Source organism: Stomoxys calcitrans, chromosome 5 (assembly GCF_963082655.1).
Source record: "Stomoxys calcitrans chromosome 5, idStoCalc2.1, whole genome shotgun sequence".
In the NCBI taxonomy this organism is placed as follows: Eukaryota; Metazoa; Arthropoda; class Insecta; order Diptera; family Muscidae; genus Stomoxys; species Stomoxys calcitrans.
The window spans coordinates 39,798,408-39,859,355 of NC_081556.1; the positions used below are offsets into that span (position 1 = coordinate 39,798,408).

At 35.6% G+C, this 60,948-nt stretch overlaps 5 protein-coding genes across 7 annotated transcripts; 3 read left to right on the forward strand and 2 right to left on the reverse strand.

Moving 5' to 3' along the window:
* Positions 1 to 1,004: 1,004 nt before the first annotated feature.
* LOC106080911 (pickpocket protein 28) lies at positions 1,005 to 8,364 on the forward strand. The gene is made up of 8 exons (XM_059370095.1): positions 1,005 to 1,097; positions 1,160 to 1,360; positions 1,434 to 1,557; positions 1,623 to 1,771; positions 6,516 to 6,631; positions 6,692 to 7,363; positions 8,020 to 8,165; positions 8,226 to 8,364. The coding sequence occupies exons 1-8, from the start codon at positions 1,012 to 1,014 to the stop codon at positions 8,286 to 8,288; spliced, it is 1,557 nt and encodes a 518-aa protein (XP_059226078.1). The 5' UTR covers positions 1,005 to 1,011; the 3' UTR covers positions 8,289 to 8,364.
* A 12,722-nt stretch (positions 8,365 to 21,086) lies between these two features.
* On the reverse strand, positions 21,087 to 30,943 carry LOC106080912 (KH domain-containing, RNA-binding, signal transduction-associated protein 2). The gene is made up of 4 exons (XM_013242517.2): positions 30,443 to 30,943; positions 30,243 to 30,361; positions 29,528 to 30,128; positions 21,087 to 22,630 (listed from the first exon to the last, which is right to left on the reverse strand). The coding sequence occupies exons 1-4, from the start codon at positions 30,651 to 30,653 to the stop codon at positions 22,431 to 22,433; spliced, it is 1,131 nt and encodes a 376-aa protein (XP_013097971.1). The 5' UTR covers positions 30,654 to 30,943; the 3' UTR covers positions 21,087 to 22,430.
* Positions 30,944 to 32,401: 1,458 nt separating this feature from the next.
* On the forward strand, positions 32,402 to 34,573 carry LOC106080913 (DNA polymerase epsilon subunit 4). Its single transcript, XM_013242518.2, has 2 exons — positions 32,402 to 32,679; positions 34,212 to 34,573. Exons 1-2 carry the CDS (start codon positions 32,502 to 32,504, stop codon positions 34,514 to 34,516), a joined length of 483 nt encoding a protein of 160 aa, XP_013097972.1. The 5' UTR covers positions 32,402 to 32,501; the 3' UTR covers positions 34,517 to 34,573.
* Positions 34,562 to 42,134, reverse strand: LOC106080940 (KH domain-containing, RNA-binding, signal transduction-associated protein 2). The gene is made up of 5 exons (XM_013242569.2): positions 41,783 to 42,134; positions 41,120 to 41,624; positions 40,946 to 41,059; positions 40,697 to 40,878; positions 34,562 to 40,030 (listed from the first exon to the last, which is right to left on the reverse strand). Exons 1-5 carry the CDS (start codon positions 42,030 to 42,032, stop codon positions 39,885 to 39,887), a joined length of 1,197 nt encoding a protein of 398 aa, XP_013098023.1. The 5' UTR covers positions 42,033 to 42,134; the 3' UTR covers positions 34,562 to 39,884.
* A 1,427-nt stretch (positions 42,135 to 43,561) lies between these two features.
* LOC106080938 (KH domain-containing, RNA-binding, signal transduction-associated protein 2) lies at positions 43,562 to 56,183 on the forward strand. Of its 3 annotated transcripts, none has more exons than XM_059368444.1 (7): positions 43,562 to 43,686; positions 44,024 to 44,261; positions 44,321 to 44,445; positions 49,127 to 49,713; positions 49,786 to 50,024; positions 50,085 to 50,757; positions 54,274 to 56,183. In XM_059368444.1, exons 2-6 carry the CDS (start codon positions 44,081 to 44,083, stop codon positions 50,165 to 50,167), a joined length of 1,215 nt encoding a protein of 404 aa, XP_059224427.1. In that variant the 5' UTR covers positions 43,562 to 43,686; positions 44,024 to 44,080; the 3' UTR covers positions 50,168 to 50,757; positions 54,274 to 56,183. The 3 variants fall into 3 exon arrangements, with proteins under 3 accessions (XP_059224427.1, XP_013098022.1, XP_013098021.1); XM_013242568.2 differs by having other exon boundaries at positions 43,563 to 43,686; positions 50,088 to 50,757; XM_013242567.2 differs by lacking the exon at positions 43,562 to 43,686 and adding an exon at positions 43,719 to 43,859.
* The last annotated feature ends 4,765 nt before the right edge of the window (positions 56,184 to 60,948 follow it).

Genomic DNA, 60,948 nt, shown 5'->3' on the forward strand with positions numbered 1-60,948 from the left:
TCGGATAAGAATTGCACACTCTAGAGGCTCAAGAAGTCAAGACCCAAGATCGGTTTATATGGCAGCTATATCAGGTTATGGACTGATTTAAGTCATACTTGGCACAGTTTTTGGATATCATAAGAAAACACGTCGTGCCAAAATTCATTCAAATCGGATAACAATTGCGCCCTCTAGAGGCTCAAGAAGTCAAGACCCAAGATCGGTTTATATGACAGCTATATCATATTATGGACCGATTTCAACCATACTTGGCACAGTTGTTGGATATCATACCAAAACACGTCGTGCAAAATTTCATTCCAATCGGATAAGAATTGCGCACTCTAGAGGCTCAAGAAGTCAAGACCCAAGATCGGTTTATATGGCAGCTATATCAAAACATGGACCGATATGGCCCATTTACAATACCAACTGACCTACACTAATTAGAAGTATTTGTGCAAAATTTCAAGCGGCTAGCTTTACTCCTTCGTAAGTTAACGTGCTTTCGACAGACAGACGGACGGACGGACAGACGGACGGACATGGCTAGATCGACATAAAATGTCACGACGATCAAGAATATATATACTTTATGGGGTCTCAGACGAATATTTCGAGTAGTTACAAACAGATTGACGAATTTAGTATACCCCCATCCTATGGTGGAGGGTATAAAAAAACAAATTTTGTCAATTTGTGAAAATTTGTATAAATAAAATATTCCAATTTTTTTCCGTGTATCCCCCGGTCACCGTCAGGTCATCTTTGGTCATTTACAGCTAAATACACTCATGTAATATTACTTAAAGGTTATTATCAAAAAACCATTAACTGATGTTGCTTGTGTTCACGTCCAATTCCTGATATAAATCTGGGTGCTTAGCACCAACGATGTGAAGTGTTCTCCGGCAGTCATCAGTGAATCGTTGGGATTACTTAGTAAATCCTTTTGAAAGCGAGAACATGGCATATCCAACACAAGCCCCCAAGAAGCCCAAAAGAACTGAGGCCATACAGATCTACTGTATGGGCAACATTAAAAAGTATCTGCAAGAGACCACTTTACATGGATTCAAGTATTTGGCAGATAGCTCTTTATCCAATTGGGAAAAGTAGGTTCTAAATTAAACCACCAATCGTATTGCCTACTATAAGTGCTGGAAATTCTTTTCAGATTATTTTTCTTTGCCGCCTTGCTGTCTTGTTCCGTGGTTGTGATCCATTTAATATCGAACATCTATGCACGCTGGGACAGTACACCAGTTCTCATCGGCATAAGTCCTCATCCAATACCCATAGTGAATTTACCCATGCCAGCCATAACATTGTGCAACATGAATCAGGCTCTTTACTCTAGAGTTGCAAACTACTCAAAGTAAGCATACCTATTGAGCAAATTTAAAATTTGAACAAGTCGATGGTAATGTGTTTCAAAATTTCTTTCGAAGAGACTCCAAGGAATATGCCATACTAAGATATCTATGCTTCTCCGACTCGATGACCGTTACTGATTTTGAAAATTCAGAAGAGTTCAAAAACAACGATATCCAAATCTCTGATTTTATAACTCAGGTAAAAGGTATATGCTAACAAAGCCAGAAATGTTAACTGAAGTTTTAAAACCTCTGCTTGCCCAGCATGCCCATCCTTGTTCCCGTATGCTACTTCAATGCCAAATTGGTTCAATTGTCTACAATTGCAGTGAGCTATTCCGTGAAGTACTAACCGATGAGGGACTATGTTGCTCCTTCAACACTTTGGAACCGGAATTTTTATTTAAAGGAAAGTAAGTCAGTGACTCAACTTGAGAAACTTCAGAAGTCCAAGCCTACGAAAAAGGGAGTTTTTTCCGTAAGAAACGATGTTAACATAGAAGGGACTGAAACAAGAACTCATTATCAATCTAAGTTCCATTTTTCCTTAAGGGAGAAAAGGTTTTCTCACTTTAAGGAAAGATGACTTTCTTTCAGCAGAGAAAGGAAGCTATTAACCTAAGAAAAGGAAACTCATTCCCTAAGTAACTTTCCTCAGATATGGAAATTGTCTTGCTATTGCAAATTGGGGCTCAATGGATTTTAAAGATAAACCTTCGCAAAGTATTTCAAGTGTGAATGTTTTCATATTTTCAAAAAGAAGACCTTTCATTGAGGGATGGAAACTTTTTCCTTAAGAAAAGAATTCCCTTCCTTAAGAAAAAGGAACCCTTTGCATAAGGTAATGGAAGCATTTCTCTAAAGGAAGGAAACCAGTTCCTAAGGTGACCGGAAATTACTCTAACGAAAATGAACTCTTTCTAGGGAATATTTTCCTTAGGGAAACGAAGCAATTTCCTTGGGACAAGGAAACTCTTTCTTCAAGGAAAGGCAAACCTCTCCTTTAGAGAAGAAAACTCTTTCCGCAAGGGAAGGACACATCAGAGAGAAGGGAACTCTTTACTTACAAAAGATTAGCTTTCCCGAGATAAGATCACTTTTCCTAAGGAAGAAGAAGAAGCCTTTTCCTAAGGGAAAGGGACTGTTTTTTTCCAAAAATTAACTCATTCCTTGGAGAAAAGTATATTTTTTTTTCTTACGGGAAGGGAATTCTTGCCTGAAGGAAAATAAATCCATTCCTCAAGGAAAATAACCTATTTCAGAGGGAATGGCAATATTTCACTAACGCAAAGGAACCCCTCCCTAAACTAACAGAACCATTTTTGCTAAGGGATGGAGCCCTATCCCTGTGGAAAGGGATTCCTATGCTCCATTTCATGAGGGAATAGCATCATTTCACTAAAGGAAAGGAAACCCTCCCTAAAGAAAGAGAACCCTTTTGGCTAAGGGATAGAACCGTATCCCTGTGGAATCCTATCCCATTTCATGAGAGAATGACACCCCTTCCCTAAGGAAAGGGAATCCTATCCCATTTCATGAGGGAATGTCTCCAATTCTCTTAAGGAAAGAGAACCCTTTTTGCTAAGGGATGAAACCCTATCCCTGTGGAAAGGGAATCCTTTCCCATTTCAAGAGGGAATGGCACCATTTCACTAAACGAAGGAAACCCCCTCCGTAAGGAAAGAGAACCCTTTTTTCCAAGGGATGGAACCCTATCCCTGTGGAAAAGGAATCCTATTCCATTTCATGAGGGAATGGCACCATTTCACTAAAGGAAAGAGAACTCTTTTTGCTAAGGAAGGGAATCCTATCCCAGTGAAAAGGGAATCCTATGCATTTTGATGAGGTAATGACACCATTTCCCTAAAGGACAGGAACCCCCTCCCGAAGGTAAGAGAACCCTTTTTACTAAGGGATGAAACCCTATCCTTGCGGAAATGGAGTACTAATCCTAACCTATTTCATGAGGGAATAGCACCATTTCCCTAAAGGAAAGGGGATTCCTCCCTAAGGAAAAATAAATCTTTTTGCTAAGGAGTGGAAACCTATCCATGTGAAGAGGGAATCCTATCCCATTTCATCCCTTTCCCTAAGGAAAGGGGATCCTATCCCATTTCATGAGAGAATTGCACCATTTCACTAAAGGAAAGTGAACGCTCATTGCTAAGGAATGGAATCCTATCCCTGTGGAAAGGGTTTCCTTTCCCATTTCATGAGGGAATGCCACCCTTTCCCCAAGGAAAGGAAACCCTTTTTGTTAAGGGATGAAACCCTATCCCTGTGGAAATCCTATCCCATTTCATGAGAGAATGCCTCCCTTTCCCTAAAGAAAGGGAATCCTAGCCCATTTCATGAGGTAGTGAAACCATTTCACTAAAGGAAAGAGAACCCTTTTTGCAAAGGGATGGAATCCTATCCCAGTGGAAAGGGAATCCTTTCCCATATATTGAGGGAATGTCACCATTTCACTAAAGGAAAGAGAACCCTTTTTGTAAAGGAATGGAATCCTATCCCATTGAAAAGAGAATCCTTTCATGAGAGAATGCCACCCTTTCCCTAAGGAAAAAGAATCCTATCCGATTTCATAAGGGAATGGCACCATTTCACTTAAGGAAAGAAACCCCCTCCCTGAGGGAAGAGAACCATTTTTGCTAAGGGATGGAACCCTTTCCCTATGGAAAGAGAATCCTTTTATTTAGGAAAGTTCAACCCTTTTTGTAGGGAATGAAACTATTTCTCTAAAGGAAGGGGAAATATTTTTTGGAAAAGGGAGAACCTTCATTTCCTTTGCTGAAAAATACCTAAGAGAAGGGAATCATTTTCCTGAGAAAAACGAACACTTTTTCCAAATAATTGAAACACTTTTCCTACACGAGGGGAACACTTCCCTTAGTAGGAAGGAAACTCTTCCTCTCAAATAAGGAACCGTTTCCTTGAAGGAAAGAAACTTTTTCCTTACGGAAAGGAAATTCTTTTTAAAGGAACGGAAGCATTTTTCCAAAGGAAGGAAGCTCTTATGCTAAGGGAATGGAACCCTTAACGAAAAAGAATCCTTTCCTTAAGAGAAGCAAAGCCGTTTTCTAAGGGACACTTCTCTTTAGGAAGGGGAAACCTTTGCTTTGAATTAGGAAATTATTTACTCAAAATAGGGAAACCCCTTAAATTAAGGGAAAACTTCCTTAAAGAAGGAAATGCTTAGTTTTGGGGAAGGGAATCCTTTCCTTAGGGTAAGAGAACTCATTCCCTAAAAGAACGAAGCCTAAAAGATGGGAACAATAACGAAAAGTAACACTTCCCCTAAGCAGAGCGAAACCTTCTCATTAGGGAAAGAGGATATTTTACTTAAGGGAAGGGAAATCATTTCTTCAGATAAGGGAATCCATTAATCGTTAAAAGGAACGAAGTAATTCCTTATAGAATGGAACACTTTTTCCCGAAAGCGAAACCTTTTCATTAGAGAAGGGAACGTTCCTTGCCTAAAACTTTCTTCCCTAAAAGAAAGAAGCCTAAAAGAAGGAACTATAATGAAAAAGAACACTTCTTCTAAGGAGAGCGAAACTTTCTCTTTAAGGACAGAGGATATTTAACTTAAGGGAAGGGAAACCTTTTCTTCAGATAAGGGAATCCTTTCGTTAAAGTGAATTAAGTAATTTCCTTATAGAAGTGAACACTTTTTTTCAGGAAAGCGGCAAATTTCCTTAGGGAGGGGAACATCTACACAGGAGTAGGATTTCCTTTCCCTAAAGCAAAAAAAAAAAACACTGCCTTAAAGAAAATTTGCACTTTTCCTTTGAAAAGGAAACCCTTTCCCTAAAATAAAAAAAAAAAAACTTTCCATAAGGAAAGGAAAAAATTTTCTTAAAGAAAGGGGTCACTAAGATTAGGGGAAGGGAATCATTTTCTTAGAATTTGGAAATTCATTTCCTAAACAAAGTAACCTATAGGGAACCGTTTCAAAAAAAAAACACTTCTTCTAAGGAAAGCGAAATAGAAAACTTTCCTTGGGGGAAGAGAAAACCTTTTCTTCGGGAAAAATCCCTTTTTCTCAAATAAGAATCTATTTCCTTGAAGAATGGGAACTTTTCAATCAAGATAAAACAATTCTTTCTTTAAGGCAAAGGAAATCATTTCCTAAAGGAATAGAAACATTTCTGTAAAGAAAGGAATGGAAACTTTCTCTAAGGAAAAGGAATCCTTGCCTTCCCTAAGCCATTTCCTTAGGGAAGGCAAAACTTTTTTTCAGAAAAGGGAAACCCTTGCTTTAGAAAAGTGAACTCTTTACTCAAGAGAAGGATATCCATAAAGCAAGAAAATCGTTGCCTCAAGTAAAATCAATACTTTTCCTTAACATAAAGGAAAACTTTCCTTAAGGAAAGGGAAACCTTTTCCGACCTTTGGTCCTTAGAAACCTAGATTTTCATCCGATTTGGCTGAAATTTTAAACCAAGACTTGAGTTGCGAATTCCAACATCCATGCTTAATATGATCCGAATAGGTATATAAACAGATATAGCCTCCATATAAACCGATCCCTGGATTTGAATTCTTGAGCCCCTAGAAGCCTCAAGTTTCATCCGATATGGTTGAAATTTGGAAATCTTAACCGATGGGTTGGGGATTGTAAATGGACCAATAAGAAGTATCTGTGCAAAATTTCAAGCGGCTAGCGACCGATATCGTGATTTCGACAGACGGACTGACATGGCTATATCGGTTCAGAATGTCGAGACGATCCAGAATAGTTTATGGGGTCGCAGATCAATATTTCGAGGTGATACAAACAGAATGACTAGATTAGTATACCCTCATCCAATGGCGGTGGGTATAAAAATACACTCTCTTCAAGAGGGCAGAGTGGTTGACATATCTGTCTATGACAGCAAAAGTTCTTTTTCTTGTGAGAATATTTAAAACATTTTTCGGTGGTCGTTATTAGCTTAGTAATGTTGATGGCTTTTGTGTGTGTTGCAGTTATGACACTCAACACCATTCGGAGTTCGCTATTAAATGGAGGTCCCTGTCAATAAGCTATTACTGGACTTGTGCAGCATATCTAGCAATTTTTCCTCGCAACCATTTTCTTATAAAATCCCATAAGAAAAGATTTCACATTACGAAGCTTATCTTTCCTTTCTTCTCTTCCATCTATATTTGAAGCTATCATATTATCAAGGCCCTGCCTCGAAACTCAGAGTTCCAGCCTGTCACCTGGAGTCCGGAAACTGGTTATCAGTCTAATTTACCACCTAAATATTATCCTCATCGCACATTGGGTAAGAGTTTTCAAACACAAACCATATAAACTAAGCTTTCAAACTTCTCTTGTTTCCCAGGAACGGGCATTTCAATGGGCATAACAATATTTTTAAATGCTGAAGTTGATGAGTACTATTGTTCTTCGACCAGCGGTCCTGGCTTCAAATTGTCTCTCAGCAGTCCCATCGATATGCCACAGGTCAAGGAAGTCGGTGTTACAGTGCCTCTACGATCGGAGACACGATTTCGTATGGACGTTATTCGTTCAGAATCCGCAACGGCTATACGAAGCATAAAACGTCAACAGCGTCAGTGTGTGTTTTTAAATGAAATACCGTTACTCTATTACAAATACTACTCGAAGCGTCATTGCGAGAACGAATGTCAATCGGCCTATCTGATACGACAATGTGGCTGCATACCTTATCATCTGCCACCCATTTATAGTAATGCCACATTTTGTACCATGAAAAGTTCCTTTTGCGTTGAAAGGGCCCAGCAGAGATTTTCTAGAGCTTTAACGGGTAATTGTCTGTCACGATGCATGCCTAGTTGTTTTGATTTGACCTTTATGCCAGATGCATTTTCATCTTCACTAACCTCACGTAATTATTCCATACAAAGTCCGTTATTAGCCTCAATGAGCAGAGAGGAGTTAAGCAATATTGCGGTATTGCATTTTTATTTTCGAGAATCGGTGATACATTCGGAATTGAAAAATGTCTACATTGGATTAACGGAATTTTTGTGTAAGTAAACTGTCCCAGATCACAGTAGGCAGTTATACGTGCGGCAATTTTCAGTTTGTAGGAGAGGGAGGTAAATTCTGATTCAAACAAGGCTATATAGCAGGATTCACTTACAGAAGTTTAGGTCACTTGCGAAAACACAAAGTGAATAGGCCCCATGAACATCATTAGGGATTATGAAAATGTCATCATATAGGAGAAAACGTAAACAAAGAATGAATGTAAAAAGAGAACAAGTTGAAATCCTCAATGCCAAGTTCTGCCAAAAACTAAAAAAAAAATTATTTCGACTGATCGCTTGGCTTAACCTTGTTCAGTGAATCCTGTCATTTATGAGAGAGAGTTATGAAGTGTAGAAATATAAACCTCCCTAACCCTCCCTAGCCTTCAACTCTTGCAAAAATTGCTGCAAGTAAAATTGTCTGCATTCTGCTAGGGAATAGAAATGTTTTCTAACCTCCTTCTTCTCTATTACTATAACTCAAATGATTTTCTCCCTCCTTACTTTCTTTCTCACCCTTTCATTTACTCTCTCTCATACTATCTCTCTCTCTCATACTCTCTCTCATACTATCTCTCCCATACTCTCTCTATTTTTCTCATACTCTCCCTCTCTATCTCTCCCTCTCTCTCTATCTATTGTTAATAATTCACAGCTAACACCGGTGGCATATTGGGCCTCTTTATGGGGTTCAGTTTTATTTCTGTAGCTGAAATTGTTTATTTCTCAGTTCTGCGGCCTGTTTTCAAGTTTGTGGTCCCTAAAAAATATAGAAAATCTGCTCACATAAGGAGAGTTAGCGTAAGAACAGAAATAAACGCCTTTTTTAAGAGTTTAATAATAAAAGATTTATTTTTTTAGGAAAATAAAAATTGGTTGCCTGACGAAATTACCAAGGCTACCCGAAAATCAATACAACCCTAAATTTAAAGTCAGAAAATTATTCTTTGTTTATATTTTAAAGAATAATAATAAAATATTTTAATATTTTTTGTCCAAATTTCATTCGCAAAATTTAATTTTTATAGGAAACTAGCTGAACTTGGTCCCACATTTGATTATCAGATTCGTATTCTACTCGCAAATACCTTTAATTTGAGTCCCATATGGCTTAGAGTCCCATTTTGGACTTTTGTCAAAGTTTCATTTCTATAGGAAATTTTGTCAAAATTTCATTTCTTTAGGAAATTTTGTCAAAATTTCATTTCTATAGGAAATTTGTCAAAATTTAATTTCTATAGGAAATTTTGTCAAAATTTCATTTCTATAGGAAATTTTGTCAAAATTTCATTTCTATAGGAAATTTTGTCAAAATTTCATTTCTATAGGAAATTTTGTCTAAATTTCATTTCTATAAGAAATTTTGTCAAAATTTCATTTCTATATAAAATTTTGCCAAAATTTCTTTTCTATAGGAAATTTTGTCAAAATTACATTTCTCTAGAAAATTTTTATCAAAATTCATTTCTATAGGAAATTTTGTCAAAATTTCATTTCCAAAGGAAATTTTGTCAAAATTTCATTTCTATAGGAAATTTTGTCAAAATTTCATTTCCAGAGGAAATTTTGTCAAAATTTCATTTCTATAGGAAATTTTGTCAAAATTTCATTTCTATAGGAAATTTGTCAAAATTTAATTTCTATAGGAAATTTTGTCAAAATTTCATTTCTATCAAAAATTTTGCACAATTTCAATTCTATAGGAAATTTTGTCAAAATTTCAATTCTATAGGAAATTTTGTCAAAATTTCATTTCTATGGGAAATTTTGTCAAAATTTCATTTCTAAAGGAAATTTTGTTATTTCTATAGGAAATTTTGTCAAAATTTCATTTCTATAGGAAATTTTGTCAAAATTTCATTTCTATAGGAAATTTTGTCAAAATTTCATTTCTATAGGAAATTTTGTCAAAATTTCATTTCTATAGGAAATTTGTCAAAATTTAATTTCTATAGGAAATTTTGTCAAAATTTCATTTCTATCAAAAATTTTGCACAATTTCATTTCTATAGGAAATTTTGTCAAAATTTCATTTCTATAGGAAATTTTGTCAAAATTTCAATTCTATAGGAAATTTTGTCAAAATTTCAATTCTATAGGAAATTTTGTCAAAATTTCATTTCTTTAGGAAATTTTGTCAAAATTTCATTTCTTTAGGAAATTTCCTCAAAATTTTATTTCTTTAGGAAATTTTGTCAAAATTTCATTTCTATAGGAAATTTTGTCAAAATTTCATTTCTATAGGAAATTTTGTCAAAATTTCATTTCTATAGAAAATTTTGTCAAAATTTCATTTCTATAGGAAATTTTGTCAAAATTTCATTTCTATAGGAAATTTTGTCAAAATTTCATTTCTATAGGAAATTTTGTCAAAATTTCATTTCTATAGGAAATTTTGTCAAAATTTCATTTCTATAGGAAATTTTGTCAAAATTTCAATTCTATAGGAAATTTTGTCAAAATTTCAATTCTATAGGAAATTTTGTCAAAATTTCATTTCTATAGGAAATTTTGTCAAAATTTCATTTCTATAGGAAATTTTGTCAAAATTTCATTTCTATAGGAAATTTTGTCAAAATTTCATTTCTATAGGAAATTTTGTCAAAATTTCATTTCTATAGGAAATTTTGTCAAAATTTCATTTCTATAGGAAATTTTGTCAAAATTTCAATTCTATAGGAAATTTTGTCAAAATTTCAATTCTATAGGAAATTTTGTCAAAATTTCATTTCTTTAGGAAATTTTGTCAAAATTTCATTTCTTTAGGAAATTTCCTCAAAATTTTATTTCTTTAGGAAATTTTGTCAAAATTTCATTTCTAAAGGAAATTTTGTTATTTCTATAGGAAATTTTGTCAAAATTTTATTTCTATAGGAAATTTTGTCAAAATTTCAATTCTATAGGAAATTTTGTCAAAATTTCATTTCTATAGGAAATTTTGTCAAAATTTCATTTCTATAGGAAATTTTGTCAAAATTTCATTTCTATAGGATATTTTGTCAAAATTTCATTTCTATAGGAAATTTTGTTAAAATTTCAATTCTATAGGAAATTTTGTCAAAATTTCAATTCTATAGGAAATTTTGTCAAAATTTCATTTCTATAGGAAATTTTGTCAAAATTTCATTTCTATAGGAAATTTTGTCAAAATTTCAATTCTATAGGAAATTTTGTCAAAATTTCAATTCTATAGGAAATTTTGTCAAAATTTTAATTCTATAGGAAATTTTGTCAAAATTTCAATTCTATAGGAAATTTTGTCAAAATTTCAATTCTATAGGAAATTTTGTCAAAATTTCAATTCTATAGGAAATTTTGTCAAAATTTCAATTCTATAGCAAATTTTGTCAAAATTTCAATTCTATAGGAAATTTTGTCAAAATTTCAATTCTATAGGAAATTTTGTCAAAATTTTATTTCTATAGGAAATTTTGTCAAAATTTCATTTCTATAGGAAATTTTGTCAAAATTTCATTTCTATAGGAAATTTTATCAAAATTTCATTTCTATAGGAAATTTTGTCAAAATTTCATTTCTATAGGAAATTTTGTCAAAATTTCATTTCTATAGGAAATTTTGTCAAAATTTCATTTCTATAGGAAATTTTGTCAAAATTTCATTTCTATAGGATATTTTGTCAAAATTTCATTTCTATAGGAAATTTTGTTAAAATTTCAATTCTATAGGAAATTTTGTCAAAATTTCATTTCTATAGGAAATTTTGTCAAAATTTCAATTCTATAGGAAATTTTGTCAAAATTTCAATTCTATAGGAAATTTTGTCAAAATTTCAATTCTATAGGAAATTTTGTCAAAATTTCATTTCTATAGGAAATTTTGTCAAAATTTCAATTCTATAGGAAATTTTGTCAAAATTTCAATTCTATAGGAAATTTTGTCAAAATTTCAATTCTATAGGAAATTTTGTCAAAATTTCAATTCTATAGGAAATTTTGTCAAAATTTCAATTCTATACGAAATTTTGTCAAAATTTCATTTCTATAGGAAATTTTGTCAAAATTTCATTTCTATAGGAAATTTTGTCAAAATTTCATTTCTATAGGAAATTTTGTCAAAATTTCATTTCTATAGGAAATTTTGTCAAAATTTCATTTCTATAGGAAATTTTGTCAAAATTTCATTTCTATAGGAAATTTTGTCAAAATTTCATTTCTATAGAAAATTTTGTCAAAATTTCAATTCTATAGGAAATTTTGTCAAAATTTCATTTCTATAGGAAATTTTGTCAAAATTTCAATTCTATAGCAAATTTTGTCAAAATTTCAATTCTATAGGAAATTTTGTCAAAATTTCAATTCTATAGGAAATTTTGTCAAAATTTCAATTCTATAAGAAATTTTTTCAAAATTTCATTTCTATGGGAAATTTTGTCAAAATTTCATTTCTATAGGAAATTTTGTCAAAATTTTATTTCTATAGGAAATTTGGTCAAAATTTCATTTCTATAGGAAATTTTGTCAAAATTTCATTTCTATAGGAAAGTTTATCAAAATTTCATTTCTATAGGAAATTTTGTCAAAATTTCATTTCTATAGGAAATTTTGTCAAAATTTCATTTCTATAGGAAATTTTGTCAAAATTTCATTTCTATAGGAAATTTTGTCAAAATTTCATTTCTATAGGAAATTTTGTCAAAATTTCATTTCTATAGGAAATTTTGTCAAAATTTCATTTCTATAGGAAATTTTGTCAAAATTTCATTTCTATAGGAAATTTTGTCAAAATTTCATTTCTATAGGAAATTTTATCAAAATTTTATTTCTTTAGGAAATTTTGTCAAAATTTCATTTCTTTAGGAAATTTTGTCAAAATTTCATTTCTTTAGGAAATTTCCTCAAAATTTTATTTCTTTTGGAAATTTTGTCAAAATTTCATTTCTATAGGAAATTTTGTCACAATTTCAATTCTATAGGAAATTTTGTCAAAATTTCAATTCTATAGAAAATTTTGTCAAAATTTCAATTCTATAGGAAATTTTGTCAAAATTTCATTTCTATAGGAAATTTTGTTAAAATTTCAATTCTATAGGAAATTTTGTCAAAATTTCAATTCTATAGGAAATTTTGTCAAAATTTCATTTCTATAGGAAATTTTGTCAAAATTTCATTTCTATAGGAAATTTTGTCAAAATTTCATTTCTATAGGAAATTTTGTCAAAATTTCAATTCTATAGGAAATTTTGTCAAAATTTCAATTCTATAGGAAATTTTGTCAAAATTTCAATTCTATAGGATATTTTGTCAAAATTTCATTTCTATAGGAAATTTTATCAAAATTTTATTTCTTTAGGAAATTTTGTCAAAATTTCATTTCTATAGGAAATTTTGTCAAAATTTCATTTCTATAGGAAATTTTGTCAAAATTTCATTTCTATAGGAAATTTTATCAAAATTTTATTTCTTTAGGAAATTTTGTCAAAATTTCATTTCTTTAGGAAATTTTGTCAAAATTTCATTTCTTTAGGAAATTTCCTCAAAATTTTATTTCTTTTGGAAATTTTGTCAAAATTTCATTTCTATAGGAAATTTTGTCACAATTTCAATTCTATAGGAAATTTTGTCAAAATTTCAATTCTATAGAAAATTTTGTCAAAATTTCAATTCTATAGGAAATTTTGTCAAAATTTCATTTCTATAGGAAATTTTGTTAAAATTTCAATTCTATAGGAAATTTTGTCAAAATTTCAATTCTATAGGAAATTTTGTCAAAATTTCATTTCTATAGGAAATTTTGTCAAAATTTCATTTCTATAGGAAATTTTGTCAAAATTTCATTTCTATAGGAAATTTTGTCAAAATTTCATTTCTATAGAAAATTTTGTCAAAATTTCAATTCTATAGGAAATTTTGTCAAAATTTCAATTCTATAGGAAATTTTGTCAAAATTTCAATTCTATAGGAAATTTTGTCAAAATTTCAATTCTATAGGATATTTTGTCAAAATTTCATTTCTATAGGAAATTTTGTCAAAATTTCATTTCTATAGGAAATTTTGTCAAAATTTCATTTCTATAGGAAATTTTGTCAAAATTTCATTTCCATAGGAAATTTTGTTAAAATTTCAATTCTATAGGAAATTTTGTCAAAATTTCATTTCTATAGGAAATTTTGTCAAAATTTCATTTCTATAGGAAATTTTGTCAAAATTTCATTTCTATAGGAAATTTTATCAAAATTTCATCTTTAGGAAATTTTGTCAAAATTTCAATTCTATAGGAAATTTTGTCAAAATTTCAATTCTATAGGAAATGTTGTCAAAATTTTATTTCTATAGGAAATTTTGTCAAAATTTCATTTCTATAGGAAATTTTGTCAAAATTTCATTTCTATAGGAAATTTTGTCAAAATTTCAATTCTATAGGAAATTTTGTCAAAATTTCATTTCTTTAGGAAATTTTGTCAAAATTTCATTTCTTTAGGAAATTTCCTCAAAATTTTATTTCTTTAGGAAATTTTGTCAAAATTTCATTTCTATAGGAAATTTTGTCACAATTTCAATTCTATAGGAAATTTTGTCAAAATTTCAATTCTATAGGAAATTTTGTCAAAATTTCAATTCTATAGGAAATTTTGTCAAAATTTCATTTCTATGGGAAATTTCGTCAAAATTTCATTTCTAAAGGAAATTTTGTTATTTCTATAGGAAATTTTGACAAAATTTTATTTCTATAGGATATTTTGTCAAAATTTTAATTCTATAGGAAATTTTGTCAAAATTTCATTTCTATAGGAAATTTTGTCAAAATTTCATTTCTATAGGAAATTTTGTCAAAATTTCATTTCTATAGGATATTTTGTCAAAATTTCAATTCTATAGGAAATTTTGTCAAAATTTCATTTCTATAGGAAATTTTGTCAAAATTTCATTTCTATAGGAAATTTTGTCAAAATTTCATTTCTATAGGAAATATTGTCTAAATTTCATTTTTATAAGAAATTTTGTCAAAATTTCATTTCTATAGGAAATTTTGTCAAAATTTCATTTCTATAGGAAATTTTGTCAAAATTTCATTTCTATAGGAAATTTTGTCAAAATTTCATTTCTATAGGAAATTTTATCAAAATTTCATCTTTAGGAAATTTTGTCAAAATTTCATCTTTAGGAAATTTTGTCAAAATTTCAATTCTATAGGAAATTTTGTCAAAATTTCAATTCTATAGGAAATTTTGTCAAAATTTCATTTCTATAGGAAATTTTGTCAAAATTTCATTTCTATAGGAAATTTTGTCAAAATTTCATTTCTATAGGAAATTTTGTCAAAATTTCATTTCTATAGGAAATTTTGTCAAAATTTCATTTCTATAGGAAATTTTGTCAAAATTTCATTTCTATAGGAAATTTTGTCAAAATTTCAATTCTATAGGAAATTTTGTCAAAATTTCATTTCTATAGGAAATTTTGTCAAAATTTCATTTCTATAGGAAATTTTGTCAAAATTTCATTTCTATAGGAAATTTTGTCAAAATTTCATTTCTATAGGAAATTTTGTCAAAATTTCATTTCTATAGAAAATTTTGTCAAAATTTCAATTCTATAGGAAATTTTGTCAAAATTTCAATTCTATAGGAAATTTTGTCAAAATTTCAATTCTATAGGAAATTTTGTCAAAATTTCAATTCTATAGGATATTTTGTCAAAATTTCATTTCTATAGGATATTTTGTCAAAATTTCATTTCTATAGGAAATTTTGTTAAAATTTCAATTCTATAGCAAATTTTGTCAAAATTTCATTTCTATAGGAAATTTTGTCAAAATTTCAATTCTATAGGAAATTTTGTCAAAATTTCAATTCTATAGGAAATTTTGTCAAAATTTCAATTCTATAGGAAATTTTGTCAAAATTTCAATTCTATAGGAAATTTTGTCAAAATTTCAATTCTATAGGAAATTTTGTCAAAATTTCAATTCTATAGGAAATTTTGTCAAAATTTCATTTCTATAGGAAATTTTGTCAAAATTTCATTTCTATAGGAAATTTTGTCAAAATTTCATTTCTATAGGAAATTTTGTCAAAATTTCATTTCTATAGGAAATTTTGTCAAAATTTCATTTCTATAGGAAATTTTGTCAAAATTTCATTTCTATAGGAAATTTTGTCAAAATTTCAATTCCATAGGAAATTTTGTCAAAATTTCAATTCTATAGCAAATTTTGTCAAAATTTCAATTCTATAGGAAATTTTGTCAAAATTTCAATTCTATAGGAAATTTTGTCAAAATTTCAATTCTATTGGAAATTTTGTCAAAATTTCAATTCTATAGGAAATTTTGTCAAAATTTCAATTCTATAGGATATTTTGTCAAAATTTCATTTCTATAGGAAATTTTGTCAAAATTTCATTTCTATAGGAAATTTTGTCAAAATTTCATTTCTATAGGAAATTTTGTTAAAATTTCAATTCTATAGGAAATTTTGTCAAAATTTCATTTCTATAGGAAATTTTGTCAAAATTTCAATTCTATAGGAAATTTTGTCAAAATTTCAATTCTATTGGAAATTTTGTCAAAATTTCAATTCTATAGGAAATTTTGTCAAAATTTCATTTCTATAGGAAATTTTGTCAAAATTTCAATTCTATAGGAAATTTTGTCAAAATTTCATTTCTATAGGAAATTTTGTCAAAATTTCATTTCTATAGGAAATTTTGTCAAAATTTCAATTCTATAGGAAATTTTGTCAAAATTTCAATTCTATAGGATATTTTGTCAAAATTTCATTTCTATAGGAAATTTTGTCAAAATTTCATTTCTATAGGAAATTTTGTCAAAATTTCATTTCTATAGGAAATTTTGTCAAAATTTCATTTCTATAGGAAATTTTGTCAAAATTTCATTTCTATAGGAAATTTTGTCAAAATTTCATTTCTATAGGAAATTTTGTCAAAATTTCATTTCTATAGGAAATTTTGTCACAATTTCATTTCTATAGGAAATTTTGTCAAAATTTTATTTCTATAGGAAATTATGTCAAAATTTCATTTCTATAGGAAATTTTGTCAAAATTTCATTTCTATAGGAAATTTTGTCAAAATTTCATTTCTATAGGAAATTTTGTCAAAATTTCATTTCTATAGGAAATTTTGTCAAAATTTCATTTCTATAGGAAATTTTGTCAAAATTTCATTTCTATAGGAAATTTTGTCAAAATTTCATTTCTATAGGAAATTTTGTCAAAATTTCATTTCTATAGAAAATTTTGTCAAAATTTCAATTCTATAGGAAATTTTGTCAAAATTTCAATTCTATAGGAAATTTTGTCAAAATTTCAATTCTATAGGAAATTTTGTCAAAATTTCAATTCTATAGGATATTTTGTCAAAATTTCATTTCTATAGGATATTTTGTCAAAATTTCATTTCTATAGGAAATTTTGTCAAAATTTCATTTCTATAGGAAATTTTGTCAAAATTTCATTTCCATAGGAAATTTTGTTAAAATTTCAATTCTATAGGAAATTTTGTCAAAATTTCATTTCTATAGGAAATTTTGTCAAAATTTCATTTCTATAGGAAATTTTGTCAAAATTTCATTTCTATAGGAAATTTTATCAAAATTTCATCTTTAGGAAATTTTGTCAAAATTTCATCTTTAGGAAATTTTGTCAAAATTTCAATTCTATAGGAAATTTTGTCAAAATTTCAATTCTATAGGAAATTTTGTCAAAATTTTATTTCTATAGGAAATTTTGTCAAAATTTCATTTCTATAGGAAATTTTGTCAAAATTTCATTTCTATAGGAAATTTTGTCAAAATTTCAATTCTATAGGAAATTTTGTCAAAATTTCATTTCTTTAGGAAATTTCCTCAAAATTTTATTTCTTTAGGAAATTTTGTCAAAATTTCATTTCTATAGGAAATTTTGTCACAATTTCAATTCTATAGGAAATTTTGTCAAAATTTCAATTCTATAGGAAATTTTGTCAAAATTTCAATTCTATAGGAAATTTTGTCAAAATTTCATTTCTATGGGAAATTTCGTCAAAATTTCATTTCTAAAGGAAATTTTGTTATTTCTATAGGAAATTTTGACAAAATTTTATTTCTATAGGATATTTTGTCAAAATTTTAATTCTATAGGAAATTTTGTCAAAATTTCATTTCTATAGGAAATTTTGTCAAAATTTCATTTCTATAGGAAATTTTGTCAAAATTTCATTTCTATAGGATATTTTGTCAAAATTTCGTTTCTATAGGAAATTTTGTTAAAATTTCAATTCTATAGGAAATTTTGTTAAAATTTCAATTCTATAGGAAATTTTGTCAAAATTTCATTTCTATAGGAAATTTTGTCAAAATTTCAATTCTATAGGAAATTTTGTCAAAATTTCAATTCTATAGGAAATTTTGTCAAAATTTCAATTCTATAGGAAATTTTGTCAAAATTTCATTTCTATAGGAAATTTTGTCAAAATTTCAATTCTATAGGAAATTTTGTCAAAATTTCAATTCTATAGGAAATTTTGTCAAAATTTCAATTCTATAGGAAATTTTGTCAAAATTTCAATTCTATAGGAAATTTTGTCAAAATTTCATTTCTATAGGAAATTTTGTCAAAATTTCATTTCTATAGGAAATTTTGTCAAAATTTCATTTCTATAGGAAATTTTGTCAAAATTTCATTTCTATAGGAAATTTTGTCAAAATTTCATTTCTATAGGAAATTTTGTCAAAATTTCATTTCTATAGGAAATTTTGTCAAAATTTCATTTCTATAGGAAATTTTGTCAAAATTTCAATTCTATAGGAAATTTTGTCAAAATTTCAATTCTATAGGAAATTTTGTCAAAATTTCAATTCTATAGGAAATTTTGTCAAAATTTCAATTCTATAGGAAATTTTGTCAAAATTTCAATTCTATTGGAAATTTTGTCAAAATTTCAATTCTATAGGAAATTTTGTCAAAATTTCAATTCTATAGGATATTTTGTCAAAATTTCATTTCTATAGGAAATTTTGTCAAAATTTCATTTCTATAGGAAATTTTGTCAAAATTTCATTTCTATAGGAAATTTTGTTAAAATTTCAATTCTATAGCAAATTTTGTCAAAATTTCATTTCTATAGGAAATTTTGTCAAAATTTCAATTCTATAGGAAATTTTGTCAAAATTTCAATTCTATTGGAAATTTTGTCAAAATTTCAATTCTATAGGAAATTTTGTCAAAATTTCATTTCTATAGGAAATTTTGTCAAAATTTCAATTCTATAGGAAATTTTGTCAAAATTTCATTTCTATAGGAAATTTTGTCAAAATTTCATTTCTATAGGAAATTTTGTCAAAATTTCATTTCTATAGGAAATATTGTCTAAATTTCATTTTTATAAGAAATTTTGTCAAAATTTCATTTCTATAGGAAATTTTGTCAAAATTTCATTTCTATAGGAAATTTTGTCAAAATTTCATTTCTATAGGAAATTTTGTCAAAATTTCATTTCTATAGGAAATTTTGTCAAAATTTCATTTCTATAGGAAATTTTGTCAAAATTTCATTTCTATAGGAAATTTTGTCACAATTTCATTTCTATAGGAAATTTTGTCAAAATTTCATTTCTATCAAAAATTTTGCACAATTTCATTTCTATAGGAAATTTTGTCAAAATTTTATTTCTATAGGAAATTTTGTCAAAATTTCATTTCTATAGGAAATTTTGTCAAAATTTCATTTCTATAGGAAATTTTGTCAAAATTTCATTTCTATAGGAAATTTTGTCAAAATTTCATTTCTATAGGAAATTTTGTCAAAATTTCATTTCTATAGGAAATTTTGTCAAAATTTCATTTCTATAGGAAATTTTGTCAAAATTTCAATTCTATAGGAAATTTTGTCAAAATTTCATTTCTATAGGAAATTTTGTCAAAATTTCATTTCTATAGGAAATTTTGTCAAAATTTCATTTCTATAGGAAATTTTGTCAAAATTTCATTTCTTAGGAAATTTTGTCAAAATTTCATTTCTATAGGAAATTTTGTCAAAATTTCATTTCTGTAAGAAATTTTGTCAAAATTTCATTTCTGTAAGAAATTTTGTCAAAATTTCATTTCTGTAAGAAATTTTGTCTGGAAGCCGCAATTGTTGTCCGATTTGGCTGAAATTTTGCATGTAGTGTTCGGTTATGACTTCCAACAACTGTGTCAAGTACGGTCCCAATCGGTATATAACCTGATATAGCTCCCATATAAACCGATCTCTCGATTTAACTTCTTGAGCCTCTGGAAGCCTCAATTTTCATCCGTCTTTGCTGAATTTTTGCACATAGTGTTCTCTTGTGACTTTCAACAACTGTGCCAAGTATGGTCTAAATCGTCTATAACCTGATATAGCTCCCATATAAACCGATCACCCGTTTTGACTTCTTGAGGCCCTGGAAGCCGCAATTTTAGTCCGATTTGGCTGAAATTTTCCATGTACTATTCTGTTATGACTCTCAATGACTGTGCCAAGTCCGGTCTAAATCGGTCTATAACCTAATATAGCTCCCATATGAACCGATCTCCGGATTTGATTCTTGAATCCCTGGAAGCCGCAATTTTTGTCCGATATGGCTGAAATTTTGCATGTTGTGTTCGGTTATAACTTCCGACAATAGTGCCAGGTACGGTCGAAATCGGTCTAAAACCTGATGTAGCTTCCATATAAAGCGATCTTCCGATTTGACTTCTTGAACCCTTATAAGCCGCGCTTTTTATCCGATATGGCTGAAATTTAACATGTGGTGTTCTAGTATGTCTTAATCGTTCTATAACCTGGTATAGCTCCCATCTAAACCGATCTCCCGATTTGACTTCTTGAGCCCCTGGAAGCCGCAATATTTGTCCGATTTGGCTAAAATTTTGCATGTAGTGTTCTGTTATGACTTCCATCAACTGTGCCGAGTACGGTCATAGTCGGTCTATAACCTGATATAGCTCCCATATAAACCGATCTCCCAATTTAACTTCTTAAACCCCTAGAAGCCGCAATTTTCATCCGATTTGGCAGAAATTTTGCATGTTGTGTTCTGTAATGGCTTCCAACATCGGTGTCAGGTACGGTCTAAATCAGTCTACAACCTGATATTGCTCCCATATGAACCGTTCTCCCGATTTGACTTCTTAAGCCCCTGGAAGACTCAATTTTCATCCGATTTGACTGAAATTTTGCACGTCATGCTCTGTTATGAAGTACGCTCCAAATCGTTCTATAACCTGATGTAGCTCCCATATAAACCGATCTCCCGATTTGACTTCTTGTGCCCCTGGAAGCAGCAATTTTTGTCCGATTTGGCTGAAATTTTGCTTGTAGTGTTATGTTATGACTTTCAACAACTGTGCCAAGTACGTTCCAAATCGGTCTATAACCTGCTATAGCTGCCATATAAACCGATCACCGGATTTAACTTCTTAAGCCTCTAGAAGCCGCAATTTTTGTGGGATTTGGCTAAATTGTTTTTTATATTCATCACCATCCACCACTTCTTTAGCTCCTAGAAACCCCAATAGTTTTCCTAGTTGGTTAAAAATTTACGGTACAATCGGTTTATAACCTGATCCGGAAGCTGCAATTGCCATCCGATTTGAATTGAAATGTTGAACCTAGTTTTCTGATATCCCGTTTAGTCTTTTGCGGCACCTAGAAGATTCAATTTTTGCCATACTTACAAAGTTTTGGCCTCACCCTTTGCAGTCGGTCTCATCAACATGCCAAAGTAACTGTGTTCTGTGTTTCCTTAATACAACATGAATATTTTGAGGATTTTTATTATTTTTTAACTACAATGTTTGGAAAATATATTTTTGTATATTTTTTATTATAATTATTATGTTTATACACTCGTAGTTTATCAGTGTTTTTTTTCCATATTTGTTATGTTTCAAAACAAGGTATGTGGTAACTGCAGTTTTTTTTCGAAAATTTCAAAAAGAAAAATACAAACCCTAGAAAGGATACAGTTGACGCCTTTTCGGTTGATTTGTTTTTAAACTGTGTTTTTCGTTTTTGTTTTTGTTTATGTTTATGTTTTTTTTTTGGTTTTAACCATCATCAACGCTTAAATTATTCAAAATAATTATTACATTTCATTTCTTACTTATTTTAAATAAAAAAGAAAATGAAACAGACAACACACATGAATAAACGCACGTACATACACACACATACACATGTGTGCAATATACGTACATAAAAATTATTATGTTGCATATATATGTTATATATATATATGGATGTATATACGTCTAAAACGAATGTCATTACAAACGATGAGAAGAGAAAAAAAATCATAATAATTAATAAAAAAAAATTAAAAATTAAAAACAATAAACAAAATAGCCATGCAGTTTTATTCTAAAGAGAAAAAAATATGAACAGAACTGCATGGCCAATGTGGTCTCTAAAAATATCTATGTATGTATGTATGTTTGTATGTATACATATTATGTATATAAATATATATATGTATACTTATACCTTTATAAAGTGTTGTAGTATGCTGATAGTAGTATGTATGTATGCATGTATGTTTTATGGAGTTAGTGTTGTAATGTGTGATCTCTAGGTTGTTGTTGTTGTTGCCACCTTCTGTTGTTGGTGTGGTTATGTTTTGCGTTTATAATGCATGTGATTTCTACTTTAAAGTATTACTAACATTTGTTGTTTTATGTACACACATTCAATGTACAATGTACACAAGTAACTCTTTCTCTCTCTCTCTCTCTCTCTCTCGGTAAATCTTCGCTCTCGTAGTATAACAAAAATTAAAAAAAAATTATACATAATATATAGAGGACAAAAGAAGTATGTTTGTATACCAAATTATAAAATAATATTAGAAAAAAATATTAAAAGCCAACTTAAATGGTCATGTTTTGAATAAAATACATTAAAAAAAAACTAAAAATAAAATCAACAATAATAAAAAGGACAAGAAAACCTAAGCGATTAAAAACATAATAATAAAACAAAACACTTTTCAACACATGTAGTAGTAGTAGTAGTAGATCTGTTAAACAAAAACACACACAAACATACAACACCATTGGTTGTGGGGGGGAGGACTTTCAGCAGTATTATTTCTTGGCGTATTGTTGATATGGCGGCATTTGGGATGTTCGATATCTTATATTGGGATTGATGCCCACCGCTGCGGCTGGACTCATACCATGGCCACGCCCACTGTAGTTGGCAGCATTTACAACGGGCATACCGGTAGGAGAGGCGCCCACAATAGTAGCAGTAGGCGGCATGGCTGAATGCATACGTTGATTACCTGCAAGAGAAAAGATTGCCAAATAAGAAAAGTCAATTAAAACAAGCAAGGCATGGCCTAAAGTCAGGCAAAGCCGGCTATACAATGCAAATGCAAACTTTGCCCATGAACATTCCACTAAGGAACATGGGCAAACTTCTCACCTATCAATGAGTGCAGTCCGATTCAAGTTTAACCTCAATGATAATGGGCCTCCTTTTTGTAGCCGAGTCCGAACGGCGTGCCGCAGTGCGACACCTCTTTGGAGAGAAGTTTTACATGGCATAGTACCTCACAAAGGTACTATGCCATGGTTTTTAGGACGGGAAAACCACAGCTGAAATATTTTTTTAAGATGGTTTCGCCAGGATTTAAACCCAGGCGTTTAGCGTCATAGGCGGACTAGCTAACCTCTGAGCTACGGTGGCCTTTGAGCCTTTCAATACTAGTAGGTAGACTCGGATTGCAAATCCAAATTTACCCATGAACATTCCACTATGAAATTGAGGCCAAACTTCTCACATATTGCTGAAAGGTGTCCCATTCAAATTCTATATGATGCGATTCGTTATTTAAAGGCGGCAATAACACGCCTTTTCACATTGAGCGTCACAGGCATATCAGGTGTGTATGTCAGGCACTCAATTCCTCTATCTGCCATCTGTGGATGAGTCCGGAAGCTCTCAACTGAACTTCTCGTGAACACCACACAAATAGGAGCTCAGTTCCTATGATAAAGCCAAGTGCGAACGGAGTGCCGCAGTGTCACACCTCTTCCCTCTAGCCGAACGGAAACCTGGAAGGAATTAAAGAGGTTTCCGATCGGATACCGATCGGATACTGTGCCAGCGGCACAGTCTTGGATTGACGGAACCCTAGTATTGTCATCTGGAAGATCATGTTACACGGATGGATCAAAGTTAGATAACAGAGTGGGTCTGGGGGTCTACATTAAGAACCAAGGGACTGAGATCTGTTTTAGACTGACTGACCATAATACGGTACTGCAAGGGTCCTATAAGCATCACGCACGCTGGAACTTTAAGCACCAATCTGTGTGCTGTTCTTTGTTGTTGTTGTTGTTGTAGCAGTTTATTGTGTACTATCTTTCGTCTGCTTGATTCTGTTGAGTGTCAAGACCCATGAACTCCGCGACTAAGATGGGGTGCGTCCACAGGGATCTGGGTCTGAGTCGAGTGGGTCTGGCCGGGCAGTTAAACAGGTGACGTGTATCGTGCGGTCCCTGGTTACAGTCGGGACATACATCTTGCACGTCGGCATCAATCCTAGCTCTGTGGGAATTGAGGCGGCTGCATCTGCCGGAACGTAGTTGAGCCAGAATCACTCTGGTTTGCCGGGGGAGGTCGATTTCTTCGGGTGCAATGGGTGGCGGTCGTACTCCAAGGACTACATTCACCCGGTAGCCAGTTAACGCGTCTGCTACCGTGTCTGCATGAATGTTGTTCAGACCCGCTTGATATGCCGCTTGATCTAGAGGTTCTCTCTTGTAGCGCTGGACCTCACGCTCTAGATCATGTAGATCTACCTTAAGGCTTCTGGGCGGTGGGTATCTATCCACAAGATGATGATTTGGATGATTTCTGCGATAACAGCCCAAAAGGTATTGCTTAGACAGCATGTAGTTATGTCTTCGCACTGGTAGGATCTTTGTCTCCTGGTGGAGGTGGTCCACATGAGAACTAAGGAGGCAGCCCGTCGCAGTTCGGAGGGCGGCATTCTGACAGATCTGAATATTATTCCACTGCGTGTCACAAAGCTGACGTGACCACACTGGCGCTGCATAACTTACCACAGACCGGCCAATTGCTTTGTACGTGGTCAACAAGGTTTCTTTGTCTGCACCCCAAGTGCTGCCAGCGAGTGACTTGAGGACCTTGTTTCTACTTTTGACTTTATTGCAGATTGCTGTGGCATGTGGGGAGAAAGTGTAGGAGCTGTCAAATGTGACGCCAAGTATTTTGGGACACTTGATGGTCGGAATCAATTCTCCATCGACCATCACAGTCAGCTCAGAATTCACCTCACGCGTATTTGTAGTGAACAGTGTGGCTGAAGATTTGGTGGCGGATATCTTCAGATTTCTTGCAGCGAAATATGAGGCAAGCTCGTTGAGGTAGACGTTCAACCTATCGCAGATGTCATCAATGGGTGGGGGGCCTGATGCCAAGATCGTACAGTCGTCCGCATATGATACGATCTCTATGCCGTCTGGAGGAGGTGGGATGGAGGAAAGGTAGAGGTTAAACAGAGCCGGAGATATCACCCCGCCTTGGGGAACTCCCTGTTTCACTCTACGGTGTTTTGACTTCTTATCCCTAAATTCCACAAATGACTGGCGGCCACACAGATAATTCGCGACCCAACGTTTAAGGCCTGGCTGGAGGGACGTGTTGGCGATGTCCTCAAATAATTTGGCATGGCTGACCGTGTCGAATGCCTTCGATAGGTCCAATGCCACGAGGACCGTCCTATCACATGGCCTGGGTTGATTGAAGCCACGGCAAATGTGTGTGGTGATGGCATGCAAAGCTGTTGTTGTGCTGTGCAGTCTCCGAAATCCGTGTTGATGCTCGGCGAATGGAAATTCTCCTACGAGGCTCGGGAGGAGTAATGCCTCAAGCGTCTTAGCCACTGGTGAGAGAAGGGAGATCGGTCTGTACGACTCCCCCAAACTCGGGTCTTTACCAGGCTTCAGTAGCGGGATCACTCTGCCCATTTTCCAGACATCGGGAACTATAAGAGTGTTCAATGACAGGTTAAGGACAGTGGTAAGGTACTCAACTCCAGGTAAATCCAGATTCTTCAGCATCAATGTAGAGATTCCGTCGGGGCCCAACGCCTTGGAAGATTTGGCGCCACGGATGACATTCGTAACTTCGCCCACGGTAAATTGTGATGGCTGTTCATCGGCTCGGAGACCACGAATACGGCGAATGGCTCTCCTCCTTGCCCTGTCTCTCTCGGGATGCACGATAAATTGACGGTTGAACAACCTGGCGCATCTCTTCGGATCAGTCACGGTTAACTCGCCAAAAGTGACTGAGGTCCTGTCGTCCCGTCTACCGGGGTTCGAGAGAGACTTAACAGTGGCCCACAATTTGCCTGCACCGGTGCCTAAGTTACATTGCTCCAAGTGTTCCAGCCACAAATTCCGCTTATGTTCGTTGACTACCCTGTTTATTTCCAGATTCAGCTCGCTGATTCTGGGGTTAGCGGGGTCCATAGCACGAATCCCATCACGCTCGTCTGCGAGTACCACTGCTTGCGCCGGGAAATTGGGTCGCACTTGCGGTATTCGACCGGCTGGAATAAAGCGAGCGGCTGCTGCGTTGATGATGTCTCGGAATTTCCTCTCGGCCACAAGCACATCAGAGGGGGGTGGCAGTTCATTGAAGCGGCGATTGGTATACTCTCTGAAGCCAGTCCAATTGGCCTTCTTATAGTTGATGAACGTTCGGCGCTCAGAGGTTATGAAGTCGGGTGGTCGGTCGATGGTGAGGATTATGGGGAGGTGGTCTGACCCCAAAGAGATGACGGCTTGCCAGGATACGTCACTCAGGAGATCAGGGGATGCGATTGAGATGTCTGGCGAGCTGCTGCACCTCCTCGTAATCCTAGTGGGGGCATCCTCATTCACCGTGCAAAACGTGGAGCTATCTATCTGCTCTGCCAAAGCTATGCCACGCTGGTCGTTGCCTAGGGGAGAATGCCATGACGAGTGATGTGCATTGAAATCCCCCAGAACCAGACGACTATGGCCAGATAGCAACCCACTTATGTCGGGGCTGTAGGCCTGGCCATTAATCGGGACACAGCTGCCAACCGGCGGTATATACACGTTGTATATCTCTATCTCGGCAGTACCAGACTTGACTGCTACCCCCATACATTCCATGTATGGGTCACTAGCGTCAAGCGCAGGCGAGATAGGTCTATACTGCACGGAATGGTGTATAACGAAGGCCAATCCCCCACCTCCATTCCTTGAGCGATCCTTACGTAGCACATTGTAGCCGTGACAACTGTGCAAGCTGCAGGTGTTAGTCAGCTTTGTCTCCTGGATCGCTGCGACCGATATGCTCTTCCGACTCATAAAATCCACAATCTCATCAATCTTGCCTCGCAGTCCATTGCAGTTTAACTGCAGGAACGATACATTTCCCGACACTGGCCTGGCAATAGTAGGGCTAGGGTGCTGTCTTTGCATAAATTGCCGTACGGGAGAGGTCGGGGGGTCACATAGTCCGACGACGAGGACGCCGAAGGCGACGACGGCGACGCTTGTGACCCACTGCTGGCTGAGTTCGCACAGCACCTAGCGACATAGCCAGTATGACTATACTCCCGTAGCGAAGTTAGGCCAGAGCAAGAACGGAAATGTACCCACTCCAAGCACCTGTTACACCTCACCGACACTGACCGATGATGAAGGCGGTTCTGGCAAACGGAACAGAACCAGGGTCCGGGGTTCTTTTCAATCCCGGCACGGACCAAAAGCATACGGAGAAGGCACTCCGGGATGTGCCTCTCCCATGACGAAAAAAGACGAACACGTACACTGAGGCGGCAGCCCTTGCCGATGAAGATTCCATCGGGTCAATCCGGTACGTACAACCGGCTGCCATGGGATTGTGCTGTTCTTTGTTATCACGAGAAGCTTAGCCAAAAGCAACTGGCCGCGTCCACAGGTTGCGGAATGTTGCATACGGAGTAGCTGCTGTAGCAGTCGCGGACAATTAGCAGTATCGAGCCGAGAGTCTCAATGAGAGTTCGGGCTGCAACGACTTTTGCACAAATACTGAGTGCCTATGATGCTCGATATGACAAGGCGAGTTCTTGGCGTCTTTAAATAACCAAAGCACACCCTGTTCCCGCGGCGAACGGAAATCTCTTTGAAACCTGGAAGGAATGGAAGAGGTTACCTGAGGCGACACTTGAGGCGAGACACTGCTGCCAGCAGCACAGTCTTGGATTGACGGAACCTAGGAAGATCATGTTACACGGATGGATCAATGTTAGATGTATCAAAGTTAGATGGGCCTGGGGCTCTACATTGAGAACCCAGGGACTGATATCAGTTATAGACTGCCTGACTATAATACGGTCCTATTAGCATCACGCAGGCTGGAATTTTTAGCACCAATCTGTGTGGTGTTCTTCTGGTCTACATTGAAAACCCAGGGATTGAGATCCGTTTAAGACTGCCTGACCATAATACGGTCCTGCAAGGGTCCTATCATCGCAGGCTGGAACTTTATGCACCAATCTGTGTGCTGTTCTTCATTATCACGAGAAGCTTAGCCAAAAGCAACCGGCCGCGTCCACAGATTGCGTATTGTGGAATGCTGCATACGGAGTAGCTGCTATAGCAGTCGCGGACAATAAGCGATATCGAGTGGAGAGCCTCAGTGAGAGACTTTAATACTGAATGCCAATGATGCTCGATACGACAAGGCGAGATATTGGCGCCTATAAATAGCCAATGGTCATCATGTTCCTGTGGCGATCGGTCGTATAGACCTGAACGAGCTTGCTCACATATAAGAGCTGACGGAGATTGCCACCTCCACATGCAAATGTGGCTATAACAACAACAACGATCCCGCAAGCGGAGATCCGTGCGATCAGGGAATGCGTGAGAAGGTTGTTATTTGCTGTAGTAGCAGTGTGTGGTACACTGAGGCGGCAGCCCTTGCCGATGAAGGGCAATCCGGTACGTACAACCGGCTGCCATGGGTTTGCTGCGTGAGATGGTAAGGCGCTAACGCGAGGACGTCGAGTGTGAACATCTTTACGGACAGTAAACTGACCATAAGCGCAATAAAAACCAGGACGGTAAAGTCACGAACAGTCTTAGAGTGTAAGATTAACGCCCTCTCTGAGAATGGGACGATCCCCGCGGTTTGGGTGTCGGGCCATAGCGGAGTAAGAGGGTATGAAAAAGGCGGGGATCCGTGTGATCATGGAATGCGTGAGATGGTATGGTGCTAACGCGAGGACGTCGAGTGTGAACATCTTTAAGGACAGTAAACTGATCATAAGGACAAAAAACTAGGACAGTCTTTGAGTGTAAAGAGATTAACGCCATCTCTGAGAATGGGTGTGGGGCCATAACGGAGTAAGAGGGAATGAAAAAGCAGTCGATTTGGCAGTGAAGGCCAGAGAACTGCCGTCAAAAAACTTAAACCGTAGCCTTGCGGATCAATGCAGTCCGAGTTAAGAGAGTGGGCTACGAACGCTGTGGAACAGCGAAACGGTCGACAGGACGACGAAAATCCTAAGGGAGATCCGGATTTCGAGAAGACAACGCTATTGCTGAAAGGAAGCAAGCAGGAGCACAGAAACTTGCACAGGGAAGTGTTCACTGATTCAGATGCATGTCTCAGCTCATCAGCGATCCATTCTTGGCAAGTTCAGCACCTCTTTGATGGCCCGCGACCTGCCAGAGCCTGGTGACTTTGACCATGATGTTCTATCAAACGCCTAACCAGTCTCTTCTCACAGAACCCGACACCAAAAACTTTAGTGCCCCCTGACTCTCCACATATATCGTAACAGTCCGCCCGGGCGTCCGCCCCAGAACTGATTCGTCTCCAGTAGCCTCAGGATTGCAAAGACCTCCGCTTGAAAGACGTCCAGACAACGCTGTGCTCTCATCCGTGTATACCGAAGGTTTTGGAACGACTGTTTTCTAAGATCTCTTTTTTTCGGAAAAACGACGTCCAGTCCATTAACAAGTAAAGGTTCCCCTGTATATACAGCTAAAATGCCAACTAATTTATGCTAATTTTGGTCACATACAAGAACACAACAGTGTGGGCTTACAATGGCTATATTGAGGACCAATTACAAAAGTTCCCACTTTCCCAGCTAAAATTGTTTGAAATATTCATTTACCTGGCACATAAGGTTTCACTTGATGGTAAGAGTTATGGGGCCTATAGTAAGCAGTCTCATCATTGTGATGATAGCGTTGAGATGGCTGTTGATATTTGGAACGACCATTGTTGTTAGGGCCGCCACCACCGCCGCCATTGCCTGCAACGCCGCCACCATTTCCGCCTCCTCCTCCGCCGTGAGGTCCCATACCATTGCCGCCACCATTGGGACCACTCTGTTGCTGATGCTGCTGCTGTTGCTGTTGCCTTTGCTGGCGCATTGTTATCTTTTTAGCTGCTTCAGGATCTTCCATCAGTTCTCGAAATTGTTCTTGGCGTATCTCGTCGTGTTTGTCGGGTATCAGGTAACGTCTTAGTTCTGCCAAAGCATATGCCATACGCGCATATGCTTCAGCCGGTGGAGCTACAGTAGAAACTTCGACATGCAGTGGTAAATTCAGGTGGGCATATTTAAAATCAGCCGAGTTGCGTAATTCCTCTTCGCGGGCACGATCCTTCATGGAAAAGCGACCCAGTATAACTATTTTACATTGGGTCTCCTCTTGCAGGCGACGTAATGAATTACCCTTGGGACCCAATAACTTGCCAACATAGTTAAACTGCAACCACCAACCAGCAACAAAACATAAATGCCAAGAAAACATACCAAAAAAAAAAAAAAACAAATCTTTGAAGGTCATTCCCAAATAATGTGATACGTGTGTGAGACTTACCTTTTTATTTTTTATAGGCACATGAACCTTTTGGGTTAATTTTATGGTACGTTGTTGGTAGACATCAGCATATTGTTCTCTAGCCGGAATGCGGCCATTCAATTGAACCCTCTCCAGAGCTAATGGACGAGAATCAAGGACAACATAACATTAATATACACTCCGTCGTTCGACAATAGCAGTATCAATCAATCAATCACCTTCATCGATTAGTTTCACAGCCAATGGAAAAGTGTTTTCCAATTTGGAACGTTCCACCAACAACTCTTGCATATACTTCTGGGCAGCTTCACTTAAACGCGGCGATGACTTCTCCACGCTCCCATGGTCAACGGCATTGTCGTGCAGATGACCATTTACACTAACACCCCCACTATCACTAGACTCCACACGCATACCGTTTTCCGCCATTTGTTACAAAGCAAGCAGCAGCGCACCACCACCACAGTATGATGTACGAAAACCCGGAAAAGCTTGATTAGTTATAATTAAACCAGATCGTGTGATACTTCTACACGCCTTATTGTGTAACTCTTTTTTTAATTTCGGCAATTTTTTTTAATTTTCATGTGATTTTAACGCACTGACTGCTTGTGTAATGTCAAAAATTAATAAAATACATAAAAATCCAAAACCAAGGAAGGATATTAGTCGCTGCTTCTTCTTCTTTTAAAAATTGTCAGTGCTGTTAAGCATTACAAATCCGCAAGATATTTCAGTGTTGATAAGCGTAAAATTTTTATTCAGCCATTGCTGCCATCATTCATAGGGGATGATGTTTTGCTAACAGCTGACTTAAGTGGCAACACTAATTAGAATTTAAACAAGGGTCGTTCACAACTGAAGAATGTTTTAGCAGATAAGCTGGGTATTCTGTTCGGCTTCGTTCAGACGGAATGCTGTCAAGTAGTACTCTGCTTATAGTGAGGAAAATGGCAAAAAAAAACTATTATATTGGGTTGCCCAAAAAGTAATTGCCGATTTTTCATATAGTCCGCGTTGGCAAATTTTCTCACAGCTTGTGACTCTGTAATTGCATTCTTTCTTCTGTCAGTTATCAGCTGTTACTTTTAACTTGCTTTAGAAAAAAAGTGTAAAAAAGTATATTTGATTAAAGTTCATTCTAAGTTCTATTAAAAATGCATTTACTTTCTTTTTAAAAATCCGCAATTACTTTTTGGGCAACCAAATAGTTACAATAATTGAAACTATTGACGGCATCTTATTGGTTTCAGTGGTTCGTTTTTCTTTATTTATTTGAGAAAAAGTATATAAAATAGAGAAAACAATAAATGCAGTGCAATCGGAAACAATTAAGAATTTCAGCGGTTATTCAAGTGCCACAGGGTATTTGACATTTTGTTGCTGATGATATGCTCCTACCCGTAATAAATGTATCTTAGTTCTCTCTTCTCTATTCAACTTTCAGAGTAGTTGTGAAAAACTTCAACAAAATATCATAATTTAATAATAATTTATATTGTTTAATTTGTACAATCCTCCCATCATATTACACTGGGATAAATTGTGTTTTATTATTTTTAAGTCCTTTGCCTAAAAAAAAACAATTCAATTTTTCACGAATCTTTCATTTTTAATTTTTTTATATTTCAGTTGTTATTGACAGTTGTTCACTCGAAAAGATGAACAGAGTTACAACCCTTATGAGAAGTTTGCCCGTTCCTTAAAGGAATGTTCATCGGCAAATTTAGCAATGTCAGTTCATTTCGTATGACAACATGGCAAAACAATTAAAGGTCCCATTTGTACAACAACCACAAATCGTATGGTGCAATCCACCATCTCGCCATCAATATGTCATTTCAAACATGACATTGTTCTCAACACAACTAAAGAAAAAAACGAAACACAAAGAGAACGTGCAAAAAAATTACATGTTTTAATGTCTGTGTTTACACAGAATTGACATCTTAATACCGTCAAACTGGCCGTCTGTTTTCAAACGTTTGCGTGAGACCACCTTTTTAAATCCACCATGTTATGACAACGAAAATTTCGTAAACAGCTGCATACCGGTCTTTAACAGAAACGTTTACGCTACATACGTTTGCATAACCAGACCTTTATCAGTTAAAGCCGCAATGAATTTCAGCTAACGCCGTCCTACATTCGCTGTTCAAACGCCGTTAAGAGTGAAATTGAATTGGCCAAGCATTGTACGACGACCACCGGCATCGCGCCTTTAAGTTGTTTTTCTTTTTAGTTTTATTCATACATCTTTCTATTTGTTTGTAAATAATGGCTAGTGAAGACCTTTTTGCGGAAGATTTCTCCGAGGAAATCATTTCTGAGCTGGAACAAGATTATGTGGTAGAAGAAGCCGATGCCAACGATCATGAAGACTTGCCCATAGAGGAAAGTGCGGATGATGCAGCACCTACTGAAGAGGACATGGCAAATACAGAGGAAACTCAAAGTAGGTATTGTTCCAAAACCTTCGGAGGTTTAGAAATCCGGAAAGCACTTGATGGAACGAAAATAACGAAAGCTTTAAGCAAAATTTCAAATTATTGCCTAAAAATGTTGCGTTATTGCTCAGAAAAAATTAACAAGCTCAGCTGGGAGCTGCCGGGGGCGTCCAAAAGTTGCGGATAGTGGAATGCTCCATACGGAGTAGCTGCATACGGACAATCAGCAGTATCGAAAGTTTCAGTGAGAGGCCGGTGGCACCGGTTCTAGCTTAAATACTGAGTTCCTGCGCAGCTCGATACGACAAGGCGATTATTGACGCCTTTAAATAACCAATAGCCGTCATGTTCATGCGGCGATCGGTCGTATAGACCGGAACGAGCTTGCCCGCCTAAAAGAATTTGACGAGGATCATCACCTCCCCATGCAAATGTGGCTACAACAACAACATCATTTATAAGTATTAGAGAAGGCTCCCTCCCCTCTGCGAAGAGGTTTCGGTATCAAAGGGCTCCTTAATGGCTTCTTCATCGTCTTCAAGCAAAACAAGTAAAAGCGAACTAAGTTCGGCCGGGCCGAATCTTGGGATTTGGATCATACTTGGCACAGTTATTGAAAGTCATTACAGAACACTATATGCAAAATTTTAGCCAAATCGGATAAAAATCGCTGCCTGTAATAGTTCAAGAATTCATATCGGGCGATCGTTTTATACGGGACCTATATTAGGTTCTTGACCGAATTGGACCGTTTTTGGTACGATTGTTGGAAGTCATAACGCTATTTGCTAAATTTCAGCCAAATCGAATGAAAATTGAGGCTTTTAGGGGCTCAGGAAGACAAATCGGGAGATCGGTTTATATGGGAGCTATATCAGATTATAGACCGATTGGGACCGTTCTTGGCACAATTGTTGAAATCATAACAGAACATTATGTACAAAATTTCAGGCAAATCGAATGAAAACTGAGGCTTCTAGGGGCTCAAGAAGTCAAATCGGGAGATGGGTTTATTATATCAGGGTTTTTAACCGATTTGAAAAGTACTTGGAACAGTTGTTGGAATTCATAACAGAATAATACGTGCAAAATTGTAGCCAAATTTGACAACAATTGCGACTTCCAGGGGCTCAATAAGTCAAATCTGGAGATCGGTTTTTATGGGAGCTATATCCAAATTTAGACCGATATGGCCCATTTGCAATCCCCAACGAAATACCTCAATATTAAGTATCTATGCAAAATTTCAAGCGGCTAGCTTCACACGTTCGACCGCTGATTTCAACAGAGGGACGGACATGGATAGATCGACTCGGGATGTCGAGAAGATCAAGAATATATATACTTTATGGGGTCATAGATCTACATATCGAAGTATTACAAACGGAATGACTAGATAAGTACACCCCCTCCCTTTCTATAGTGGTGGGTATAAAAAGCTTTGGTAACCTATAGCTTGCTTGCTTCCATCACCAAATGCTTACTTTTTACCTTTTTTTCCCACACAAATTTTAACATTTTATCACCATTTCCTCCCTAGGCAATATATCTAAAAGTACAACGGTGGCAGCAGCAGCAGCTGCTAGCAATGAAGAAAAACTTTTTCAATTACCCCTAACGCGTGTACGCAACATAATGAAACTGGATCCAGATTTGCATATTGCCTCCAATGAAGCTGTGTTTTTGGTTACCCGTGCCACAGAACTTTTTATACGATCTCTGGGTGTGGAATCTTATACATTTACGGCACAAGCAAAGAAAAAGACAATACAAAAACGAGATGTTGATTTGGCCATATCCGCTGTGGATAGTCTCATGTTTTTGGATGGAGCCATGACATTTTAGTTAAGACCTGTTGCTACTGCTTTCAAATAAAAATACACCATAATATTTGCTACAAAACGCAGAGGTTCTTTATTTTCAAGTTTTAAGTAGTATTAATTATTGTTTGTATGTGGTAACTTACACAAACATTATGTATTTGCTGGGATATTTATATGTTTTATACTTACACTTGTACTCCCCCTTCATTGGAAGCTGCTCCTTCTGCTGTTAGGAAATTTTATATTCCTTAGCAACGGGGTTTTGTTTGTTTTGTTTTTTTTTTTTTTCAAGATTTTTATTAATGAATTTAATTAGGATATTCTTATAGTTTGCCTTGATGATTAGTTCTACTTAAATTATTGTTGGATTATTTCATACGATTTTGTTTTTGTTGTTGTTGTAATAAATTTTAGTTTTTGTTGAGTTCCTTTAATTTAAACATTCAGTGTTTGGTTTCAATACATCATATTTTATTATTTCGCATTTTCCTTTGTGATTTGTTTTGGTTTTTTTTAAGATAATAGGTATGTATGTATATTTTAATAAAATCTGTTTGATATTCAGCATATGCTGTAATGTTTCCTGTCCCATACTCAGATCTGTGTGTTTTATGAGAATTTGAAATCACACATTTTTCATTACTTACTTTTGTTTTATTGGGAGATAAAAAAAAATCTTATTATTGTTAGTTGAGTTAAACACTGAAATATCACAGAGCAAAAGGTGTTTTAATCTCCGAGAGAAATTGTTAAAAAAAAAAACTAAATAAAATATTTGCACAAAAATTTTTCATTTAATTGTTACTCCGCCGCAAAAGCATTTTATTTGTTGGTCTTAAACAAACGTAAAATAATTACAATCCCGATTTGGATGAAATTTCTGTTTTAGATTTCACTTATAATTTGTTGCTATATATATATTTGTATGTATGTAAATGGACTATTGTAGCATCTCTGATTATTGACAAGAAACTTGCTGACATTTCTGAATATCACCATCTATCTGTATGTATGCAGATATATCAGCGGTATAGTTGTTTTTCTATAGGCTCATTTTGTTTTTTGTTTGTTTTTATATATTATTGTATATATAACATATGTATGCAAAACTATAATAGTAATTAGTTACAATATATTGAACATAAATTAAAAATTATATTTTTGTCTTGCCTTTGCCAGAACTGAGATAACATGACATTTATAACCTGCAAAAATTGAGCAATGCCCAATTCCCTCCATCCAAACCAGCGTTGACCAAAATAAATATATGTGAGTGTATGTGTGAAATACTCTCTTCAAGTATTTTGAATTCTCTTAATAAACAAAAACCGTTTTTATGCCCACCAGGATGGAGGTATACTAACCTAGTCATTCCGTTTTTAACCCCTCGAAATATTGATCTAGGACCCCATAAAGTATATATACTTGATCGAGTCCAACTAGCCATGTAAAGATAGCCGCTTTAAATTTTGCACATATACTTCTAATTGACCTAGGTCGTTGAAGATTGCAAACCGATCTCCCGATTTGACTTATTGAGGCCCTGCAAGCCGCCATTTTTGCCCTGATTGGCTGAAATTTTGCACACTTCCAAGAAGTGTGCCAAGTAAGGAACAAATCGGTCAAGAAATTGATATAGCTCCCATATAAACCGGTCTCCCGTTGCATAGAAATCGAGGGTGCGCCCTATACAGCGCGCTTTTCGCAAAAATTTTATTATAACTTTTGCATTATTTCAATTAAATTTTTATTTGATTCAACTAATAAATTAATTGGATAATTTGAAAATTTCAATAATTTTTTGTTAACTGGATCAATTAAAAAATTAATTGAAAATTTCAAAAATTTTGAATCATTACTTTAGTTGAATATGCAATTTTTTTGATTGAAAAAATTTTCAATAACCTTTTTTAAAAACTGATTGATATTATCATTTTCGTGATTGAAGCAATATCAATTAAAAAATTAATTGGATTAATTAATTTCGTGATTGAAACCGATTTTTATTTTTTGACTGAACATTTTTTCAATAACCTTTTTCAAAATCGGATTAATATTATCATTTTCATGATTGAAGCAATATCAATTAAAAAATTATTTGGATCAATTAATTTCGTGATTGAAACCGATTTTTATTTTTTTTCAGTGTATGAGAACCACACGTGTTGGAACTCTCTCAGCTTCGATTTGTGTGGTGTTCAATGTCATTACGGAAAGCTTAGCTGAGAGCTAACGGGCGGATCCACAGGCTGCGAATAGTGGAGTAGCTGCAACTGCATCGAGTGGAAAATCTCAGTGAATGGCCGGTACTGGCTCTTGCCTAAATGCTGAGTGCCTATAATACTCGATACAAGGCGAGGTGCTGCCCCTTTTAAATAACCAATGGCCATAAAGTACCGCCCGATCGGTCAAATGGACCGGAACGAGCTTGCTCATCTTCTTAGGGTCTTAGGAGATGAGCCCAATCCAATTAAAGTTGTTCTTGGTCGCCTGTTTTTTCGGCAAAACTGATCGTCATGAAGCGACTGTTCCGCTTGAGCAACGTAAGACTTTCAAATCTGAGTTTGATTGCCTGAACTCTTGGGAGATATTTGAAAAACAAACAAGAGAAGACGAATCATTGTTCACCATGACAATGCGAGCTCTCACATATTGGCCTAAACCATTGTCTTTTCGAGCGGCCAAAACGTCGAATAGATGTGTCATCCACCGTACGTACAGCCCTGACTTGGCACCCAATGACACGTTATGATAAAAAATGGATAGTCAATGATTTTTCTCACCAGAAAAGCATTCAATAACCATGTTTTGGAGGTGTCTCAGTCGGAATGGAAAAGGTGCTTCGACAATTGGTTTGAAAGCATAAAAAAGTGTATAAACTATGCTAGAGTATACTTTGAAACACAATAAAACCATTTGCATTTTCATTATTAGGCCAGAAATTTATATGTGGCAACCCTCGTATGAAGCACATCGGTCTATATGGCAGCTATATCTAAATACGTTCTGCTGTTGATTATACTCGGTTCGGATATCAGGTGGTCCAATTCAACTCATTGTTTCAAATTTCGGCGAAATCGAATAATAAATGCGCCCTTTACGCGCTTAAGACCCTGAGTAGTAATCCGCCTTTCCCTGGACCTTCTGTATACAAGTAGAAAAAAAAATAGAAAGGGGGTCACTGGGGCAGTAGTCTTCATAGAGTTCCTAAGAATTAGATATTGGTGTAGGCTGCTGAAAGGAGGTAAGGAATTTTGATATTGGACTGCTGACTTATTTCAACGCCGGGCGGGATACAGGGACAATTTTGTGTCAATGCCTCGCAAATAAAATGAAAAAGACATAGATTTTGAGTGAAACTCTTTTCCTGCAGAACAGGACGTCCCTTACGCTGAGGTTTAGGGACCTTAATGTCGGACTAATGATAGAAGTCTTGACTGGTCATTACAATGTCAGGGGGACAAGGGGACTTCTGCAAGGTCACTGGTGATGGGCAGTTGGAGACGGTGCAACTTTTTTGTCACTGCTTCGCGAATAAAGGGGAGTAGACAAAGAATTTGCGTGTACGCTTCCTATGGACCCTTAGCCCTCACCTTTTTTTTGGAAAACTGTAGGGGCCTAGTGGTTGACTTAAATGGTCCGAAGTAGTTGATTTGACAAAGCACCGCTATTATCCGCCTGCTTTTGTTCACTTTTGTTGTTGTTGTTGTAGCCATATACTTGCTAGAGGGGTAGCGATTCATGGCAAGCTCCCTTTGATGAGTAATGTCGTTAGGTAGCATAGAGACGATCGCTGGTGGAACTTTCTTCGCGTTTGTCATTTGCTTTGATATTTCCTTCCCCTTTTTCTTTCGTTCAAATGTCTTGCTCCCTGCTATTCTGCATATATGTCTGTAAAATTTTTAACTTTCTCCCCTCTTTTATGGCTAACGCAATCGGTCTAAAGTATCTGATTAAAGCGTCTAGGAAGTGCGGTTTAGAGATGTCCTTCAACCTTACTTTACTTTGCTTTGATTGGCTATGACAGAACAGTTGTTCCACTAGCGTTCTACGCCCTTCTACCTTGCCTAACCTAACCGCCATGGTTTAGGATCTGAAATAAATTTCAATGTTTTTCCCCCCAACTTCAAATCGGCTGTTTGACTAGAAAATAACCTCACTAACATAGCATAGGCAATAAAAGCTTGGCCCCAAAATTTTGATGACAGATTCGTGCCCTACGCGTAAATACTTTTCATTTAAGACAAATTTTCTTATGATGGGCCCCTATGTCCGTTTTAGGCGTTTTTTGATGGTGGGTCAGATTTATTCTCTACTCGCAAGTACTCACATGGGTATATGGGGTTTGCATGTCCGATTGGTGTATTTGTCAGATTCTTACTTTATATGCATTGCACATTCCGATGGATGTTGTTGTTGTTGTAGCAGTGTATTAAACACTGAGGCGGCAGCCCTTGCCGATGAAAAACTCCATCAGGTCAATTCGGTACGTACAACCGGCGGACATGGGATTGCACATTCCGATGGTGCTTGAGAGAAGCAATAGAGTTGGGTATCCAACAATACCATCGTCGAACAACATTGTCGCTCTCTTCTGAACCCGGTCAAGTAGCTCCAAGTAGGACTTTGAAGTTTCAGTTTCACTGAAACTGATATTAAAAGAAATTTATAAATTTGTACCAATTTTTCTTTTATGGTTTCATCCGCTGGCAACGCAACCATAGTGAAGAGACTATCCACAATCGACCCCTAAATCTAAACCTGAACTGATTTAGACCCAAATTGGAGACCTTTACATGGAAATATCCAATCAAAAATATATGAAGAGCTACGATTAAGAGGCTCAAGAAATCAAATTGGAATATCGGTTTAAATCGTGCTTATCATACTGAGAAGCAAACATTTAACAAAATTTGCTTGATGAAACTTTAAGATATTAGTGCTAACAACTTCCAAGTTAAATTGTCTTGCAAACCTGGCAAAGGCAAATCTTTGTCTGTCGGTCTTCACCGGTTTTGTTTTATTATTTTTTTTTTTTGTCATAATTTTATATTTTGTTTTTATTATTAATTTAAAACTTGATTTAAATATACTCATATTTTAGTACATTGTGTTTTGTTGATTTGTTTTTGTTTTTCTTTTAATTATTTTTGTTGTTCTTTGTTCCTTTTGTTTTGTGTTTTTTTATTTCATCTTCAAATTTCAAATCTGATATTTCAGCCAGGCATTTATGTTGTTGTTGTTGTTGTTGATTTCAGTTTCAGTTTAGATGTTCTATGTGTTGAATTTTTTATTTTAGACATTTCTTTTTGCTTTTCATTGGAGATTTTAAGCCGCTTATTGCTGTTGGTGGTAGCGTGGTGTTTTTTAGTTTTAGTTTTGGCTGTATATTAACGTATTTTTGGATATGGTGCTGAACGATATCGTACACTTTCTCGGGAACGGGAACCACCAGTCTCATAGTGCGACGACGAGTGTGAAGTTGTGGAGGTCGGCCGATATGCCGATGACGAGGAGCGGCCATTACTGCTTTTAGCTGTTTGGTTGTTTTGGGGGAGGGTAGAAGGGGGAGAAGATATTGTTTGATTTGTTTTAAGATTGTATTAATCCATTTGTTTTATATATGTATGTACATTGTTGGTGTTCTCTTTTTAACTTATTGAAAGATTTGAATGTCCTTTGTTTATGAATATTTGATTGATTGGAAACTTTTTTGAACGAGGTAAGGGCGTTTTATTAGATACTTTTTGTTTGTTTCCTTTTTTATTTATGTTTCTCTTTTTTTAGAGAGGGTCTACAATTTAACGAATCTAAATAAGCGTTTTACTGTTTTAGGTTTGTTGTTCGTTTCGCTTTATTATAATTTGCTTTTGTCTTGCGTATAAAAGTTTGTTCGCGTTATTTTTTAGGACAAGTATGATTTAGAAAAAATTTTATTGAAAAATCCGCAGAAATATCTTTGAAAATATATTCTATTTAAATTCGTTAGCAATTGTTTTATTCCTTTTGTTCTTCTGGTTGAAAGGTGTGTTTTTGGGTTTGGATTAAATTTTATGTAGAACTTTTTGTTTTGTTTGATTACAACGTTCAAATAAATTTATCACGTTTGTTTATTTATTATTTTTAAGACTTCCTTCTTGCTCAACGTAGGATTTCAGCTGAAACAGAAATCTTTTTCGCTTACTCTAGCTACAAAACTTACCTGCATAGGCTGCTGCTGCATAGGAAGAGGAATGGGGATGGTATTCACGTCTATAATCACGCTCATACGATGAGCTTTCATAGGGGGCATGATGACTTGAATGTTTGGAAGAAGGTGGTGGTGGCGGAGTACCATACCTATCATACTCACTGGGATGTTCATATAAATCGTGTTCACGTGGTCTAGCATGGCATATAAATATCAATATCGTCATATTATAAAAGGTAATGACAAAAATTACAAACTTACCTATGAGACTTGATCATAGTGTAGCCGGGATCATCCATAACATAACGTGCCTTTTCCAATATAGAATATACCTTTGGCTTGGATTTTTCAAAAGGTGGTGGCGGAGGAGGTGTTCTAAATTAAGAAAAAAATTAAAAGCTCTCTCATTTATGCCACAAGGGCTCCAAGACCCACCTGCTACTATAGGGTGCCGCATGTTCGCCATATGCCTTTGCATAGTGAGATTTCTTATAGAAACGTTCCTTTCCATCCATTTCCCGCAATTGTTCAATACGTATATCATCATTGGCATCTGGTATCATGAATTTTCTTACCTCTGCCAAAGCATAAGCCAAACGATGATATGCCTCTGAGGGGGGAGCAACTGTTGATATTTCTATATGCAAATCACGACTCAAGTGTGCATACTTTAGATTTCCCGATTTACGAAGTTCCTCCTCCTTGGCGTGATCCCTCATAGAGTTACGGCCCAAAACTGTCATTTTGCAAAATGTTTCTTCTTGCAATTGCCTCAAGGTGTTTCCCTTGGGACCCATAATCTTGCCGACAAAATTAAACTTGGGATACTCTTTGATGGGGAACCACACCTTTTGAGCCACCCTAATTGGTTTTTCGCTATAGACATTGGCATAGATTTCAGGTTTGGGAATGCGACCACTAACTAGAATGCGTTCAATTTCTAGTGGAAGAAGATAAGAATATAACACAAGTTTAAAACAAATACATATGTATGTAGGTATATACATATATACTAATAATCAAAATATCTTCCTTTTATGAAATTCAAGATGGCGATTTTCGCCCTACGACTAGCTCAAATCTTATAGACTTCCTTACCATCGTCCAATAGTTTCTTGCACACATTATATTTGTTGGAATCAAGTTGTTTTTTTTCTTGCAAACATTCGTCTAAATATCCTGCGGTTTTTTCATTAAGTGGTGGCACAACATCATGGGCACTGGTACTCTGTATTTCTTGTCCACCAACACCCTGCTCATTATTGCTTTCATCATCATTGCGTGGCCTTTTTCGTTTATAATCTGATGTGTCCTCACTGGTATATTCACGATCGTAATCACGCGGCATTCTAATATAATATAAATTTTATTATTTTCCAATGAATTAATTCTCCCCTGAAAAAATGTGTATTTATCAAATGGGAAGCCGTGATGCGGAAAATACAGCAGAGACGGGAGTAATACTTCAATGCCAAAACTGTCAAAGTTGAGTACCGTTGAGCGTAACGTAATGCAAAACAAACAACGTCAAAATAATCAAACGTATCACCTCATCCACAGTAGAATTAGGCCGGGTTTCTACTTCTCCGCAGGGTTTACTAAAGAAGGTAAAAGTACGTTTACATTGGCCAATAAATGTGGACTTATGGCCTTTTCGAGATTTAAGTGCTAAATCCTGTGTTTTGCCAACACACACAAAGAAATTTGTGTGCGTGTGTGTATACATGTGCTTACATGAGCAGAGAATATGCGAGAAAGTAGATGACAACAAAGAGAATGCAAACAAAAATCTGGCATCTTAACAGCTGTTAACAGCCGGCCAGGTGGCTGTTAACAGCTGTTTGCGTGAGACAACTTTATTAAATCCGCTTTGATAAAAACCATATGGTGAAATCGCCAGCTTGTCATCAAGCTGATATACGTTTTGCCAACACACATAAACAAGTTTGTGTGCATGTACAGGAACAGAGAATATGCGAGAAAGAAAATAACAACGAAAAGAATGCACACAAAAATTTGGCATCCTAATAAGTGTGTTCGTTCGTGTACTCAAAAATTTGTGCAAATTTGTACAAATTGTTACTAGAAATCATTCGTATACTTTATTTGCCAGCAGAAGAGAGCAGGAGAGTGCGTGGAAAGGCATCAAAACCGTATTTAGTGGGCAATGCATGGATGAATTATTTTAAAGGTTGTCTCATTTGTACAACAACATAAAAACCATATGGTGAAATCTTACAATCATTGATCGACATTTTGCCAACACAAATAAAGAAATTTGTTTGCGTATGTGTATACGTGTGCTGAAAGTGTGCCTATGTGGGAAGAGAATGTGCGAGACAGAATATAACAACAAAGAGAATGCAAATAAAAATCTGACATCTAATACCGTCAAATCTGGCCGGCTGTTAACAGTTGTTCACGTGAGACCACCTTTTTTAATTCGCCTTGAGTTCGTGAGTTTTCTACGAATAATCGGCCTAATGTGTCATAAAATAATGCCCATATTCACAAAACTTAATGCATCTTTAAAGTAGGTTTATTCTACAGATTTCCTTTATAGAACTGTCATTTGAGCCTTCTTTAAAGCAGCATTATGTTTTGTGAATACCGGTGTAAAAGTTTTATGACATGGCAAATTTTACATACGTTAAAGTTGCACATATAGTGTGTTACGAATGAAACTAACATATGACAATCACATTTCAAAATAACACATGCGTGCTCCATTACCTCTGACAAAAACATAAAGAAATCAGAATTATTTAAAATATATGTCAAAGTATAATTTTCTGTGCGTATTGGGTCTAAAACTTTCATATAATGCCGTCACAAAATTTGGTTCGTTTCCGTCCTCTGATTTAGCGGCGTCTGCAACTTCGCGAAAGCTCTGTTCTCTGATTCTTACCGCTTAGCATATACTTATTATTTAAACAATTTAAACAAATTAATAATTTAATGATTAATCAATTGATTGCATCGATTAACATTTAAAAGACCTGGTGCGTGTATAGTTAGTAATTATCTATGTATTGATTGCAGCAAACTACAAACGGGTCTCTCGAAGAAAAGTGAAAGTGCTACATTTCTTTTACAAAGAAAAAAAACCCAAACATTTTCCTTCTTATTGATTTACGACAAGATCTATTTTTGTTGTTAAACAAAAGTGAAAAATGTACGTTGGCGTCTGGGTTTTGTTCTTCACATAGTTTGAAGAGTTTGGGGGAAGGTGTTTGTTTGTGTGATGTTTGTTGTTTGTGTGCAATTAATAATTGCAATTGTTTTCTTGAGTGAATGTAATTAAATGTTTTTCTTGTTATTTTTTTTACTAATATTTAGAAGACGCCGAGTTTTGTAAAAAAATCTGCGCTTTGAGTGGCAAAGAAAGAACTAAAAATGGCCACTACCTATGAGGGAAATGGCGACTATGTCGATAATTCTGGTGGGGGAGAACAGCACCAGCATCCTGACACTAACTACCTTAACGAAAAGGCAAATGAATATGTGAGGGAATGTTTAAATGAGAAATCACGAATGGATCGAAAGTTCCCCATAGCGGAGAAGCTACTGGACGCAGGTAAGAGATGAAGAGTGTCTTGCGTTTGTGAAATGGTATTAATTTTTTTATGCTTCCAGAAATTGACAAAGTGCAAACCACTGGACGTTTACCATCCAAAGAACAAAAGTATGCTGATATTTATAGAGAAAAACCGCTGAGAGTGTCACAAAAAGTTTTAGTACCCATAAGGGAACATCCAAAGGTAAGGAAGAATCAGTTTATATTATGCAAAGTAATGAGTATGAAGGAGATACGTCTAAAAAAACAAACAAGCATCAAAGTGATGGAACATTACTCTAAAGAATTACACGAAATTGGTAATTTCGAAGTCCTAATACCTTAAGGGATAATGTAAAAATGGAGAAAAACTACGGGATATTCACAAGGCCAAAGGGTTGTCCTCTCATCAAGAGGTAAAAATTTATCCAGTGTGATAGATTGGCAATAAACTCCAGATCGAGGACCGAATATCGAATCGGATCATTATCATTTCCAAGGATTGGTGCAAACGCATCCACCCTTTCCCAACCACGACCTCCAAACTTATTTTTTACTTCAGAACCAGGTGTGAACATTATTTGCTAATCATTACCTTGATGCAGAAAAGGTTCACACCTATCTGATGTGGTGGCCACCGTGGTGCAGAGGTTAGCATGTCCGCCTATGACGCCGATTCAAATCATGGTGAATATCAGGGCGGTTATGCCCTTACTAATGCTGCTGCTACATTCGTGAGGCGGCGTGTGCGGCACGCCGTTCTGACTCGGCATTGAAAAGGAGGCCCCTTTTTATTGAATTTGGACTTTAGTCGGCCTCCACTAAGTGATATGAGAGAAGTATCCCCTGTTCCTTAATATAATGTTTATGGCAAATTGAGTATTAGTAGACTCTGCGCAAAAAATGCAACGCAAGTTATGGCAACGGCATACTCCAACAATCCCATGGCAGCCGGTTGCACGTATCGGATTGACCCGATGGAGTTCTTCATGGGCAAGGGCTGCCGCCTCAGTAGAACGCCCTGCTACAACAACGACAACAGCAAACTCCACTTGACTGACCCAATTGAATTGCTTGAAGAAAGCTTGCAACGCCCTAAATGAAGGAGGTGAATCGATTGAAAAGGAGAGAGGAGAAAAGTCTATTGGATAGTTAGCAATATTTTGGAGTTAGCAAATAGGAACAATCGCTGATGGCAAGCAAGACAGTAACCCGACTAAAGAATTAAAAGACAGCCAAGGATTGCTTTATGAACTTTTTAAGAAAAGAGGCCACATGCTGATGAAACGTACGTTCAGATCGTTTTAGTAGCCACATATTTCCATGTGTTGTCAAGCTCCTATTGGTATGCAAGCTCGCTCTGGTTCATAGCATAGATAGTCTCTGATGTGATAGCCATTGGCTATTTAAAGCGCTCATAATTCGCCTTGTCATATCGACTATCGTAGGCAGTCAGTATTTATGCAGGAACGGTACCTCCCACTGAGACTCCACTCGGCAGCGCTGATTTTTCGCGACTGCAGTTGCAGTTACTACGGAAATCCCAGAGCTTTCCACTATCCACAACCTGTGGACGTGCCCGGTAGCTCTCAGCTGAGCTTCTCATGATAACGACGGACAACACACGGATCGAAACTCAAAGTTTCAACCTGTGCGACGCTCACAGTTATCTCCTGCCGGGATCAAGTGCATGCAGACGGGTCGCACAATTTGGCCAATGATAGAAGAACGCATAGCTTAATACGTGTTAAACACAAGAAAAGAAACGAGACAGTATCTCCCCACAACAGAAGTATAAGTCTCTTTCCCATCGAGGAAGGTGGGAGATTATCAATGCGGCTTTCGTTCTGGTAAATGCAACATAGACCTTATACTCAAACTGTTCCCGGAAAACCTCAAAGAGCGAAAGATTGGCACATACCATTTTTTCATCGACTACAAAGAAGCTTTGAACAGTTTAGCCTATATGTTTAAAGATATTTCAAGTCATGTTTTGTGCTGCAAAACTAGGAAGGCTGGAACATGACGCTTCCCAGTTAAGATAGAAAAACATCTCTCCGAACCGTTCAATACCAAACCAGGTTGCTATTGATAAGGAGAAAATTTTATGAGACGCAGAGAAAACTCTATGAGAAGCTGGGGTGAAAACGGAATGACATACTATACATTAGAGTGGGTCAAATTGTGTGGACCAAAAAACCACCAAGAGGTTATCAAAATTGAAATCTAAGTCGAATACTAAGAAAATTTGTACATGAAACCATAGATCTAAAATCAAAATCAAGCTTTCGATTTTTAACTAAAAGTTCGTCCATAACTATTGTAATTTATCTTCTGATCCCAGACCAACGGCTGAAGAATCCTTGGATATGTCTGTCTGTTTGTCAGTGATATCTTTCCGTATCATTTGTCCGTCTAACCTTTTTTGACGTAGTGACCATAATTTTTAACCGATTTGCGAGAGATTTCGTATGGATTGTTGTTGTTTTAGCAGTGTGTTGCATACTGAGGCGACAGCCCTTGCCGAAGAAGGACTTCATCGGGTCAATCCAGGATTCTTCTATTTAATGCACAATCTCGTGAATAAAATAGGAATAGGAAAGGTCGGAAATTCCCACCGACCTTCCCTTGACATAGGTTTGCTTTTTGTATTTAAGCAGTTCACTGGATGCCTTACTCTTTATGATGGTATTCACAATACGTTCCATGGTTTTGAGTAGAAAGGACGTAAGACTTATAGGTCTGTTGGCCTTTGCAAATGCTAATTTGCCCATGAATGCTAATTTGCCGTTTTCCTCAAAAATTTCAATATGTCCTCCGTTGTCTCTGCTTTCACTCATGTGTCTACCTACGCTACAGTTTGGAAATGGGGTTTTGAGAGAAATTTTTTATCCTGGCGGCGTCGTTAACTCTATCGCAGAAAAGCTTCCAGGTGGCAAGTTCTCAATTCTGATCATCTTATTGTACTCCGAGATCCCAATAAATTAAAACTGGCTTTGTTATAAAGTCTGCGAGCCTCTTTCCCAATATTGCGTATCTGCACGGTCATCCAGCGTTTTCTTGGGCTGATTTAATTCGCGAAGAGTACGACTCTTCGTCAAAGTCTTGTATGCTTGTACAATCACGGAATTTTGCCGAAGTCTTTTTCGGAGTAGTATTCCGGAAGCTTATTGGGTTCGGCGCTGGCCGTGCTTTCTAAACCTAATGTAACGCTGGTCCGAGAAGGAGTGAACCATGTAGACCCTCCAATCCTGAATCTCATCGATTAGATTTTCCGATCATATAGTCGCATCTAAAACCTCCTCCCTAATCCGTTAAACAAAGGTGGCGGTGATCCCATATTTAAGTGTTATTAGGTCGTTCAAGAGTTCTGAGCTTGGCCCAGCTTATCAGTGTTGGTATTATCCCATGAAATGTGGTGAGAGTTCGCATCGCACCCAATTAGTACCTTATTTCCTGTCTGTTTTGCCTTGCTCACCAGTCGTTGCAGCTCCGATGTGGGTAAATGGGCTTATTGGGACTAGGTGATGGTCTCGTCGTCTACTCTCTGTTCTTAAGGCTGCATTGAGTTTCCCCTCACTGCACTGCCTGATGTTTCAAAATTAGGATCTCTGCATATCCTAGTCTTCGGAATACTGAGAAAGTCGGTGATGGTTCTATCCTCGGGTCCTGTTAGACTGTATTGAGTCTCTCGTCTTTGTTCTGCTTGATGTTTTAATATTAGGATCTTTGCTTATCCTAGTCTCAATATTGTGAGTCGGTTATTGTCTCGTCGTTGGCCCCCTGTTCTTTGGGCGGTATTGAATCACCTGCCACTGCATGGCCTGATGTCCCAATATGAGGATATTTGTTTCCCAAGTCTTCCCAATCTTGGACCTGTAGTATGTCATGCCTTTAGTATTAGCCAAACTTGTCTCGGAGACTTGATCAATGCCCACCACAAGGTTAGTTCCTTCCTCCTTCTCCTCCCTGTGAAAGACCTCCCATTTCTCCGCAACCAAACCTTGGTTTTGTTTGCCTAAGAATCCCAACATGCCTTCCGTCGTGGATTTGCTGCCCCATACCTTGATGAATACCGTTGCCTTTGCGAGCTGGGGGATGTCCATCTTTCTCACCTGGTCGAGCTTTGCGGCCTCAGGAAGTGTGGATATTTCTGAAGAGCTTTTTGATGTTCTGTAGACAAAAAGCGCAGCGTAAAGATGTCCTCTCTATACTCACAGCTCATCATCTGTATGGGTGGACCCTCTTCAGAGTTGCACATATGTTCGAAAATCTGCTCGTTAACCAGATCTTCCACTTGGGACCGTTGATCAGGTGGAATCCTTCTGGATGCACTGCCAATATCGATGACTGCATAAGTCAGCTAATCTATGTTGTGCTTCCTTGCCATTCTGTTGTAAGAGGGCGGCTTCTTACCTTTTCCAGTGACCATCTTGCTCTTACGGGATGGCAGTGGCGTCCTTTTGAAAGTCACAATCCTTCATGAAGACTCAGGCACTTCCTTCGTTTCTGTTCCGATTTTATCTCCCTCCGCAGGACACTGTCTGGAGTCTCTATTGCAGGAGGGCTGGCTTGGTCTTCCCACAGTACTTGAAAGCGGAGAGCTCTTTTTCTTCTTCGGTTTTTTTTAGCAATGTTCAGGGTTACTTTTATAAGTTTCAGAAAGGCGCTAAATAAAAAAAAAATCCCAAGAGAATTTATAACCTGATCAAATGAAACGAAGTTAAAAGTAGCGTACGAATCTGACATTGAAATATAAATTAAAACTTTTGTAAAAGAGGGCACAGCGAGTTATGCCTGGGTGACCTAGCTAATTTTAAAGTACTTCAACTATTAACTTTATTTTATTGTGGTTTTTTTAACTTATTTTTCTGCATTTATTTCAGTTTAATTTCGTTGGCAAGTTATTGGGACCCAAAGGCAATTCGTTACGTCGCCTTCAAGAAGAAACCATGTGTAAGATGACCGTACTGGGACGGAATTCCATGAGAGATCGCGTCAAGGAGGAAGAATTACGCAAATCGAAAGATCCCAAGTACTCACATTTGAATAGTGATTTACATGTGGAAATTTCTACTGTAGCACCTCCAGCAGAGGCATATGCCCGCATAGCGTATGCGATGGCTGAACTTCGTAAATATCTCATACCGGATAGCAACGATGTTATTCGACAAGAACAATTACGTGAGCTTATGGACAGTACCCACATATCGGAGGAGCATAAAACGTCTGGTTATAAGAAAATTATGCCATCACATGCCTCCTCTAGCGGTGGTGGGGGTGGTGCAGGAATTATAACTGGCACCGGCAGTGTAATTACATCGAATGTTTCAAAGAACATGGTACCATATTCCAAAACAGCAGGACCAGCATCAAATTCAGCCGCAGCGTATAATAAAAATAATGCTGCACCCAAACAAAAAGTTATGTCAATATTGGAAAAGGCCCGTTCGGCTATGGAGGAAACATATGGGTATAATATATATAATGCTTATTTTTGCAAGGTTATTTTTTTCATATGGGGTTTATATTTTATAATTTACAGACGTGGCTATGACGAAAGTCAATCGTTCGAACATCTGCAACAGGGATATGATGCCTATTCGTATCCACAGCAATCAGCACAATCAGCTGCTCATGTATCACAAACTTCTGGCATTGGCATAAATCACTTGAATACAGTGCGAGGCCCTTACGACACAGGCGAATATGAAACAAATGATTATAATAGACGGGGAGGAGTGGGCGGAGATTATTATCAGAATGCTGCCACAACATATGGCGGTGATTATTTTGAGTTTATTTAAGCAATGGTCAGTGTTTTCATTTTTCTGTCATTTGTAGCAGCTGGTGGTGGTGGTGGTATCCAACCGAATGGCGGTCTAAATCCGAATCAAACGCCAAATCGAAGTCATGTTAACAGGTGAAATTTATTTGTAGCGCCATCAACAAATCACACAACAACACAACAAAAATCACATCAGCAGCCCAATAACAACGTTATTTCGAACACATGTTGTCCCACGATTTCCTCTTCTACATCTACAACTTTGAAACCAGGAAACTTACTACACCAACTGTCTGATATACACGATCCCCTATTGCCAGGACGCGCAGGTGCGGGCGGAGTTGGCCCAAAACATGAACTAAATAATAATTTATATAAATCCTCAACAATCTCCTCATCATCTGTATCATTACATCTGGCTGGCACTTATCAACAACAAACAAACGTAGGAACAGGCACAACTAAAAACAATAACAATCTAAATCATTCCTACAATGGCCCAATTCCTCTTACACATATGACAATACCAACAACACAAAATTTCCCACCGTCTTCTGACACAACATCAGCAGCAGCAACAATTTCCAATAATCTTAATAACAGTAACAATGATAATCAAAAAACGACAACAACAGCAACATTATTACCACCAATTCAGAACACTATCTCAATGTCTGATACAACAAATCAACAACAACGTACGGCAGCAAACAGCTTATTGTTCGTAAGGTACTAAAATGAAAAATATTTCAAGTATGCAGAAAAAATATTTATTACAAAATGGTAGCGCATATATACTTTTAACTATCAAACCAAGCTAAAAGCATCGATATGCGTTTCTATGTTTGCAATAAATATTTTAAGCCTACAAGAAAATACGTATGAATGTATCCCATGCTTCCAATTCCCTAAATTCAAAAAACGACTTACCCCAAATCCTTTATGCCTTCTCTTAAAATTTTAGTTTGTTTGGCATTCATCTTACTATACAATGTTGGTTTCCGAAAAAAGCCTTGCTGCTGAGAAAAAAAATTCCATACTCTCAATATTTTGCTCACTGCTCTTTCTCTTCGGCTGGTATAAAAAGTACGCGAAAGACTTATAGTCAAAACTGTGTGCAAATTTTTTGAAGAAGATTTTTTTTCATAGGATTTTATTTTGCTTTTCTATTCTGAATAGAAACAAAAATCCATTGGTCTAAGCTGCGCACAATTCCAACGAAATGAAATAAATTTGGGAGCAAAATCAAAAGAAGCTCAAAAATAAATGAATGCACCAAAAGTAACTGCAATATGCTTATTGCACTTATTACCCAATCGATCGAAGATTGCTTGGGTAATAAGCTTGGCTTTATATGCGTTGCTGTCGGCGTTTTATTTTTTCTAACTGCCCTCAAAGAAGAAGTAAACCAATAAGACCCAACGTTTCACTCGAGAGGCATCCCAGCGAAAAAAAAAAAAAAACATTCAGAGTTCGGTCAGAAGTCTATATGAAAGTCGGCAAACTCATCTGAATTCGAATGAAGTCTGTCCGAATTGGCAACGAAAAATATATAAAATGGTTGACGTGTTCTCTGACCGAACTGTCTGAGGTAAATCATGGAAAATTCGTTAAGAGTTCTACCGAATTATGTTGTTGAGTCCTAATGAAAACAGATGTGTTTTCCGACTGGTATTATCGATTTCTGACCGTATTCTAGAATAGTGTTTTGTACAATTCGTATGTACCTTCCGACTTGTAGTATCGATTTCTAACCGACCATCATCGCCAAAAGAACAAAACCAAATCACCAGAATTGAAGCTCAAAAATTCCTAACGGTATTCAACAAAGCTCCGTACAAAACCATTCATTGGTGACTGTTTCTGCTGAGCTCGTGAACATTGTTGAAAATGACAACAAAATGACAGCGAGACGCTTTCATATACAGCGCGTAATTTCTTATAATTCACTGTAGCGGCTATGTCTAGTCTTCAAATACAAGACCAGTTGGTTCAGTGTTCACGAGTTCACCAAAATCAGTCACAAATGAATGATTTTGTGCAGGGCTTTGTTGTATACCGTTAGGAATTTCTAAATTTCAATTCTGGTTGGTATTGTAGCCACATTTTCATGTGGAGGTTGCGATATCGTCAAGCATTTTCCACATTTCCACATTTTCATGTGGAGGTTGCGATATCGAGCTAGGTGAGCAAGCTCGTTCTGGTCCAAAGGACCGATCGCCGCAGGAACAGGGTGGCCATTGGTTATATAAACGCGCCAATAACCCGCCTTGTCATATCGAGCATCATAGGCACTTAGTATTTGTGTAAGAGTCGGTGCCGTCCGATCTCTCACTGAGACTTTCCGCTCGATGCCGCTGATTGTCCGCGACAGCCATTGCAGCTACCGTGTATGGAGCATTCCACTATCCACAACCTGTGGATGCTGGATGGACACCACACAGATCGGACTTCAATGTTCCAGCCTGTGTGGTGCTGACAGCTATCCTGTGCCCATGATAATTATGTTAAACGGAAAGTTTTGGCTATTGAATAGATCCTGAAAAGAAAAATTGCCTGAATTAAATATGCTGAACAAATAATGCGTAGAAGAAGATGGACCTCGACGCAATGACGTAGGGGACAAAACGGAGGTCTTGACGCAGACAATGAAGTTCTCCATCGGATTAATCCGGCACGTAGAACCGGCTGCCATAGGATTTTGAGCAATGGCTTGCCATTGCGCTGCTATACTATCGGGACAAGTAGTGCTTTCCTCAAGCAATTAGATCAGCCGAGTGGAGTAAGCCACAACAGGTGGCAACGGCTAAATCGGATAATAATTGCGGCGTTTATGGGCTTAAGACCCTAAATCAGCAGATCGTCCTATATGACAGCTATATATAAATATGGGCTGATCTGAAACATGTTTGAATCGGATATCGGGAGGCTCATAACAAATCACTGATTAAATTTTAGCGAAATCGGATAATAATTGCTGCTTTTATGGGCTTCAGATAATCAGCAGATCGTTCTATATGGCAGCTATATGTGAGTAAAGACCGATCTGAATTATTTTTGAGTCGGATATCGGGAGGCTTTAATCAACTCACTATTTCAAATTTCACGAAATCGGATAATAATTACGGCTTTTGTGGGCTTAAGACCCTTAATCGGCAAATCGGTCTATATGTGATTAAAGACCGATCTGAAGCATTTTTGGGTCGGATATCGGAAGGCTTTAATCAACACACTATTTCAAATTTCAGCTAAATCGGATAATAAGCAGCAGATCGATGTGTAGAGACAGCTATATCTAAATATAGTCCGATCTGAACCACATTTGAGTTGAATGTCAGAAGGCTGAAGACAACTCACTGTTTTCAATTTCATCGAAATCGGACAATAAATGCGCCTGTTACGGGCTGAAGAACCTAAACCAGCATATCGGTCTACATTGCGCTATATGTAAATATGGTCCGATATAGACCATAATCGGTTTGAATATAAGGGTCTCTAGTAAAACTTCTTGTTTAAAATTTTAGCGAAATCTGATATAAAATGTGCCTTTTACGGGCTTAAGACCCTAAATCGCCAGATCGGTCTATATGGCAACTATATTTAAATATGGTCCGATCTGAACCACATTTGAGTCGGATGTCGGGAATCTTCAATCAACGGCTTTTACGGACTTAAGATCCAAAATCGCCAGATCGGTCTATATGACAGCTATATTTAAATATAGTCCGATCTGAACCATATTTGAGTCGGATGTCGGGAGGCTTTAATCATTTCAGCGAAATCATATAACAGTTGCGTCTTTTATGGTCTTAAGACCCTAAATCACCAGATCGGACTGCATAGCAGCTATATCCAAATATAGTCCGATTTGGCTCATACAAGAACTTAACCTAAGTATAGAAGAATTTTAGACTCAATATCTCAATTTTTAAAGACTGTAGCGTGATTACAACTGACGGACAGACACACGGACATCGTTAAATTGTCTTAGTAATTTACAACGATCAGAAATATATATACTTTGTGGTGTCGGAAATGGATATTGCGATGTGTTGCCAACGGAATGACTAAATGAATATACCCCCTATCCTATGGTGGTGGGTATAAAAAATATAAAAGGTTGTCTTTTGAATTGGCAACACTACATGTAAGCTACCCTGTTTCTATTTTTTTAGATAAACCTAAGTTAGAGAATTATACAGCCTGTAGTACATAATACCACTTTTTAATAAAATCTTCTTACAGACCCGCAAATCATTCAACAACAACCACTACTACCCTACATGTTGGTAAACTACCGTTTTTGCCGGTGCAGCAGTTTATCTGAAGCATACATATTCAGCTATAATAATAAAAACAACAACAACAGCTACTACTACTACTACTACTCCTTACAAATCTACAAAAACAAAATCACCACCCACCAACCAACCATATACTTCTCCCTCTTTATACAAGAACAAAAACCAACCAGAACAACAAAAACTAAACAAGAACACAATACTGTTTTATTTCATCTTACATTATATATTATTGCGTATTTTTAACTAATATTTATAATTTTTAAAAACAAAAGCGTAAAGAAACAAAAGAATTATTATATTTACATTAAAATTATTCACACGCAGTTCGGCGCATGATTCCTGATACAAGGTTTTGAGAGCGATATTATTTTCCGTAAAAAAGCCACAAAAACAAAATTAAGATAAAGTCAAAAATCTTGGATCACTGCTAATTTATTGACTAGCCAACAAACAAGACAAAAAAACTATTTTGATCAAAAAAGTTCTAAAGACAAAATTGGATTGGATGATAAAAATTTCAAATTTTATTTCAAGCCATTTGCTATAATTTCGAAAAAACCAAAAATATATCGAAACCTTGGCATGGATTATGCCGTCCCTGTGTTACCTAAGGCTCAAAGTCTTATAAATACAAAAACAAAAAATAAAACATAGACACGTTTAAAACAAAATAACCATAACAATGAGATAATTTCATTAAGAAAACAAAAAAAAACAAACAAGAATTAAAATTCAATGAACAATTAACTAATTGAAAATTAAATAGTAAGATAAACCCCCAGATAACAGGGCGGAGAACAGAAAAAACTAAAATGAAAACAAACTTACAAAATAATATTTACTAATTATTACAAAACCTTAAGCATATATACATCTATATATATATATATTTACAAATAAATATTGACAAGGATTAAAAAAACAGAAAGAGAAACAAAAACATTAATATAAACTTCTAAAAATTCCAAAATATAACTAACTGCATAATTTGATTAATGACTAAGAAAAAAAAACTCAAGCGACCCTTGGAAACTTTAACAACAACAGTCTAATGTGAATAAAACAACAACAACAAAGAAAAGAAATAAAATTTAAACATGAGTTAAAACTACATAGCAATGAAACAACAACTTAAAATGCAACACTTACAATTGTGTATAACTTAAATAAAACAAATAAAAAGGCATAAAGAATTTTAAGAGTAAATAAAAACAAATCTATATATATATTAATATATACAAACAAAAAACATTTAATATTTATCATTACAGAAAAAAAGCGAACGAAAGCATAAAACAAAGAGGGAAATAAACAAATACATAAAAGTAATATATATAAAATATAAATATTAACGTACAATATCACAAAAAACGGGCACATAATAAATTAATATGAAAGAAACAAAACTACTATAAAAACAAAAGAAAAAAACGACAGATTTTCAAAATAAAAACAAAAATAACAATTAACAATTTTTTAAAACACTCTAAAAAGACAAAACAAGTAACAAGTAAATGAAAAAAGTAAAAAAAAATCATACATTCGCAAAAAATGCAAAACAACAATAACACAATGAAGTACACATTTCCCCAAATGTTACTCTTAATGGATAATAAAGGAATGAATCGAAACCACAAGGAGAAATACACATAATTACTTTATAAAACAAATAAAAGGAAACAAAGATACATACAAACAAACAACATGGAATAATATATATACATATATATTTATATGATCATACTTATGCGAAATTTATTAAATATGCAATATATCTAAATGTTATAAAGAAATCGATAAAATCTAAAAAAAAACTAATTGTCCAATAAAAGTCAATATTCGCCTATGAAAGTCGTCATAGACTCATCGATTGCTTTGGAAATGGGAAATAACACTAACAGGTAAAGCCTTGTGCGGAAAATGTTGCTAAACATTCATTAAATTTTGTGAAATTTCACAATGTTTCCAACGATGTTGCTATTTCGTTTTATTGTAATTAGATTTTAATATTTGGCGTTTAAAGCGTTGTTTTGGTAGAAAACAGTTGATAGTTGACATCATTGTTATCATATTACATTAGCGTTAAAAAAATGGATTTGGAAATAGCAGCTGCAGCATGTTTGGCAGCACAACATATCATTAACATTAAAAATGCTGCCGCAATTTCTTCAAACCGATTTCCGATATCAACGCTCTTGCAAGATAGAGGCACCGAAGGAAGATTCGCGAAACATCGTCACATATTTCCTTCAAATTGTCGAATGTGCTTTTTGGAATGACGTCAGAAGATTTTGTGCTAAAAATGTTTTGCAATGAATGATTTAATGAAAATATGAAAACCATTTTTTGTTTACTTAAAATCTTTTTGCAGATGGCGGTAATAAAAATGAAAGCTCTTCCGAAAACTGCCTGTCTTCCGTAGATCCCACTTCTACGCCCATATGCAGCTCCAGACTACAAACGCTCCCTGACTTAAGCACTTGTTTTTGGCTTATAATAGCGTTGGCCATGTAGTGGCGCATGTCGATGTACCCAATATGAATATATTTCTTGGAATTGGCCCGCCTGATAATAGATATGGACATTCCTGTTTTTTTTCCAACCCCAACGCGAGTTAACATACAATGTGGATGCTAGAGTATTTTTGTTGTTGTGATTGCTTGTCTCATGTTGTTCCCTTATTGGAACATATTTGGAGCTTTGCCTATGCTGTTTTTCTTCTTCTTCTTCCTTGTAGCACTGTTACAGTTGGATTCACTTACATTGACCGCTGTTGATGATTCAAAGCTTAGTGTGATCATGTGTTATAATCACTTAGCTAACAGAGACGCATCATAGGCGGTAGCCTAGGGGAAGCGTTACAGCCTACGAACCGGTGAGCGTGAGTTCGAATACCGGCAGCAGTGTTTCTTTATACATTTATATTTTTTATTTATTTATTTTTTTTTCTTTGTTTGTTTCATTTCATTTGTTTTCTTTTTTTTGATCATTTGATCACATCAAAGTTCAAATGAGTTGTTTAATTTTTTTTCCTTTTGGTTTTCTTTTTTTTGACAACTATTGGATAAGGTGGAAAATGGTTTTGGTTGTTAACATCCACACATATAAGTCCGACCAAATCATAGGTTTAGAGCACTTTGTCTCCATATTGAAAAGTTGCTATAATTTCCCCTTAGCCATAGTGGTGAATGTTAACTTCTTTTCTATGTTCTTTGTAGCTTTTCTTTCGCATTGGAGTTCCCATACACTCACAAATGGATTATTATTGTATTTGTGGCATGTATGTAAAAGAAGACATTTTTGGTTTTGAGAATTTTAATTTGTGGTAGTAATTCAGCAATTTGCCCCATTGTTTAGGTCAAGGCTACAAAAGGTGGTAGCAGACTGATTTGAGATCCATTTTGCTCCAACCTTGCAACCGTGTGCACCCAAAAGTTTAAGTTTTTGTGTCGTAAAGGACTTGAGATTCTTTAAAAGTGTAAAAGCGTTATCCTTGCTTTAGTAAAAAAGGGATTAAATTTTTTTTTTTTGTTGGTGGCAGTTCTCCTCAATTTTTATTTTTTTATTGTCCTGCAGAATCGATGTTTATTTATCAAATCGCGGGTAAATAATTGTTGCAAGTGTTGGTTTCCTGCATTTTCTTTTTGCTGAGGGTTTTATCCCCAAAGCTGGAGTGTTGGTCCCCTGTGATCATTTAACTCCTGGATTAATACATTTGGTAAGGTTGCATTTTTTCTAAACAATTTCTCAATTTCTTTTGAGAACTCATTGTTCTGTGGGCCTTGTTTCTCTGATTCTAGGATTCCCCCTTTCCCTGTGCTCATATGGATTTCTCTGTTTCAGCTGTGCAGATTTGGCTGCCTGAGAGAGTCTAACAGAAGTCTTTTCATTTTTTTTGATCAGTGGATTCTGGTGTTTTAAATGGATCGTTTGTCTTGGTTTCAAGTACAAGAAAAAAAAAGAGCCGTCGGGATTGGTGCAACTCATTTAGTTTTTGTTTTTCGGGAATCGAAACAAACGCGTTTTGGTTGAAAAATCACTCTCGAAAAGGAAAAAAAACTCTTGCGTGCTAATTCCTAGGTTTTGTAACTTGCTAAAAAAAAGACCTTAAAAAAATAATTATTTTTCCGTATTTTTGCCCATGTAATTTGCCTCAAGTGTTATATAGTTTAATTTTTGCTCATTTGTAAGGCAGAGATGGAGAACCGAATCGGAAGTGAAACAAAAAGTTAATGCCTAATTGAGAGTTTTTTTTGGTAAAAGTAGTTTGGCAATCCAATGTTTTAGAAAAAGGCGAATATAAAAAAAACCGATAGAGTGAATCGTATCAAATGTTAAAGACTATATTGAAAAAAGTGATTTTTTGTGTATGCCGCGTATTTTGTTAAAAACTTGCAATTGGCTGGAGTTTGCTGGTTTGTTTTAATAACCCCTCACCCCTCGAAAGGCCTTTCAACGTGGGAGCTCCAACAAAAACCAAGTAAGTGCAAACTGTTATACTACCACTGAGCAAAGCCAAACAGATTTATTTTTTTTCGGAGAGTGAGAGAGATGCCGTTACCTCTCTCAGGTAATTTTTGTCAAATTAAATAATTTTTTTCTTTTAAATTAATTTAAAAATGTTTTAAATCTTCCCCCATAATTTTTAAATTGGAATTTTTGCAAGTTGGCAACTTTCAGATGATCTGTTTGTGTTTGTTCAGTTAAATATCCTGCATATACATATATATCTGATTCTGTGCTGGTGGATATGTCAATGCTAAAGTGTTAACATGCTATTGGAACCTCTGTTAACTATGTTGATTCGCTGTTAACAAGACTCTCAGAAAATGTTCTTGGGTCTGAAAAGCACTGCTTCGATTGAAATAGCTTTGATACATTTTTTTTGGCAATATTTTTTATATGAATGTACGTTTTGTGCCTTTTGATCATTGACATATCTAGCCCAGTATGCCTATAAAATATTGTTTTTACATTTGATACCATTTTTATTGAAATTTGGCTGCATATTAGTCAAAACTTCGCGATTTAAAATTAGTTTTTCGTTTTATACAACCGAGTGGGTTGTGTTGATGTATGTGTGATTAGAGGAAAAAAATGAAGTAAGGGAAAAAAGGGGTCAATGCACTCACAGCTGTTTTACTTTAACAGAAGTACAAATGGAAATACACTCACACAGCTACATATCATTTTTTTCATAATGAGCCTTTTAAATGAAGTTTGTTTCACAGCCGATTTAGTTTTTTTTCTGCCGTGCTATGAATTCAAATAAACTCGCCTATTGATTCTTATTTGATATATTATATAAATATTTTTTTTCATGCCGTGTTTTTTTTTACCCTTCTTGTTAAGTTTTGAGATTTAATTTAAATGATTAGTTTTTTTTTAAGAGTTATGAAAATAATTTTAGTAAATTAAAGGATCAATTTAGATATACAAAAAAATTGGTTGTTAGCCTTGACTTTAATATTTCTTTTATTATATTTTTTTTGTCTGTTTTTAAAGTATGATGTGATTCATCTCTATAGTGAGCGACCGGATTTGATAATGAACTTTTTCTTAATAAATTTAATGAATTTGTTAAATATGGAGTAAGCCCAAACCTTTGAGTTTGATTTGTAGGGTCGGTAAAGGAAGGTAGGGCAAATATTATGGGTTTACCAACCAAGAAGCGATTTCTTTGGATGCTTTTGGTAAACAGGAAGGGAGGGCATGCTGTGCAGCTTACACCTTAGCACAGCCGATCGAATGATGTCGGAAATAGATCCTCTGGTGTTGTGACCCCCTTATACTTTGTGTATTTGTCTATTCTATCTGACTTTCTTTTGTTTTGGTTTTGCTATCATTCGTGCACGCATTAACATTAAAGCTGGTAGTTGGTAAAATTAAACGATGAACATTGGCAAGATCCCCCCCATCCGACGAGCAATAAGGCCGGTGAAATATGCGTGCCATGCCGTTTTGTTTCATCTATAGACATTTATGTGGAGTTTTGCTCAGACTAGACCCTTGCACACTACAGTTTTTGGCGCCCAACGTGGGGCCCGAGTGAATTAAAAATTTTTTTTATATTGAACGGCTTGATATTTCAGATATCGTAGGATTTTTCACTCAGCTCCTAGTATTTTTCCTCTCTTTTCTTTATACTGCCTTTATTTTTTTCCCCATTTATTTTCTTTTGTCGGGATAACTAAACTTCGTTGGAATTTATATGTTTGATATGCAGCGGTGCTGAAGCATATAACCAGGAGTTAGGTTGTCCTGCCCTTTTTTCTCTCGTGTGAAAGTTTCAGTTGGTGTTCAGGTTGAATGAATACAGGTTTTGGACTAGGCTCTAATTCTGGCTTCAGCGTATATCTGATTGGAAACTTTTATTATTTGTTTTCTCTATTTGCGATTTGGAATGTATGAATATTATCGAGGATGTTTTTACCCATCGTAAATAACCATTTTTCTTTCTGTCTCCCCTATCAATTTGTTATTCTTCTCCTAAATTATTTCCATCTATTTTCGCATAGTTTGATAATTTTTTTTTATTACTATCCTACCTTACCTCCTTTCATAAAATATGCATTACGAATTACATTAAAACTCAGTCTGATTGTCCAGTGTGTGG

Bases quoted from the DNA above. Each gene is read 5' to 3' on its own strand.
- LOC106080940 (XM_013242569.2), bottom strand. From the start codon at position 42,032: ATGCCGCGTGATTACGATCGTGAATATACCAGTGAGGACACATCAGAT. The intron at 41,625-41,782 runs GTAAGGAAGTCT...TTCTTCCACTAG, and splicing joins CAAGAAACTATTGGACGATG to AAATTGAACGCATTCTAGTT. The intron at 40,879-40,945 runs GTAAGTTTGTAA...ATGCCATGCTAG, and splicing joins ACTATGATCAAGTCTCATAG to ACCACGTGAACACGATTTAT.
- LOC106080913 (XM_013242518.2), top strand. From the start codon at position 32,502: ATGGCTAGTGAAGACCTTTTTGCGGAAGATTTCTCCGAGGAAATCATT. The intron at 32,680-34,211 runs GTAGGTATTGTT...TTTCCTCCCTAG, and splicing joins AAATACAGAGGAAACTCAAA to GCAATATATCTAAAAGTACA.
- LOC106080912 (XM_013242517.2), bottom strand. From the start codon at position 30,653: ATGGCGGAAAACGGTATGCGTGTGGAGTCTAGTGATAGTGGGGGTGTT. The intron at 30,129-30,242 runs GTAAGTCTCACA...TGGTGGTTGCAG, and splicing joins TGCCTATAAAAAATAAAAAG to TTTAACTATGTTGGCAAGTT. The intron at 22,631-29,527 runs GTAAATGAATAT...TTTCTCTTGCAG, and splicing joins AGTGAAACCTTATGTGCCAG to GTAATCAACGTATGCATTCA.
- LOC106080911 (XM_059370095.1), top strand. From the start codon at position 1,012: ATGGGCAACATTAAAAAGTATCTGCAAGAGACCACTTTACATGGATTC. The intron at 6,632-6,691 runs GTAAGAGTTTTC...CTTGTTTCCCAG, and splicing joins TTATCCTCATCGCACATTGG to GAACGGGCATTTCAATGGGC. The intron at 7,364-8,019 runs GTAAGTAAACTG...AATAATTCACAG, and splicing joins TGGATTAACGGAATTTTTGT to CTAACACCGGTGGCATATTG.
- LOC106080938 (XM_059368444.1), top strand. From the start codon at position 44,081: ATGGCCACTACCTATGAGGGAAATGGCGACTATGTCGATAATTCTGGT. The intron at 49,714-49,785 runs GTATAATATATA...TATAATTTACAG, and splicing joins GCTATGGAGGAAACATATGG to ACGTGGCTATGACGAAAGTC. The intron at 50,025-50,084 runs GTGATTATTTTG...TGTCATTTGTAG, and splicing joins TGCTGCCACAACATATGGCG to CAGCTGGTGGTGGTGGTGGT.